This window comes from Primulina eburnea, chromosome 11 (genome assembly GCF_022965805.1).
Source record: "Primulina eburnea isolate SZY01 chromosome 11, ASM2296580v1, whole genome shotgun sequence".
Classification (NCBI taxonomy): Eukaryota; Viridiplantae; Streptophyta; class Magnoliopsida; order Lamiales; family Gesneriaceae; genus Primulina; species Primulina eburnea.
The window spans coordinates 13,313,174-13,385,262 of record NC_133111.1 but is presented as its reverse complement, the minus strand read 5'-3'; the positions used below and the strand labels follow the sequence as shown (position 1 = coordinate 13,385,262).

At 38.9% G+C, this 72,089-nt stretch overlaps 1 non-coding gene across 1 annotated transcript; it reads left to right on the top strand.

Moving 5' to 3' along the window:
- The first annotated feature begins 33,740 nt into the window (after window positions 1-33,740).
- On the top strand, window positions 33,741-33,846 carry LOC140806495 (small nucleolar RNA R71). Its single transcript, XR_012112566.1, has one exon. It is a non-coding gene; the product is annotated as a small nucleolar RNA R71 (small nucleolar RNA).
- The last annotated feature ends 38,243 nt before the right edge of the window (window positions 33,847-72,089 follow it).

Sequence of the window (72,089 nt, the reverse complement as noted above, 5' to 3'; positions counted from 1 at the left end):
TCAGACTGAGGCTGATAGCTACTAGCAGCCATCTCCTCTAATAACTCATATCCTTCCTCAGCCGTCTTTCTCAGTAAGTTACCACAGGCAGCAGCATCTATCATAGTACGGTTAGAAGTAAGCAGACCGTAGTAGAAAGTTTGAACAACTAACCCAAGAGGTAGCTCGTGGTGGGGACATCTCCTCAACAAGTCCTTATAGCGCTCCCATGCCTCGTAAAGTGACTCTAGCTCATATTGAGCAAAAGTAGTAATGTCGGCTCTCAGCTTCATAGTCTTCGACGGAGGAAAGTACTTGATCAGGAATGCCTTCGCCATATCCTCCCATATAGTGATAGACCCTACAGGCAAACATTTTAACCACGCCTTAGCTTTATCTCTTAGTGAAAATGGAAATAAACGCAAACGAACAGCATCATCAGACACAACATTAAACTTAAAAGTATCGCAAATTTCAAGGAAATCAGCTATATGAGAATTAGGGTCGTCAAGTGCACTTCCCCCAAATTGAACAGTGTTTTGAATCATCTGAATGATAGCTGGCTTGATCTCAAACTGGTTAGCTCGGATGACTGGTCTCACGATGCTTGGACGTGCTCCATCAAGAGACGGTTGTGCATAATCCAACATTGGAATGCGCCGTGGTATCTCAACTTGTCTATTGTCACGCTGTTCCTCTCCACGTTCTTGCTCGTGTCTTTCCATCTGTTCTTTGAGTCTTTGTTGCTGTCTTCGCCTGCGGAAAGTTCTTTCGATTTCAGGGTCAAATTCAAGCTCCACGTCAAGTGATCTTGGCATGCACCACAAGAAAAATCTGCAACACAATGAGAGTATCAAATAATAATGAAATAAATAATACTAAAGAATTTAAATGAAAAATAAAAAATTGTGAATCAACAGTCCCCGGCAACGGCGCCAAAAACTTGGTCGAGCAAAACTTGCACAGTGAATAGTCTCAAAATTTGTTTTATAAATGAAAGCTCGATTTAAAATATCGCAAGTGCACGATAATCAAGTTATAATAAACGTAAGTGAATACGAGTATCGATCCACGAGGACTGCGTTACAATATCTTTATTTTCAAGTAAATTTCTTCAGCAACGATAGATTGAGTTGGTGATTAAACTAAAGTGAATTCAATAACTGAAATAATTAAAGTGCAAGAACAAATAATCAAGAAATCAATGATTAAATTGGATGAAAATCAAATGAGAGACGAATTTGTTGGGAATTATCAGTTCACCTACCACTCGTGTTTAAACAATTATACTCGACTTTTACTCGTGCCTTCGACGGAATTCCCTAGACTAATCAATATACTCTGTCGAGCTATATTAATACTAATCATAAACATGCAGTAATCAAGTATCCTCAATTATTTAACAGTTCACGATTGCATTACGTTCTTTGGAACCCGCTAGCTTTCATCCGGGTGAATTATCACTATCGACACGTCTCCAATTCCGTATATCTACTAAAATTGTAAATCCGTGGTCTATACTATTCGATCCTATTGTCAATTATTCTATCGAAATCATCAACAACATGAAATAATCAAAGGAAGTTAGCTAGACTTCAATTGAAATAAGAAAGCACAAAAGCATAAACAAATCACTCATAAAAACGTCGCTAAATAATGTTCAACAACGAGTACGGGGTAGGATCCCCTCAAATCCCAACAAATCTAGAGTTTAGCCACTAAAATTCATGCTAGAAATCAACAACAATCTAAGAAATAAAAACTGAGTAATTAAAATACTAAGGTTGACGATGGATGACGGCCACGACGCTTGGAAATCTCGATGTCTTCGAAATCTCTTTGCTCCTAGCCTTCCTCCCAAGAAAAGTGATGGAAAAATATGGTGTCCGACTGAAAAAACGGCGCCCAATCTCGTTTATTAGGTTAGGTGTAGAATAGAGTCCACAAAACTTGGAAACAAATCTTCTTTGATCTCGTCGCTCGCTAGGGCGACCACCTTTTACCGCTGGGGCGAGTGGTTCTCGAATTAAAATCCTTGGCCATGTCTCTGGTCTCGCTGGGGCGGTCACTTTTGACCGCCCTAGCGAGAGGTTCGCGCAAATGCTCCTCGGCTGGATTAAAATTCTCGCTGGGGCGGTCACTTTTGACCGCCCTAGCGAGATCTCTTCGCTGCTGTGCCAAATAAAATCCCACTTTTCGGTCCAATTCCTACAAAACAACCACAAAATACACGAGATCAGCCATATGCTAAATAATGATAGAAAAATGCTAAATTAAACTAAAACAAACTAATATGATGCATGAATGCGACTCGAAAACAACACTAAAAATACGTAAAAACGAGTCCTATCATTCTTGAGCTTGAGCCTGGGCACGTCTCTATGCAGCTCTTCTGTTGAATTCCCTTTCAGCTCGACGTGTTGCAGCATGTTCACCTCTAACTACCCTATGTGGTTGAACTACCACAATGGGGTTTTTAGGCTTCAACAATTCTTCATTTACTGCCCAAGTCACTCCCGCATTTTGGCATAAAGCAGTGATAAGAGAAGGGTGGAGGAGTCCACTAGGAGAGTTACCTCTTGCATATTCAAGCATCGAACTCTGAAGCAATTGACCTAAATCAATTGTCTTCCCTGTCATAATGCAAAAAGTAAGAATTGCCCTCTCCTTGATGACTGTGGTGGTATGCTTGGTAGGCTTAATCCTAGCAGAAATAAATGAATACCAATCTTTGGCAACACTTTTGAGATCAGACTTAGCTAGGCTAACATGCACATCATCCCTCATTCTCCATTCCACTCCCTATATGCAAATTGTTTGAAGAATATTATTATAATCTACATGCTCAGCCCGGTATTCTTCATATTCATCGTGCATTACATGAGGGATACCATATAACGTATTGATCATATGTGCATCAAAGGATACCATTTTTCCTCGCACCAACACCTTCAATTGATCATGCCTAACCTTGAGGTTAGCATAAAATTCTCTCACCAACGAAATGACAGCATCTTGTGGCTGCCTGCCAAACTCATCCCAATGCCGAGCAGTAAGCATTAGTCCAATTTCAGTTCGAGGGAAACTAAGATCAAATCCCCTTTCTTTTATAATTCTCTTGTTCAAAATTTTTTCATAATTCTCCTCCGCTTGTTCGTCCCAAAATCTGTTTGTATCGTAATTCGCAAATGATGATGCACCCTTAGATTGTTTTTTTCTTGGAGGTATTTTATCGAACACCTTTCAATCACCAACTTCTCCTCAATCCAATTCACAAAATTTAATGATTCTTGCACTCCCCCAAACTTAATACTCACAATATCCACACCTCAACAATATACACAACAATCAATCAACAATATCCACAATACCAAGAATGTACTTCACTAAATGTAATCTCCTTCCATAGCAAATAACACCTTCAATTTCGAAATTTCAACAAATATGCCATGTATTTGCTCACCTTGAGTGTCTTGAAATGTTTCTTGAAGAACAAAATCAAAGCTCCATCTAATTCTTGAAGAAATTTTCGAGCCCCTTTGAAACCCTAGTTTTGATGTTGATTTTTGTGGAAAGAAAAGTGATATTTGATGGAATGAATGAAGATATTTAGGTTGGAGTGGTAAATTTTTTGAAGAAATAACAAAAATTGAGTATGAAAAGTTTGTTCTTGATAAAGGATTTCGAAGGAAGGAGAGAAATTTGAGAGAGATGTTCTTCGATTATGAAAATTTCTGCCCCATTTTGTTTTTAAAACTATCGACCGCGGGTGCGTTGTGCAAGGGCCCGTGGGTGCGGTATTCCTTCGAATTAATTTTGATATTCAGTATTCCATGACCGCGGGTGCGGTGTGCCAGGAACCGCGGGTGCGGTATTCCTTCGGGAATTTTTATAATTTTTATCTTCGATGACTGCGGGTGCGGTGCTCTACTTACCGCGGGTGCGGTGTGCTCTCGGGAAATCATGCATAATTCGATATTAAGCGACTGTTGGTGCGGTCCAGTAGAGACCGCGGGTGCGGTTGGCTCTCGGGAAATCTTGCGCCGGTGCGGTGTAAAATATGCACTTTCGGAAAATTTCTTGAAAATTTTTCTTCCTTTACCGCGGGTGCGGTGCAACATGTACCGCAAGTGCGGTATTTCTTCGGGAAAAAATTTTTTCTTCTTCATTTTTTATGCCTGAAAATAAAACAAGTGGAATTCATTAGTTTTGGGAAGATATAAGCACACACTATAATAAAAAAATATAAACAACCTATAATAAGAATACTAGAATAAAAGCAAAACCGAAAACAAATTGCAAAAGAGAAACAAAAATTTGGGTTGCCTCCCAATAAGCGCTTGGTTTAACGTCTTCAGCCCGACTTCCATCAGTCTACATCAAGTCGATCCGCCCAAAGGAATATTGTCAAGGTGCCTTACTTCAGTTCCATAATATGGCTTAACTCGCTGCCCGTTCACCTTGAAGGTCCTTCCATCACTGCATTTTAGCTCAATCGCCCCATGAGGGTACACTGTCTCCACCAAAAATGGACCTGACCAACGCGATTTCAACTTACCAGGAAACAACTTCAGACGGGAGATGAATAATAGTACTTGTTGTCCTGGTTTGAGCTCCCTTCGTACAATGAGTTTATCGTGCCACTTCTTGGTCTGCTCTTTGTAAATCTTGGCATTTTCATATGCATCATTGCGAAACTCCTCCATTTCATTTAACTGTAGTTTTCTGCTATCGCCAGATTGTTTCAAATCAAAGTTCAACTTCTTAACTGCCCAAAATGCTCGATGCTCCAATTCTAGCGGCAAATGACAGGCTTTACCAAAAACCAGCCTATAGGGAGACATCCCAATAGGCGTCTTGAATGCAGTCCGATAAGCCCATCACGCATCATCCAACTTCATAGCCCAATCTCTCCGGTTGGTGTTGACAGTCTTTTCCAGAATTTGCTTAATTTCACGATTGGATATTTCAGCTTGTCCATTCGACTGAGGATGATATGCTAATGTCACTTTGTGCTTCACATTGTATTTAGCCAACAGTGAGTTGAAAATTCTATTGCAAAAATGCGTACCTTCGTCACTTATGATGGCTCTCGGTGTTCCAAACCTGGTGAAGATGTTCTTGTGGACAAACTTAACTACTACACGAGCGTCATTAGTATTGGTGGCAATTGCTTCCACCCATTTCGACACATAATCAACAGCTAATAAAATATAAGATTGACCAAAAGAAGGGGGAAAGGGTCCCATGAAATCTATGCCCCAGACATCAAAAAGTTCCACTTCCAAAATATTTGTTAGTGGCAATTCGTGACGCCTAGAAATGTTTCCTAACCTTTGGCACCTATCACATGATTTCACTAAGGTATAGCTATCCTTAAACAAAGTAGGCCAGAAAAAACCTGATTGCAATACCTTAGCTGCTGTTCGTGTTGCTCCAAAATGTCCACCATAAGGTGATGAATGGCATTGTTCCAGAATTGTGTTTGCATCGTCGCCATCAACACATCTCCTAATCACTTGGTCAGCACATCTCTTATACACACAAGGATCATCCCAGAAGAAAAATTTGATATCATGGAAGAACTTCTTTTTCTGATGGTGATTTAGATCTGGAGGAAGAGTACCACAAGACAAGAAGTTAGCTTTATCAGCAAACCAAGGGAGTTTAGAATTTACCTCAAACAGTTGTTCGTCTGGAAACGACTCATTGATAACTCCTCCGTCAGTTCTTTCTTCCAACTCTAGTCGTGATAAGTGATCTGCCACCTGGTTTTCACAACCTTTCTTGTCTTTTACTTCGAAGTCAAATTACATAAAGGTCTAGTAATTTTTAGAGAAATATTTGATATAACGACGATAGAACCCGGCATGTCCCAAGAAACTTCTGATCCCTTTCACATTCTGCGGTGGTGGGAGATTTTCAATGGCCACAACTTTGGCTCTGTCAACTTCTATTCCTTTAGCCGAAATTTTATGCCCGAGCACAATACCTTCTGGAACCATGAAGTGATATTTTTCACAATTCAAAACTAAATTCTTTGCTTGACATCTTTGCAAAACAAGCATTAGATTTTGCAAACAGTGATCAAAAGATGAACCAAACACAGAGATATCATCCATAAAAACTTCCATTATTTCCTCGACCATGTCAGAAAATATGGCCATCATACACCTCTGAAAAGTAGCAGGTGCATTGCACAGACCAAATGGCATTCTCCTGAAAGCAAATGTACCGTAGGGGCAAGTGAAGGTAGTCTTCTCCTGATCCTCCGGTGCTATGACAATCTGATTGTAACCTGAATAACCATCTAGAAAGAAATAATAATGATAACCACCTACTCTATCAAGCATCTGATCAATAAAGGGAAGAGGGAAGTGATCTTTCCTAGTAGCATCATTCAATTTCCTGTAGTTTATGCATACTCGCCAACCAGTCACTGGACGAGTTGAAATCAATTCATTGTTATCATTTCTCACTACAGTTATTCCCCCCTTTTTAGGCACTACTTGTACTGGTGAAACCCACGAGCTATCATATAGCATAAATAACACCAGTATTTAACAATTTTAATACTTCAGCCCTCACAACTTCTTTCATTGCTGGATTAAGCCTTCTCTGATGATCAACATAGGGTGAATATGACTCCTGCATCAAGATTTTATGCATACAAATAGTAGGGCTAATCCTCTTTATATCAGCAATTGTCCATCCCAAAGCAGATTTAAATTTCCTCAACACTCTCAACAATTTCCCTTTTTCAGTACAAGTAAGAAAAGAAGAGATGATTACCGGATATGTTGAATTTTCACCTAAAAATGCATAACAAAGGTGGCTTGGCAGTTCCTTCAATTCAGGGGATGCTTTTGGTACATCTTTACTTGCATCTTTAAGTAGCTCTACATGATGCACATCACTCTTTTCTTTAGGCAGTGTATTGAGAGCAAGTAACTCCTCTTGCACATCCCGATCATCTTCATCCAGTGTAGACGCCGATTCCAACAAACATATCTCTAAGGAATCTTTCGTCATCCTACCTGCACCAACATGAGATACACATGAATCAATTACATCAATACTATTACAAGTACTTACCTCATTTGGTTCTTTGATTGTGTTATAAATGTTGAACATGACTTCTTCTCCACCAACTCTCAATGTTAGCTCACCCTTGTGCACATCAATCAAAGCTTTTCCGGTGGCCAAGAACGGCCTTCCAAAGATAAGCGGAGTCTCCTGATCTTCTTCCATATCCAGAATGACAAAATCAGCAGGAAATATAAATTTGTCTACCTTTACCAGAACATCCTCCACTATCCCCCGTGGATATGTAAGTGATCTGTCCGCCAGCTACAGAGTAATAGTGCTAGGCTTCACCTCGCCAAGCTCCAAAGTCCTGTAAATAGAAAAAGGCATTAAATTAATACTGGCACTTAAATCGCATAAAGCTTTATTTATTCTAGAACCACCAATAATACAAGGAATAGTAAAACTCCCTGGATCTTTGAGTTTCTGTGGTAGTTTCCTTTGGAGTATGGCGCTACACTCTTCGGTCACTTGACTGTCTCGAACTCATGCAACTTCCTCTTCTTTGACATCACATCTTTGATGAACTTTGCATAGTTTGGCATTTGCTCTAAAGCATCAGCAAATGGAATGTTGATGTGAATCTTCTTGAAAATATCCAAAAATTTTGCTAATTGATCATCCAATTTCTTCTTTTTGAACCTCTGTGGATATGGAAGAATTGGCTTAAATACCGGAGGTTGTTCAACTTCAACTTCAGCTTTGGATCCCTCTGTTTCAACTTCTTCAACTGTCATCTCATTTTCATCATTCTCTTTGGAATTTTTAACCTCAAGTTCTCTTCCACTTCTCAAAGTTACAGCTTTGCATTGCTCCTTTGGATTCACTTCGGTATTACTTGGGAATTGACCTTTATTTTGATATCTAAATGCATTAGCCAATTGTCCAATCTGCGTCTCCAAAGATTTCATCGTAGCACCCATGTTTCCTATGAGAGTCTCCATGCTATCAAGCCGAGACTCAGTTCTAGCCATCCTCTTTCCAGATTCTGAGTCTTTAGACTCACTAGGTGTGATTGATGCAGGTGATTAGGATAATAATGTTTATGGAGGTCTTGATGGTTGACTCTGGACTGAAGGTGCACATAACCTGAGGACCGACGCTAGTTTTCCACATTTACGATTTATGATTCATGATTTACATTCAAGATTTTAAGACCATTTATGTTTGCTTTTGAGGGATTTTTGAGAGGATTAGTATGTGCTATACTTTTCAAGTTTATTTCTTTTTAGGTTTGGTAAAACATTCGACGATTTCATTTTATGATTATTTCACTTGAATTTTAAAATATTAGTTGGTGGATGTTTTATTTTAAGGGGTAAAAATTGAGTGTTTTAAAAAAAAATATTTCTAATATTTTTAAAAGCAATAAAAAGGACAGACATTTCAAATTATCCAACTTTCTTTTCTTACTGCTTGATTGCGACCAATTGATCTTTGCTATTATCGAATCAGGCTTATGAAAAAAAGCTTCCAAATCATTAATTAATTTGTCAGCAGTCGAAGTAGAGATGAGCATCCATCGTGAATTTTCTGAAATGAAATTCTGTTCTACAGCTTTATCAAGAAATGTTAATAAACTGTCATAATAGTTATTGATATTCAATAAGCCCACGGGTTTATTATGGATATTAAGTTGTGCCCAAGAAACAGTGTGAAAAATTTGTTCTAATATACCAAAACCACCTGGTAGTGCGATAAAAGCATCAGAAATTTCAATCATTTTGGTGATTCTTTTATACATAGAAGAAACTTTTAATTCCTCCGCAATCGTAACACCTGTAATATTTCCTTCAGCTAAAGCTGTAAGAATAATACCCAAAACCTGACGACCTCCAAGATGAGCAGATGTGGAAACATATCTCATTAACCTAATATTATCTTCCCCATATACCAACTGAATTTTTCTCTCAGCCAATATCTTTCCAATATTATTCACTGCTTGTACAAACACTTCATTTTTCCAGGACTCGACCCACAAAATACACAAATATTTTTCAATGTTTGTGCAAAGGATCCAGCCATGTTCTTACTTTCTTTTTTGTCTGTGAAAATAGAGAAAAATATGAGAAATTTTACAGGAGTAAAATGTTATCGTGACAAAACTATGGGTCACATCTATAAGCAGAATAAACAGTAAAAACAATAATGACACACATGCATATAGACAATAATGTGATTGTGGCTCACAATTTTCTTTTAGTTTACGTCCAGAAATGGCTTTAACTCCTTCTATGAGTCGAGGATATGCTTCTCATCCAATTTTCTTATAAATTGGCAAACATAGTCTTTTTTATTCAGATTCCCAAGACTATTACGATGACGCTCATCTTGGAATTGTTTCCATAAACGGAGAAGTTCAATATGCACGTGTCCACTATAATGCGTCTCAAGAGTCAATTAAATGTTATCTAAAGACTCCTTACTCAGCTCATTCTTAATGAAACCAATTTTGTCTTCTATGTTATTGGAAACACATCCCAAAGATCTGCATCGTTTGTCACAAGTACATCTTGCACACTTATGACAAACCCCTAACCTTTTGCCCCTTGGTTTGTTCGCATAGGTGCTTGTTAGGATCGGTTGATTGGTTGAAATGAGTTTAGAAGGGGGGATTGAATAAATACTCACGAATTTTATAACCTTTTCAAATGAAGTGTCAGTTTTGTGACAAATTAAAACTAGGAATCTTGTCAGTCGATGACAATCAGTTAACATTGCCAAGACTGAAACTCTTAGTTTAGTAAATATCACAGTTCTTTCACTGAACTTAGCACAACTGATCTAGTTAAAGATCAAATAAACAATGAAACAGTTTGTGCTTATATGCTCAAATAGTAGCCTCAAATGCTACGAATATTTCTGATAAGTGTGAGCTTTTTGATTCTCAAATGAGAGCAATAAATTTAGCAGGGTAACAACAAGCTTGAGAGAATAGATAGATAGTGTTGATAATAATTGTTCTTTCTCAACTGCTCTTCTCACCTATTTATAGGCTTCTCTTCAACGGTAACATTAAATAATATTTGAATCTTTATATTTGTTGATTGCCACGTCAATATTCTTCTGACATTCGTACCTGGTAAACTCTGAAATGCGGCGTTCCACTATGGGTTGCAGTCAGCTTTGTATTGTTTTTGGTTGAATGTCTTTTTCAACAACTGATGACATGTACAGCTGAATGATCAGCTGATTCGCTGGTAAGCTCACAACTGAATATGTCAGCTGATCAATCAGCTGTCTTTGTAAGTTTAGTTCGGCTGGTTTCAGTTGCCTTCTATTCATTGCGCATTAATCTCCAGTTAGGCAACTGTCAGTTGATTTAAATTTGATCATTTAGTCCAATAAATTAATCTCTTAGATTGTCAAACAATCGAAATTAAATTTCCAACAGTGCTTTTTCCTAATCCAAATATATACCGAATGAGTAATGACAGTGGAAATTCTCCTCCTAATCGAACATTAGCTTATATTACTAGACGAATGTCTTTTGGAATTCTTTTTTACATTAGCAATCGCAATCTTTCACACCTACCTTCATAAATTTTTCTTAGAACATTTTTAGCAATAGGGGGAAAATATTTACAAATTTTTGAGAAAATTTCATCCATTTTGAAAAGAAAAGAAATGATTTTTTTAAAATTTTTTTCTCAGCAATCGTGGGAAACTGATTTAACCGAGTATTAGAGCCACGTAGTACCGTTATCCGCCATTTAATTGGGAAAATAAAAAAGATTAAGGATACCTCAAATAAAAACAAACAAAATTAAATGCAACACAAAAAATCAAAGATCGGTAAAAGAAATAAATTCTTCTTGAAAGATTTCATTTTCTAAAAATGTGTAAGGTCCAAAATTAAGATGACTAATCTAACTGCATGCAAATCTAGGAAATATGAAAATAACTAATTAATTGATTTAATTGTTTAATTGATTATGTGACATGCATGATTATATGTTAAATAAGATTTAAATATCATTATACATAAAACTGTATTTTTAAGGATTATTCGATTTGTGATTGAAGAACGGAGACCAAGGGCTAAAAAAAACGTAAAATGATTTTATTAAATAACTTTTTTAATAATTTAAAATATGGGTGTTAGTTTTTTTTCATACTTTTGAAAATAAGGGGTTTTGAGGTGATTTTATACGCCGGGGCGGAATTTTTATCGGTGTTGGATTTTCAACAAAAATACGAACCTTTTTGGCAACCCGGTTATTAAATTCACAAACTTATTTTACTAAAACTATTTTAATATTTTATTTAAATCCTAATTGAGACTAATGGGTCTAAATTGTTGGCTTAATAGGCCTAAAGCCTTGTTAGTGTTTAATTAGTATTTATTATACATAAAACCCTCCCCACACCATCACTTGTACACGCCTGCTTTTTTGAATTTTGTCCTCCCAAAACACTTCATACACGGCACACAACACACCAAAAATTGGAAGAAGAAATCGAGCAAAGCTTAAGGAGAATTCAAAGCCAAAGGTCTTGCTCCGTTCTTCGATATTGTCAAAGGTTTTAAATGCGTAAATTACACAAAGGCACGCCTATTATTTCCTTCAAAACATCATCACACCATATTATATTTTTATGCATGAAAAGTTTGGAAAATATGCAACACTTTGAATTATTTTCGTATGGATGGCATATGTCAACTTTTTTGCATGAATCGTCCTTCAAAATCCATGTGTTTGAATTGCTTAAGGGCTGCCATGACTTAAGTTACGATCACACACTTTTTTACACGAGTTTGGGAGCTTTAGAAACCAACAAAAACACCAAACCCCATCACAATCGCAAGCTAGTGTGTTTGTTGCTGTCATGGGAATCAAGTGTTCGGTTTTTGTCTCCATGGCATGGCTTGGACTTTGCTTGGTTCCAGGGTTAGCCAGAGCCGTGGAGGAGTCAAGGTTGGGGTCCTATTCAGGCTAGGGTTCCAGATACGTGGGCTGGGAGGAGTTCTATCCACCATGGACTCCCACCCAAGGGAGGCAAACGAGAGGCGCACAGGTTCTGTGAATTTCGCAGGCTTGTGGGCTCAGTCCAAGGGGCTTGGGCTGGGTTAGGTCGGGTCCTTAGGGTCCTATGTGAGTTCACAACAGGTTGGTTTGAGGGTTGGGCTCGTTGGTAATGTCCTGGAAGCAAAAAGGAAGAGTCCTAGCACTAGTGGGGTTCTCGGCCATGCTTGGGGTTTGGATGAGGGCTTCGGTTTTGATTCAAGAAGTGTTTTTTTTTTGGGATCCAAGGGTCCAGTAGGGTGCTCTAATGTGTTGGTCAGGGTTTGGATCAACATGGCTCGGGGGTGACTCGAGAAAATCGAAAGATGGCTCGGGGTCGAAGTTTATGTGTCATATTAGGGTTTCCGAAACTTAAATTAATGAAAAATGGATCACGGGGGTCGAGTCGTGGTTCATAAGGGCTAAAATAATATAAAAAGACTAATTTTAGAATTTAGGAATTTTATATTAAAGTTTGGGATTTTTTGGAATTAAAACACCGTTAAAACGACTAAGTTACGAATTAATTAAAAGGCCTAGTTTTTAAACTAAATAAAATTATTGAAATTTTAATTTAAGCTTAAATAATTATTTGGAACATGTTAGATTAAAAGAAATCAAGAAAAAGTCAAAAACGTAAGATGTCCCGTCCAGGGGTAAAACGGTCTTTTTACACCGGAAAATTTGTAAATGTCATGAGAGTGCCCTATTTGCTGTTTTATATGCTAAGGCTACATTTGGTTGAAATGATAGGACAAAACAAATGATTAATACCAAAATGATTATGTAAATGATACACGAAGATTTGTATGGTTTGCTCTTGTCCTTTGTGTTGTTTGGTACGATTTTTGAAGGTGTGATAGAGAAAGTATGTAAATGTGTAGTACCCAAAATACCCTTGGCGTACTGTAGGAAGTCAATTAATTTTCTGCATCTACCATTAATGTTGGTAGAAGTGTGAGCATTTATATCATTATATCTTGTACTTAAGTGCATGGTTGAGTCTCTTTAGTTGAACGATTTCTTTCAGTTAACAGAAACAATTTCTTTTACCCACTGAAGAAGATGTCTGCAACTTTCCCAAGCCGTTCTCAAGATTCTGTGACCAGCAACTACGTAGTACCATTGATATCACTTTTATCAGATGAAGAAGGCGATGATCTTGATCACACTCCAGCACCATCAAAGACCGAAAACATGCTTCATTTGTCTCCTTCACGTTCGTTGAAGGAAAGAGCAGCGACCAAAAAGCCTGCTGACCCTGTGGCACACATTTACAACAAGACATTCCTGTTCATTTTTAAATTAATAACTTCAAATGAATGTATGTAATAACAAAATTGTACCGTTAGTAGGTAAAACTGTTTACTTCGTAAATTTTTACATTACCTTGAACCATTTCCAAGGCTCGCTGGTGCAAGAATCATCAACAGGAGAAGGTTTAACCAGTATTAAAGGATGTAACATGAGAATTGATTGGAGTACTTGATGGAAATGGGTGCTGATTGTGTGGCCACTACGGACGTAGTCATGTCCAACAACTCTATTCTTCTTGTGATGAGCCAATACAGACAGAAACATGCTCATCTTCTCCTCGATACAGATATATCTAGAGTCGACTAGGCCTCCAACATGAGTTAGCAAGTAACACAAGCGTACAAATGCATTCCTATTCATTCGCAAGTTCAACACACATTGCACGTCTCCTATGTCAATCATCCTGTGCAAATGGTTCATTTGCACAGGAATTATTTCCGTCATGTTGTAGGACATTTCTCTTTTACGCTTGTTGCAACGTCGTTCTGAACGTATCTTCAATAAATGTCTCACGAGTAACATAACCAACAAGGATCGAGACATGATTTGTTGCAGCAACACAAAAAGAATAACGTGTCTACGCATTATGGGCAGCGAAGATACTTGAGGAAGGAATAAAATTGAAAATGGGGTTAACAATGACATTTGCGAAACACAAAACAGTACAAGAATTGAGAACGAAGATGCTAATGCATGTTTGACAACTAAATTATTGTTTCCCAATGCTTGGTTATAAATTTTTAAACACATTGTTGTATGTGTGGAAATTGAAATTAAAAATATCAGTAGCTTAATGAAAAAAACGAAATCATCACAATATTAATAAAAAATCCAGTACTTTTGCACTTCCACATTGTATGAAGTAACAAATTGATAGCTGTTTACACTACACACACTGGGGTTATGAAGTAACAAATCGACCGATGGTTACACAACACAGGGGTTAACAAGTGCTGCTGCAAACAAATACAGTTAAAATAACGAAAAAAAAATTGAAGTCAACGACGCCAACCCAAAAAAATTGAACAAATTTCAGATTTCTGGAAGAAGGATAAGTAAAGAAATGTCAGTTACCGACACTGCGTTGGCCGCCTCACAATCCTGAAGCTTCCGAAGGTCACAACAGCAAATTTTAGCCTAAGAAAACTGAATCACGACAACGGCGTACGAAAATAAATGTCTTCGAAAAATTCGGTCGAAGATTGTTTGCCTGAGTTATGTAGCGTTCGCAGCGCCGAACCCTAAACCTACGCCATGGCCTCTGTTCGTACTTTGTTGTTAAGTGGGAGGAAGATATGTTGGGTTTGTTGAGGGTAATTTAGGAAAATACAGCTTTGATAGAACGAAGGATAATTAATATTGGGGTGAGGCGTGGGTTTATTTAAACCTATCTAGTACAGCCTACTCCCTTGGATAAGGTATTAGATGGGTTTAGTAAAAAATACACCAAACGATGGATAAGCATGGAAAAAAGAACACAGTCCTACTGAATCCCACCTACCAAACGGGCTGTAATATGATTATTTCACATGTTTATGAATTTTTATATTTTGAAATTATGATTTTTAAATGTTCATGAATTATTAAGAGTTAAATTGGACATTTAAAAGATATGTTACATGCTTGGTTTCAAAATAAAATGATATTATATGCATGTTTTTATTAAGTGATGGAAATACGACACGTTGAAGGATGTGAAGAGATTGTGACTACTACATTTGGGAAATATCGTGAGGGTAATGGTCGACGATCGTGTTTCCTCGGATACGGATGCGAATACGAATACGAATACTAATATATTAATACGTTGGCCAGGGCCCAGTTGACTGGTGAGAGTGTTGCTGGTATCCCCCGCCGTCCATTACTGTGGTTTTATGTAAAACCCGTTAAATCAGACTACGTATAAGCCATGCATAATTATTATTGTTTAAATTAAAATGATCTTTTTATGCATGAGGATTTAATCATTCTTTTAAAATTGGTTGAGTTATGATTATTTATTTTACGCAGTAGTTTAGTTATAATCTTTTCAGTTAAATAAGCGAGGCCAGACTGGAGTTGGAGTAATGAGATAAAATTTAATAACAAGAAAATGTTCCTAGAATTTATTCAAGATAAAGAAAAATTTATTTTAAAGTAAAAGATTGTTTTAAGGATTTATTTAATTAATTAGAGATAAGTAGTAAATAATCCTTCTATGTCCAATAATCAATTAAAAGCCTAAATCAAAATGTGTGACCAATTGAGATAAGTTAATCTAGGCTTATTTTATTTAAGAAATTGTAACTTAACATGTTAGTAATTTATTTTAAAGAATTAGCCATGCATGCAAGAAAATTACCATCCTAAATTAAATTTACTATTTCACTAATACATAATTAGTGTTTAAAACTTTAAAGAGTTAAAACTCAATAATTTAGCAATATTTCTTCCATATTTATCTTGCAATTTTGGCCACCCCACCTTAAATATTTAGTCATGATTTGGCAACTCACCATTTTGATTCATTTCATTAATCTTTTCTTGGTAGATAATTCCCTCACCTTTTAATCAACAAAAAATTAATAATTAAGCAATATCCTTACCCTTATTTGACAAGAAAAATCGGTCATCCCATTCAATTAATTATCCCTCAAATCCTTTGATATCATTATCATTCCTTATCTCACAAACTCAAAGGATAGCCAGATTTATTTTCTCCCTTTTATCTTTCAAACTTCACATTCATTCCCTAGCCTTCTCTCCTCTCCTCATTCTCGAAATTTCAGAGTAAAACCTTCAGAAAAATCGTGAGGAGCAAGAAAAGAAGAGGAGAGAATAAAAGTAAGAAAAAGAGAACTCCGTCTCCGCCGCGCCGCGTTCGTCGTAATTGTTTGTTTCTTTTGTAAACAAATTCCAAGCATGTCTATATCATTCTTTTCTCCTCAATCAAGTTATATAAATACTTTAAAACATTATATGTAAATGAATCATGAAGCAAAAAAACGAATTTTTGACAGCAACATCTCGAACAAAACATGCAGTATTTTCGGCCCTTTCATTTGTGCCACACGGTTGTTGCTTGTTTTTGTGGTTTCAGGGGTTGGCTCGATTCCAAGCACTACAGGCTGCATCTAGGCATGTACTATGGTGAGTTAGGATCATGTTAGTCCATTAGTTTAAGCCCCCAACTCGTTGGATGCGAGACTTGACAGCAACTCCACCATAGTTGCAAGTTGAGTCTCGAAATTTCTGGTTTTGATTGTTCAAGGAGGTTCGAATCTTGGTTGGCTTTTGGGCCTGTAACCATAGATAGAACCCTTCCTTGGCATGTCTAGGACGTGACCAAGATGACCGTTCATGGCTTGGTTCATGGTCCCATCGGTTTATAAAACAAACAAGTCAAGTGCCCCCTTCGATCCTTTTTTTTTGTTCCCTGCATGAATGGTTTCGGTTTTTGTGGGGTTTGATGGATATTGGTTGGCTTCTAGCCCTTATCCATGGTTCACACAATACCTCATGATGTCTAGATCAAGCCATGGTCGATCATATGGCCACTGGAATGATACATGACAGCAAGAGGAAACAACAACCCACGTGTGCAGTAGGTGTTCTTGGGTAGAAGCGCGGGTTGTCTTGGGTGTTGGCTTGGATTGTGATTGGCCTAGGGCCCTTAGCCATGGTTCAAACCATACCTTAGGATGTTGTTAAAAGTCTCTGGTCGGTGGTTCAAGCCCCAATGGCCGATAGCCTCGAAAACTAAGCAAGGAAGCACAGCAGCTGCTGCTGCACTCTTTTTGACAGCAGCTTGGGCTTCGTTTCAGAGGCTTGTTTTGAGTTCTTGGTTGGCTTTTAGCCTATGGCCTTGGACTGGACAGTACCTCAATGAGTTAGGAAGGTCATGTTTTTGGCTGTTCGTAATTCGGTTAAGTTTAGAAGCCGTACGAGAATTTACGGTGAAATGTGCCAAAGTGACTCTCGAAAGAGCGTTTCATGATTTTGCCCTCGATGCACAATTTTCGTGTATTAAAGCCCTTGGTATTTATTTTCCATCATTTTAGATGTATTTTAATCATGACTAAATGATGGTTCGAGGTTGGTTCGCGTTGGTGCGGAGTCATGGCTAGATACTAAGTTTGTTGGGCGTAACTGTCTCGTTTTTTGTTCGGTTATGAAGTGTTGGTCAAGTTAGGTTTATTTGCACGTTTCTCATGTTAGAATTAGGTCGCAGCGAGCCTGGGAATGATCCAACCCATATGCTAAAAGCAGGATTATGATTATATCACGTGCATAAAAATATAAAATGTTTATTTTTGAGATATATGCGATATGTCTTGTGGCCACTTCACGCTTATGAGATTCAGCTTATGATATTTACTTCACCTGGTGACTTACGACCGGTTCATGTTCATGTATGGGTATGGATATCCAGTCCAAGGGCTGTGATGATCTCTACCGCCCATTATACTGTGGTTTAGTCTGATCAGACGATTCATGTTAAGTTATGGGCCACTCGCGAAGAACATTATCTCAACAGAAAAATTATGATATGCTATTTTATGACAAGGCTCTATCGAGCAAACATTTAACGTACAATTTTCAGTTATGCATGTGTTTATAATTATTAATGACACGATTTTCACGTTACGCTTTACGATACGATATTTTTAAGTTACGCCAAATTTTATTATATATTTACTTGTTATCCATGATATATGTATGCTGAGTGTTTAGACTCACTAGATGTGAGGACCCGGGCGCTAATCAAGTTCATAATCGTCATTGGGATAATTTAGTCAATTATAATAAACAGGGTCTAATTTTTTTTAAAAAATGCGGAACGTAATGAAATCAAACTCCTATACATATCAGTATAAAAGTATAAATCCGGTAAAACATACAATCATTTACAACTAAGGTTCAACAACTAAATGTCAAGTGTCAAAGCCCTATGTACATCAAAGTCCGTGGTCTCCACTCTGATCACGATCTCTCCTCATCTCCTTGACCCTGATCCTGTCCCACCTGTTGTCATGTACACATAAAAACAAGACAACAGCCGGATAATTCCGGTGAGAATATAATCCCAGTATAAATCAATGAAACATGCAATCATATGATAAACATAAAAGCATGGACAGATAACAACAATATGTATCAAACTCTAAAACATAATCAATATAAAACTGTCAACAATGCTCGTGACTCCACGACTCATACTAGACTCAATCCTAGTCTAGGGATCCCGGTTTCCAGACGTTGGCATTCCATATCGATCACCAGTAATAGAAGAAACTCCGATTCTATCCACATCGATATGGTATCGATCACCAGTAATAGAAGAAACTCCAATTCTATCCACATCAATAGCAATCATCCGGTGACAGACTTTGGCACTATCGCCAATACACTATCTTGTGACATCCGTGCAATATGCCCGTGGCGATCCCGCCACTATCAGGCACTTCTGTCCCAAGATTACTCATCTAATACTCATCTAATACATGCTTCCTACAAATCAATAGAACAACATATAATAATCAAATCAATGCATATAATAACAATAAGTATGTAATATCCTACTTGAGTCGATCTCCCAATACCACATTGACTTATACCTTTCGTTCGTAGTCTCGGTCTGAAGCAATAAACGTTTTGAACTCAAGACTGTCTCTGTAAATCTGAAACGACATATCGAGAATCATAATATCAATATTTCATTCTCAATTCAATATTGAATCTGATTAATCTGGATTTAATTCAAATAAACGGTATAACGGCACAATCTCAGTATCCCCGTCAATACCAAATCAACAGCATCAATTACAAATCATAACTCATATCCGATATAATCTGTAATTCATTCATAATCCAAATCTGTCCGATTTCAAGTCAATATACTCTGAAAATTCATAACAATCCCATAATACACCTGTTTCTTAATCTGACTTCAATTCTACGATGTCTAACATGCCAAGAATATCATATATGAAGTGTATTCAATTCCAACAATATCATAATTTCAAAACATGTCAGAACGTAACAAAAATTATGTCCAGTTGTAGCCTGCGTTGATAGGAACAGAGTATCGAAGTCGGATTCAAAATCGAACGGACGGATTTATCGCAAATCACAATCTAAAATCAAGAATCACGTTTTCCCCCGAGCCTTCCGTTTTTATTCTGACAATTGCAAGGAAGGATACGTATATATATATATATATATATGTATATATATATATATATATATATATATATATATATATATATATATATATATCAATGCATGATTCAGGCGAGGTGGCTTATTCTTTGCAAAACACGTCTTGCGCATATGCACGACACTCCTCGGCGCATATGCGTGAGACAATATGCCTCGGCGCGTAACATGCACAGCGCCTTGCGCATATGCGTGCCCTCAATCGGCGGATATGCGCGAGGTCCTTCAACTTTCTTTGCAACTCTCGGGTACCCTCGCGCATATGCGCGGATACACGTCGCACATATGCGCGAGGCTTTCTGGAGTTCCATCGCACAGCTCGTGCATATGCGCCCCTCCACGTGGCGCATATGCGCGGGTTTTTCTGTCCATTTTGCGCATGTGCGTACGTCTGGTCGCGCATGTGCGCGAATGATACTGTTCTCGCACATACATTATCACATTTTACCTCAAACCATGTCTCGATTGGCCTTTTTATAATCACATTAATTTATAAATCCATAGTCCTTAATTAACAGCGAATAATTTTTGGGCATTACATTTCTCCCCCCCCCCAAGATATGATTTCGTCCTCGAAATCACAGGCAATCAATCATATCAATAAGAAGGCATGTAATAGAAAAACTTACATCAGTGAAACAATGCTGGGAATTCTTGTCTCATGTCTGATTCAGTCTCCCAGGTGGCTTCTTCAGTGCCATGACGAGTCCATTGAACTTTCACAAGAGGAATCGTCTTTGTTCTGAGTCTCTTTTCTTTGCGATCGATAATTCGAATCGGTTTCTCGACATAACTCAGAGATTCATCAAGTTCGGCCTCGTCTGGCTGAATAATATGAGAGTCATCAGGGAGATACTTCCGTAGCATAGATACATGAAAGACATCATGTATTCCTGATAATGAAGGCGGCAAGGCGAGTCGATAGGCACGATCTCCTATCTTTTCGAGAATCTCATATGGACCAACGTATCGTGGAGATTACTTCCCTTTCTTGCCAAATCTGACAACTCCTCGGAAAGGTGAAATCTTCAAAAATACTAGATCTCCAGTCTCAAATACCAACGGTCGTCGTCTGATGTTGGCATTTATGGCCTGTCGGTCCTGGGCTGCCTTCATTCTCTTCTGAATCAGCTTCACTTTTTCAGTCATATCTTTGATCATATCAGGTCCAATCTCAGAAACCTCAGAGATATCATCCCAATAAAGAGGGGATCAGCATTTCTTTCCGTACAACGCCTCGAATGGAGCCATCTCAATACTCGTCTGATAGCTATCGTTGTACGAAAACTCGTAAAGAGGCAAGGCATCTTGCCAATTAGGGCTGAAGTCAAGCATTACAGCTCTCAGCATATCTTCTAATGTCTTAATCTTCCGTTCTGACTGTCCGTCAGTCTGAGGATGATATGCGGTACTCAGATGTAACTTCGTACCGAGAGCGCTGCAGGCTCTGCCAGAAGTACGAAGTGAACCAAGGATCACGGTCTGAAACAATTGACTTCGGCACTCCGTGCAATCTAACCACTTCCTTGACATAGATATTGGCTATCTGATCATATCTGTACATCATTTTGTATGGAATGAAACATGCAGATTTGGTCAATCGATCAATCACGACCCAAATCGCATCACAACCTCGGGAGGATCTTGGTAACTGTGTCACAAAATCCATGGAAATGTGATCCCATTTCCATTCAGGAATGGACAAACTCTGTAACAGTCCTCCAGGTTTCTTCCTTTCTGCCTTTACCTGTTGGCAATTCAGACACTTGGAAACAAATTCTGCAACATCAGTCTTCATCTGTTTCCACTAATATTGTGTCTTCAGATCATTGTACATTTTCCTGCCACCAACATGAATGCTAAAACGACTGTTGTGCGCTTCTGCTAGTATCCGCTGTCTTAAATCCGAAACATTCGGCACAACTAGACGATCATTCACATACAGTACACTGTCACGTATCTGATACTCTGATCGATGTCCTGCTCTGATCATCGCAATTGAGTTTTGAACATTCTGATCAACTTTCTGAGCCGCTTTAATTTTCAAAATCAGCTCTGGTTCGGCCCGAGTAACACATAATCTCAAAGGCTGACGATCTGTTTCAAAAGCTGATCCAGATAAACAGCAGTCTTCAATCAAATAGGAAACACCCATAGTCGATAAGGACAAAGAACATACCTTTCGACTCAGTGCATCAGCTGCTGCATTCTATTTTCCTGGATAGTACTTGATCTCACAATCAAAATCTTTTAATAAATCCAGCCATCTTCGCTTTCTCATATTCAGCTTGGACTGGGAAAACAAATACTTCAAGCTTTTGTGATCGGAATATATTTCAAACTTCTCACCGTACAGATAATGTCGTCATATCTTTAATGCAAAGACAATGGCTGCCAATTCAAGATCATGAATTGGATACCGAGATTCATGCAGTTTCAGCTGTCTTGAGGCATAAGCAATAACATGCCCTCGCTGCATCAAAACACAACCCAATCCGTAGTGAGATGCATCACAATAAACCACAAAGTCACCAGTACCTGACGGGATAGTCAATACCGGAGCACTGGTCAACCTCTTCTTTAATTCAAGAAAACCGGTCTAACATTCTTCATACCAAAAAAACGATGCATTTTTCTGAGTTAACTGTGTAATTGGCTTGGCAATGCTGGAGAAATCTTTAATAAAGCGTCGATAATATCCTGCCAAACCTATAAAACTGCGAATTTCTGGCACATAAGTCGGTCTTGGCCAAGAAATCACGGCTTCAACCTTAGTGGGATCATCAGAAATACCATCTACGGATATAATGTGACCCAAAAATACCACCAGTCTCAGCCAAAACTCGCATTTTGACAATTTGGCATACAATTTCTCAGCCCTCAATATTTTCAACACAGTTCTCAGATGTTCTGCATGCTCAATCATATTCTTCGAATAAATCAGAATATCATCAATGAATATGATTACAAACTCATCAAGATATCTTTGAAAGACACGATTCATCAATCTCATAAATACAGCCGGTGCATTCGTCAAACCAAACGGCATGGCAATAAATTCATAGTGTCCATACCTAGTTCTGAAGGCTGTCTTTGTGATATCAGAATCCCTGACTCCCAGATGATGGTATCCAGATCTCAGATCAATCTTGGAATACACAGATGAACCCTGCAACTAATCAAACAAATCATCAAGACGAGGCAAGGGATATTTATTCTTTACCGTTGCCTTGTTCAGTTGCCGGTAGTCGATACAAAGTCTCATCGACCCATCTTTTTTCCCCACAAACAGTACTGGAGCAACCCAAGGGGACACACTCGGTGTGATATACCCCTTGGCCAGTAAAACCTCCAACTTTTCTTTCAACTCTTTCAACTCGATTGGTGACATCCTGTACGGAGCCCTCGAAATCGGAACTGTTCCTGGCATCAACTCAATGCTGAAGTCTGTCTCTCGAATCGGAGGCAATCCAGAAATCTCATCTGGAAAGACATAAGCAAACTCACACACCACTGGCAAGTCCGCCAATGATGGACTCGATTTCAGTAAATCCACTGAAAAAACAAGGAATCCATCCGCTCCTTTCTGCAATAATCGAGTCATATTCATTGTAGTTATCAAAGAAATTCTAGCACGAGAACCCTTACCATAAAATTTCCACTCCTCAGCCATTTCAGGTCTGAATCTCACAATCTTGTGGAAACAATCGACTGCAGCCATGTACTTGGTCAGCATATTGATACCGATAATACAGTCAAAGTCAGATATCCCAAGCACAATACAATCTAACTCAATTTCATGCCCATCATACTGCAGTGTACACGATCTAACAGACTTTACTGATATCAAACATGTCCCCAACGGAGAAGAGACAGACACTACCACCAACAATGACTCAATAGGCAATGCATGACTCAATGCAAATCGTTCAGATATAAATGCATGTGATGCACAAGTATCAATCAACACATATGCAGGATAACCAGAAATAGAACAGTTACCTGCAACGACATCATCAGGTGCATCCTATGCATGCTCCTCAGTCAAAGTGAACACTCTGGCATGCTGTCTCGGAGGCTGGCTCACTATCTGGCTTCCTCCTGGCCTCTGGTGTGACTGAGTAGACGGTGCTGGCTTGAAAGAATGAACAGCAGATAGTCGTCTCCCTGTCTGAGCCACTGATCCAGATGACTCTGCTGCCTGGGATCCCTGGGCACCTCTCTGTGGACATACTCGGGCAAAATGTCCCTGCTGTCTACAAATACGACAGCTGCCAAACACTCCTCGGCACTGCTCTGTGGAATGTTTCCCTCCACAGGTACTGCAATAAGGTCCAGTATAGCTCTGGCTCTGTCGAGGACTCCCAGAGCTAGAAGAACTGCTTCCTGACTTCTTGAACTGCTTCCCTCTAGCCTTCAGGAAGTCCTTCTTTCCGCCACTACTTCTGACACTCTCAAACCGGGAAGGTGGTTGCTGTGGTCTCGGTGCTGGAGGCACAAACGAAGCTCCTCTTTGTCTCATCAGATCGGCTTCTGCTCCCTTAGCCCGATTCAAGGCATCAATAAAATTGTTTGGCCTCCCGGTATTCACCAATGCAAAAATTTCAGGATTTAGGCCATTGATAAATTGGTCTGCAACGGCATCATCATGTTCGGCCACGTGGGGAGCAAACCGCAATAATGTAGAGAACTTGGCCACATATTCCTCAATGTTTAGCTGGCCCTGTCTCAAGTTAGCAAACTCGGCTCCCTTGTCTTTCCTGTACGACACTGGAAAGAACCTCTGATAAAATTCAGTCCTAAACACATTCCCGGTAATAGTCGTACCTCGATGTTCTAATGCCCGCTTAGTTGTGATCCACCAGTTCTTTGCCACATCGTATAACTGGTGTCCTATCAGTTTCACCCTTCGCTCATCGGTATAGTCCAAGGACACAAATAGCATCTCGATATCATCTAGCCAACTCTCACAGTCCACTGCATTCTCGGTACCTTTCAGAGTCGGTGGATGATATGACTGAAATCTTTTTAACAATGTCTCCATTGGAGTGGCTGTAACGTCCATTGGAGGATTTGACGTGCTACCATGTTCTGGTACTCTTCTCGGAGGCATATCTGATAATCAAATGTATTAGTAACAAATAACACCATTCTATTTCAGTCCTCCTCCGATCATCTTACTGTCGATCCAGAAGCAGTGCTGATTCATTCTCAATAAAACATATTACCATATCAAATTAGATAAGCAAGTAACATGTATTAAAGCAGTAAGACATGCTAGCATTCAAAAGAAGGAAAGAAAACCTCAATCTACCCCGCTCACAAGCTTCTATCTCAATCTAAAGGATCTATTGCTTTGATACCACCTGTTGTGAGGACCCGGAAGCTAATCAAGTTCATAATCGTCATTGGGATAATTTAATCAATTATAATAAACAGGGTCTAATTTTTTTTTAAAATGCAGAACGTAATGAAATCAAACTCCTATACATATCAGTATAAAAGTATAAATCCGGTAAAACATACAATCATTTACAACTAAGGTTCAACAACTAAATGTCAAGTGTCAAAGTCCTATGTACATCAAAGTCCGTGGTCTCCACTCTAATCACGCTCTCTCCTCATCTCCTTGACCCTGATCATATCCCACCTGTTGTCATGTACACATACAAACAAGACAACAGCCGGATAATTCCTGTGAGAATATAATCCCAGTATAAATAAATGAAACATGCAATCATATGATAAACATAAAAGCATGGACAGATAACAGCAATATGTATCAAACTCTAAAACATAATCAATATAAAACGATCGACAATGCTCGTGACTCCACGACTCAGACTAGACTCAATCCTAGTCTAGGGATCCCGGTTTCCAGACGTTGGCATTCCATATCGATCACCAGTAATAGAAGAAACTCCGATTCTATCCACATCGATATGGTATCGATCACCAGTAATAGAATAAACTCCAATTCTATCCACATCTATAGCCAATCATCCGATAACAGACTTTGGCACGTCAAAAAACTATCTTGTGACATCTTGCAATGTGCCCGTGGCGATCCCGCCACTATCAGGCACTTCTGTCCCAAGATTACTCATCTAATACTCATCTTATACATGCTTCCTACAAATCAATAGAACATCATATAATAATCAATCAATGCATATAATAACAATTAGTATGTGATTTAGGGAAATCCAAGTATATCCTACTTGAGTCGATCTCCCAATACCACATTGACTTATACCTTTCGTTCGTAGTCTCGGTCTGAAGCGACAACCGTTTTGAACTCAAGACTGTCTCTGTAAATCTGAAACGACATATCGAGAATCATAATATCAATATTCCATTCTCAATTCAATATTGAATCTGATTAATCTGGATTTAATTCAAATCAACGGTATAACGGCACAATCTCAGTATCCCCGTCAATACCAAATTAAAAGACATCAATTACCAATCATAACTCATATCCGATATAATCTGTAATTCATTCATAATCCAAATCTGTCCGATTTCAATTCAATATACTCTGAAAATTCATAACAATCCCACAATCAACCTGTTTCTTAATCTGACTTCAATTCTACGATGTCTAACATGCCAAGAATATCATATATGAAGTGTATTCAATTCCAACAATATCATAATTTTAAAACATGTCAGAACGTAACAAAACTTACGTCCAGTTGTAGCCAGCGTTGATAGGAACACAGTACCGAAGTCGGATTCAAAATCGAACGGACGAATTTATCGCAAATCACAATCTAAAATGAAGATTCACGTTTTCCCCCGAGGCTTCCGTTTTCCCCTTTTTTTTTTTCTGACAATTGCAAGGAAGGTAACGTATATATATATATATCAATGCATGATTCAGGTGAGGTGGCTTATTCTTTGCAAAACAAGTCTCTCGCATATGCGTGACACTCCTAGGCGCATATGCGCGAGACAATATGCCTCGGCGCGTAACATGCACAGCGCCTCGCGCATATGCGCGCCCTCAATCGGCGCATATGCGCGACGTCCTTCAACTTTCTTTGCAACTCTCGGTTACCCTCGCGCATATGCGCGGATACACGTCGCGCATATGCGCGAGGCTTTGTGGAGTTCCATCGCGCAGCTCGCGCATATGCGCCACTCTACTTCGCGCATATGCGCGGGGTCTTTTGTCCATTTTGCGCATGTGCGCATGTCTGGTCGCGCATGTGCGCGAATGATACTGTGCTCGCTCATACATTATCACATGTTACCTCAAACCATGTCTCGATTGGCCCTTTTTATAATCACATTAATTTATAAATCCATAGTCATTAATTAACAGCGATTAATTTTCGGGCATTACACTAGACTTGATTGTTGTAGGTACTGATGAGGTCGAGGACGAGGGCGGGGACCAGTGAGCTAGCTTGGGTGGCAGTAGTAGGAACCATAGGACCTCATTTTTATCATTTACTATTTATGTTCCAACTCAGTGTTTACTTCGAACAATTATTTCAAGTTGTGGTTTTGAAAACATTACTTACTTCCGCTGCTACTTTAAACATTAAATCTTTTTATCAGATTATTTTATAAATGAGGCATGTTATTTATTTAAAGAGAAAATTTTTAAATTATTCCGCAAATTTTCAAATACGAAATACGGGCCTCTACAGTTGGTATCTGATCGAGCAAAACTTGCACTGTGGAATCCTCAATAAAAATATGATTTTGTATGCTCAAAAATTAATCGCAAGTGCACGATGTCAAGTAATAATACAATGTACGTGAGTACGAGTATTGTTTCACTGGAGACTGTATTTGACAATTATTATTTTCAGTTATTAAATCTTTAGCAACAAAAATTTGAATGATTGTTTTATTGCTACTATAATAAAATAAACATGCAAATAAACTGATTCAAGTATTAGATAATGAAATATAATATCTAAAATAGTTGATTAAAATTTAATGAGAAGTGAATTTGTTGGGAATATCGGTTCACCTACCCCTCGTTAATTAATTAATTCGTTCGATAATGATTGTATGCTTCCGACAGGATTTCCTATTCAATTGAACACACTCTCTCGAGCTATGACAAACTAATTCTACTCAATGAAGTAATTAAATGTCTTTAATTATTTATCAAGAGTGAATTGCATGTCGATTTATAAAATCCCCTAGTTTTCGACCCTTAGGACTATGACTATCGGCGCGTATCCAATTTCATATGTCTATGCAAATTATAGATCCATGAATTATACTACTCGTTCATATCACAAGTTATTCTCTAGAACTCACTCGCAATATAAAAACGTTGTTAAAGTAGGTACGCTCTGACAACACGATAAAACAGTAGAATAATCAAGAATAACGTAACAATCGAAATATAAATTAATTAGATCAACGTTTAGGGTAGGATCCCCTTAAATCCCAACAAATAATAGAGTTAGCTACTAGAATTCATAGTGGAAATAAACACAACAATGTTTAAGAGATAAAAACTAAATTAGAAATACTAGAATTGACGGAAATTGCAAAGAACGACGCCCGGAAAGCTTTGAATCTTCAATCCAAGCGCAACAATCCTCTCCAAAGCTTGCGCGGCTGCTCCTATGAAGTCTGAATAATAATCTCTTTTCGTGCCTTTTCCTTCCATATCATCCATATCCAGAAAATAAGATAAGGAATCGTCCACAATTTTTTCCAAAAATACAGGCGCGCCTGGGCGGACATAAGTTTCCGCCCGGGCGGATGGTCTTCACAAATTTCTTTCTTTTTTGGCGCGCCCGGGCGGACATAAGTGTCAGCCATGTCCGCCGGGGAGGATGATTCTCGTAAAGTTTTCTTTTATTTCCAGCTCTCAATCGCCCGGGCGGATGTGAATTTGCGCCCGGGCAGAAGTCCTTCGCAACTAATTCTTTTTTTCTTCATTTTTCATGAATCTCCTGCATTTTCACACAGAGACATATTATTAATAATAAAACATAATATAAACTAAAATGTGACAAAATGCATTCAATCTAAACTATAAATGCAATACAATGGGACAAAACATGACATGAAAAACAAGAAAAATCCACCTATATCAACCCCCCAATACTAACCTTTTGCTCGCCCTCGAACAAAACAGGTGACAAAAAAAAAAAATTAGAACATGAAACAAAGTAGCTCGACAGTGCAGTCATAGTCATCCACTTGCCTCAGCGAAATTCAACATAATCCATTGTCGATCAATGTAAACGCATAATTCTTCGCACTTTCTTTGGTCTAGACACTGTTTCGAATAAAACATGAACGTGTATGTGTGTATCGTTAGTCCTAGCATCATAAATGATAGAGAGGTACATTCTCAACCATTGTCAGATATTAAATCAGTCTGTTAGTGTAGATCTTACTCTCCTTTATTCCTCTGCACTCAGTAACCATCAGCAACTATTTTTCTCTTTTTTTTTCCTGAATAGGAATACAGTAATGAAAATACTATCTCAGAACTTTTCATTTCCGATTCAAATCCATGTTTTACATTTTTAGCCAAGAATAGGATTTCATTACTTTATTCGACTCTCCAACACCTTACATCTCCAACTTTATCCAGGAATAGGAATTCGTTCCTTTATTCGGCTGTGCCACACTTACATCTCCATCTAACTTTTTTTTTCTTTTCGCTACTGATAGTTACCTCGATTCGAGAGAATATAGTCAAGCTCAATTCACACCTTCAAGCATCTTCGTTCCCCACTTTAGTTTTAAATTTTCACCATCTTATCATGCATGCTTCTAGTTCTAACGTTTGTGCAAAGAGAATTCAATGTTTTAAATAAAACTTCATGTATGTACCACAGTATGTGCTAAAGGTGTGCGAATACATGACAGACAGAGCATGTCTCATCACTTCCTAATCATCCTTGGCTAACAAGTAGTACTTCAAACATTGTCGGCTGATACATACCAATGTAAAAAAAAAAAAAGACGAACACTAAATGCCAATAAATATAACCAACAAAACACCAAAACGAACACATAAAACAACACCCATTCACCCCCCCCCCCCCCCCCAATACTAAAGTCGAGCAGTGTCCCCAATGCAACAGACGATAGAAAAGAGATAGATAGTGCATAACAAAACAGATGCAATATGACCTAAACATGCAACAAAAATAGAAATGAACAAAATGATCTAAACTAAATGCACGAAGTAAAAGGAAGGGACAGAAGTGACTCCCCTCTCAAAGATCATCCTCCTCCTGTGCCTCTGGGGAAATGACACCAGCATCCGACTCTGGGGCATCGGCATAGTGGAACTGAAATGGTGGCGGAAAAGCTGGCATAGGTGGTGGGAGAAGGGCTGGGTTGATACCACTGTGGCTCAGGGATAGGCGAAGCATATCATCAGTAGCCGTCTGATACGTCTGACTCACAGCCTGCCACTGTAACTGATGGTTTGGAAAGGCAGCAAATTCGTCCATCCGGTCCTGAAGAAGGCGACGTCGAGTTCGTGTGGCCGGTGGTGGGGGCTGCTGTGGCACGGGATCAAAAGTAAAACCATCCCAGATGGGCCAAACTACGGTAAAGCCTTCCGCCGCACTGCTATTTTCTGTATCCAGCTAGTGTCATCGAGGGCCTTGATTGGTGGCAACCACTCATCGTCATCCTGAAAAATGACCCCAGCGCCCGCACATAGCTCTGTGATAATTTGGGGGAAGAACAATGCCACATTCGGATTATGAATACTCAGCTGGATCTGCGAATGGATTATCCTGCCCACATTGAGTGGCATGTGAGTGATCAATGCATAAAGCAGCAGCCCCCTCTCCCTCTGGACTTAACTAGTGTGCCCGACTGGCATCAAATGTGTGGCCACAAATGCATACCACATCGCAGCCGCGACAAGCAAATATTTCTCTGCAAAACAAGTGCGCGAGCCAGGTGACTTCCACGGAGACCCCGGATAGCAGATTCTTTGCATCATTAAGTCCAAGTTGGATTCTGCTGCCCATGCCACATACACCGAGTCATCCACCGCCGGTGTCTCAAGCATCCTATTAATCTCCGCTGAACTAAAATCGACCAACTTTCCTCTCACAAATGCCTTACCATCTCTCCTCTCAGCTGCATTGGCAAAGAATTCCCTCACCACTGGTACCACCGCGGCTTGCGGTTGGCGACAAAATTTTCTCCAGCTTCTATTCTCAATTTGATTTATAATAAATATGTATTGCTCAAACTGGAAACCACGTTTGCGAAGCGGAGATCTATGTATTTTTGCATTTTCGTAGCGTTCCCTAGCGGTATCATTAACAAATAACTGGGAATCACGTGATGAAAACTAAGAGGCGGTGTGAATTACCCGAGACTTTTTTGGTGCCATCGTTGACGATGATTTCTGAAGACAATAAGCCCGGAGTAGGAGGGTGTGTCGCCGAGAGAATGCTCGCCGGAACTCGGAGGCAGCGGCCGGAAATTTCAGAGGTGGCCGGAATTTGTAGAGGTGGCCGGAAAGTTCAATTTTTGACCGAAAAAATCACTTCTTGATGTCTGGTGCAGATGGAGACCCACGATTTGTACCTAAAATTGACACAAGACAAGAGATTTGAGCGAGATTGAGAGAGAGGGGCGAAAAAATATCGAAGGGGCGGCTCGGTTTCGAGTAGGGAAGAAGAGAAGAAAGCTGCAGGTTTTTAAATATGCGCGTTCCGCCCTAGCAGACGTAAGTTTCCGCCCGGGCGGATAACTCTCGGCCTTAAAAAAATATTTTGAAGAGGGCGCGCCGGGCGGATGTGAATTTGCGCCCGAGCGGAAGCTTCACGGCTTTTTTTTAAAAATTTTGTTTGAAAGGAACGCGCACGGGCGAACGTAAATATCCGCCCGGGCGGAAGCTTCACGGCATTCGGCGCTCCTGGGTCCGCCCGGGCAGAAGCTTCACGGTTTTACACTCATCATTATTTTAATTAAAATACTACGAACACAAACTAAAAATCGAATTAAATGCAAGATAAGGGAAAGAAATTAGTTCTCAATTTATAGTCGAGAGCTAGACTGCAGGTTCTCCTCAGTTCTGATTGTTTTGGAGTCGAGTGACTCTAATTTGTCGTTCCCCTGTGCCACCTAAATATTTCTTTAGTCGTTGAGCATTGACTGTGCAGGGCTCATTTTTTCCATCTCTCATATTTATGTCTCCCGAGGGAAACACCTTGGTGAACATGTGAGGGCCCGTCCACTTTGGCTTGAGCTTGCCAGGAAACAGGCGCAACTTGGAGTTGTATAGCAGCACCGCTTCACTTTCTTTGAATTTTCTCGACGTGATGCGCTTGTCAGGTGCTAGCTTTGTACGCTCTAAATACACGTACTTCAGGTGTGGAGGCCGTGGTTTTAGCTCACGTGTTAGTGGTTCCTCAATACTTGACTTCTGAGGGGTCAAATCTCTTTGATCCACCATGTCCTCCAATTTCATCCTTTTTGGCTTCCATTGATGGTTGGCATTACAGTACGCCACTCTTGCAGATTTTTCTTCATCAAGTTCATCTTCCTTCAATTCAGTGGTGAGCGTGGCTTCCAATGGGTCCTTCATAGCATCTTGCACAAATTGACACACAAGTAAATCCGATGAATCAACCATAAAACAATTATTAATAAAACAATCATTAGTGTGCAGTGTGTTCTTAAGAGCGTTAAATACATTAAAAGTGATTTCTCCCTTTCCTTCTCTCAATCTCAACTTCCCTTCTTGCACTTCAATCACGGCCTTGCCAGTTGCAAGGAATGGTCTCCCTAAAATCAAAGGCATCTCCCTATCCTCTTCCATGTCAAGCACCACAAAATCTGTAGGAAATGTAAACTTTCCCACTTTCACCAACACATCTTCTTTGACTCATCGTGGATGTTTGACGGATCCGTTAGCTAGTTGTAAGGACATCTGTGTCGGTTTAGGCTCGCCCAATCCAAGTTTCCTGAATACAGATAAATGCATAAGATTAATGCTCGCACCAAGATCACATAAAGCTTTAGAAAAAACAACATCACCAATCATGCAAGGGATAGAAAAACTGTCTGGATCCTTTAGCTTTGGTGGGATCTGGTTTTGTACCAATGCAGAGCAATTCTCAATCAATTTTACTGTCATGTGATCCTCCAACTTCCTCTTATTAGATAAGATGTCTTTTAGAAATTTAGCATAACTCGGCATTTGCATCAGGGCATCAGAAAAAGGAATATTGATGTGCAATTTTTTAAATACTTCAAGAAACTTACCGAATTGCGCATCAAGTTTTTCTTTTTTCAATACTGCAGGAAAAGGAGGGGGTATAACAATTTTGGATTTTGCAGTGGGTGCTGGTGTAGAGTTAGCACACTTACCTGTGTGCGTACCAACCGTTTCTTTTCCTTGATCCTCTTGTTCAAGCACTTTTCCACTCCGCAATGCTATGGCTTTCACTTGCTCTTTCGGATTAGTCTCAGTGTTGCTTGGCAAGGTTCCTGGCTCTCTACTTGCTATCATCTTCGCTAACTGCCCAATCTGATTCTCCAGCCCCTTTATCGATGCATCTTGATTCTGTAGTCTAGTCTCGGTGGCTGAAATGAACTTAGACATCTGCTGCTCCAAATTGGACTTTTCTTCTCGAGGAGGGTCAGATCTGTACATCGGTAGTTTTCCATACGGTTGTTCTCCCTGTAGTCGATTCTGACTGTTTTGACCACCCCATGAGAAGTTGGGATGTTGCCTCCATCCAAGGTTATATGTGTTCGAATATGGATCATTCCTCGGACCGTTGTGGACTCCCACTTGATTCACCGGTGCCTCATTTTGCACATAGAAGGGATTGTCATCTTGGCAGTCCTTCACCAAGTGTTCACCTCCATACTTATCACAGAATATCTCTTGAAGACGCATAGCAGTGCCACCCATATTCAAGCTGTCTAATTTCCTGTTCAAAACATCAAGCTGTCCAGTGAGCAGAAAGGTCAGTTAACTGGTGGACTCCTGCACTTCTCCGCTGATTGTTCCTTTCAGATTGAGGATGATAGCTGCTAGCAGCCATCTCCTCCAACAGCTCATATCCCTCTTCAGCAGTCTTCCTCAATAGGTTTCCACATACAGCAGCATCTATCATAGTACGATTAGGAGTAAGCAAGCCATAGTAAAAGGTTTGAACAACTAACCCAAGTGGCAGTTCGTGATGAGGGCATCATCGTAATAGATCTTTGAATCGCTCCCATGCCTCATATAAAGATTCCTGCTCGAACTGAGCAAAAGTGGTTATGTCTGCCCGTAGCTTCATGGTCTTAGATGGAGGAAAGTATTTAATGAGAAACGCTTTCGCCATGTCCTCCCATATGGTGATCAAACCTACAGGCAAACAATTCAACCATGCTTTAGCTTTGTCATGCAACAATAAAGGAAACAAACGTAATCTAACAGCATCATCAGAAACTCCATTAAATTTAAAAGTGTCGCAAATTTCAAAAAAAATCTGCGATGTGCGTGTTTGGGTCATCTACTGCAGATCCTCCAAACTGGACTGTATTCTGATTCTGGATCATCTGAATTATAGCTGGCTTGATTTAGAATTGATTCGCCCGCACAATCGGCCTCACAATGCTGGGTGTGCATCATCCAAAGAGGGCTGAGCATACTCTAGCATCGGTATGCGGCGTGGCATCTCAACTTGTCTATCCTCATGGTGTTCCTCCTCATGCTCGCGTTCGTGCCTCTCCATCAGTTCTTTAAGTCTCTACTGCTGTCTTCTCCTGCGGAAAGTTCTTTCGATTTCAGGGTCTAACTCCTCAAGCTCCACGTCAAGTGACTTTGGCATGCACTAAAAAAAATTTCTGGAATAGAATATGGAGTGTTAGCTCAAGAAAAATAAAACAATGCTAAAGAAGATAACTAAAAAAAATTGTGAATTAACAGTCCCCGGCAACGACGCCAAAAACTTGATCGAGCAAAACTTGCACTGTGGAATCCTCAATAAAAATATGATTTTGTATGCTCAAAAATTAATCTCAAGTGCACAATGTCAAGTAATAGTACAATGTACGTGAGTACGAGGATCGTTCCACTGGAGACTGTATTTAACAATTATTATTTTCAGTTATTAAATCTTTAGCAACGAAAATTTGAATGATTGTTTTATTGCTACTATAATCAAATAAACATGCAAATAAACTGATTCAAGTATTAGATGATGAAATATAATATCTAAAATAGTTGATTAAAATTCAATGAGAAATGAATATGTTGGGAATATCGGTTCACCTACCCCTCGTTAATTAATTAATTCGTTCGACAATGATTGTATGCTTCCGACAGGGTTTCCTATTCTATTGAACACACTCTCTCGAGCTATGCCAAACTAATTCTACCCAATGAAGTAAATAAATGTCTTTAATTATTTATCAAGAGTGAATTGCATGTCGATTTATGAAATCCCCTAGTTTTTTACCCTTAGGACTATGACTATCAGCGCGTATCCAATTTCATATGTGTATGCAAATTGTAGATCCAAAAATTATACTACTCGTTCCTGTCACAAGTTATTCTCTCGAACTCAAGATAAAATTAGGTATGCTTTGACAACACGATAAAACAGTAGTATAATCAAGAATAACGTAACATTCGAAATATAAATTAATTAGATCAATGTTTGGGGTAGGATCCCCTTAAATCCCAACAAATAATAGAGTTAGCTACTAAAATTCATAGTGGAAATAAACACAACAATGTTTAAGAGATAAAAACTAAATTAAAAATACTAAAATTGACGGAATTGTGAAGAACGACGCCCGGAAAGCTTCGAATCTTCAATATAAGCGCAACAATCCTCTCCAAAGCTTGCGCGGCTGCTCCTATGAAGACTGAATAATAATATCTTTTCGTGCCTCTTCCTTCATATCATCCATATCCAGAAAATAAGGTAAGGAATCGTCCACAATTTTTTCCAAAAATACAGGCGCGCCCGGGTAGACATAAGTTTCCGCCCGGGTGGATGGTCTTCGCATATTTATTTTTTCTTTGGCGCGCCACTCGCAAAATTTTCTTTTATTCCCAGCTCTCAAGAGCCTGGGCGGATGTGAATTTGCGCCTGGGCGGAAGTCCTTCGCAACTAATTCTTTTTTTCTTCATTTTTGCATGAATCTCCTGCATTTTCTCACCGAGACATATGATTAATAATAAAACATAATATAAACTAAAATGTGAAAAAATTCATGCAATCTAAACTATAAATACAACACAATGGGACAAAACATGACATGAAAAACATGTAAAATCCACCTATATCAGTATCAGAGCCTATGTTCTTGGAAGGGTTGTACTACTACTTACATCGAGAAGCTCACGAAGTCATGTCTTGGGTCTATAAGTTTTACGTTTACGCATTTCGTTTAAAGCATGAAATATTTTAACATGTTTTCATGAAATGATTTATGTCAAGATTATGATTATGCAGTATTCATTTAAATTTAAAGAAATAATTGAATTATGCATGTTGGTTACGTATGGGTTGTATTTATGGAACAGTATGCCTCCTAGACGCATTCCTAAGCGCACGAGAGATGATGTGTAAGGCCTGAGATTTTATTACCGTAATCCGAGATTAATCTGAAATGATTTACTGATTAATTGATATGATTATATACAGAAAAGATCGGACCGGGAAAAACAAGATAATATATGAATGTGTACGAGGAACAGTATCCCTCACGCATGTGCGCGTCACTGATGCGCGCACCCGCACGAAATGGGCAGAGGGCCTCGCGCATAGGCGCGCATATGCGCGAGGTGTGTTGTGCGTGACCAGTAGGTCTCGCGCATATGCGCGACTTGGGTTCGTGCATATGCGCGAACAGTCCAGTAGCCAACGTTTTGGGACAGAAGCTTTGGCGCATATGCGCCGGATTGAGGCACGCATATGCGCTAGCTGTTATGAAGCCGAGCATCTAGACAGGAGGTCTCGCGCATATGCCCGACGCTTGAGCGCGCATATGCGCGAGTCATGCAAAACGGAAAAGTGCCACTTGCCGTACATGCGACGTGTGTATATATGTATGTGTGTGTGTGTGTGTCTATATATATATATATATATATATATATATATATAAGCACTTTTCATTTCCTTCAGATGAACAAAAAGGAAACCGAAGGGAAACGCTGGGAGAATTGATATTTCTTTTGCGATTGTGCAAAATCCGTCCGTTCGATTTTGAATCCGAGTACGGTATCGTGTTACTAGCGACGCAGGCTACAATTGGATGTAAGTTTTGTTACGTTTAGACATGATTTGAAATTATGATATTTTCAGAATTGAATAGGAATCATATATGGTGTTTCTGATACAGTGGACATCGTATATTTGAAAAATCAGATTAAAGAACAGCCTGTTTATGTAATTGTTATGATTTTTTGAATTGATTTGATTGAAATTCGATACCAGAGTTGTATTGTTATTCAGATTATGAGTTGTACTGATACTGGTTATGAGTTCTGGTATTATATCTGTGATGTTCGAACTGACGGTATTATCGAGACTGTATTGTTATGCCGTCGAAACATCAGTTGATTTATATTGATCAGATTCGGTATTATTTTAGATTGTATTGTGGTACCGTATGTTGATTAACATTGATCAGATTATATTTTGATTTGAGTATTGATCAGAACAGGTTCTGAATTGAGCTATATATTGATATTGTGTCTGTTCGGTATTGTTATTACCAGATTGAGAATGGCCAGAGTTGAATTCAAAACTTCGTCTTCGTCAGAGAGAGAAGATAAAGGTATAAATTAATGTTGATTTGGGATTGCACAACTCGAGTGAGGTTTGACTCGAGTTTCCCTAAATCACATACTTCTTATTATTATGTTCATTGCTTTGACTTGATATGCTTGTTTTATGGATGTATAGAAAATAGGTATTAGTTGAGTAATATTGTGACAGAAGTGCCTGATAGTGGCGGGATCTCCACGGGCACATTGCACGATGCCACAAGATAGTGTAGTAATCTTGGGACAGAAGTACCTGATAGTGGCGGGATAGCCACGGGCACATTGCACATTGTCGCAAGATAGGATATTGGTGAAAATGCCAACAGTCCATGAAGGTTAGTTCAGGACACCGGACGTTTGGCTATATCGGAGTGGATAGAACTGGAGTCTTTTCTATTACTGGTATTGGATATGGAAAGAGCCAATGTCCGTGAAAAAGAACATACCACCACCCCGATTGGGAGTGTAGGTGGGTGTATGTTCTTATTCCGAACGTGATCCCTATATTAGGACTAAGTCGAGTCGGAGTCTGAGAATCACGGAGAGTGATTCATTGCTTGATATTGAATTATGTTCCTGATGATGGTACATGTTTAGAATATGATTTATTCTTGATAGTGATTCATGTTTAGGATTATATTACGTGTGATTAATATTTGATTCATGTCTCTAATTTTGATACATGTTAGGAATATCTGTTATATGCTTTTATATTGTTTTTACGATTGCATGTATACATGGTTTATAATGAGAATATAATTCTCACCGGAGTTATCCGGCTGTTGTCTTGTTTGTATGTGTGAATGACAACAGGTGTGACAGGATAAGGGTCAAGAAGAGAACGAGGCTGTACTAGATAGCGTGGAGATCCGGGCTCAGAAATGGACTAGGATTCAGTACTTGATCTATAGTAATTGAAATCTAGTTTAATAGGAATGTATTATGTACTGGACTTGTACTTTGAATTTAATATGTAAATTAGATTGATTTATATTACGATTCCACTGTGTATTTTATTAAAAAAAATTATGTCCCATATTACTTAATTGTTTCATTTGATATTAAAAACGATTAAGGAAATGATTAACGTCCGGGTCGCCACAACAGGTGGTATCAGAGCATTAGGTCCTAGAACAGTAGGTTCCTTAGATTGAGATAGAGAAGAGTGAGCGGGGTAGAATGAGTTTTCTTTCCTTGCATGTGATTGTTAGCATGTGATTTATTATAATGTTAAATTACATGGTGTGTGCTAACATGATATTATGTTTTACTGCCTGAAGTTACATGGCATATAATGGAATACAATGTTGAAATTACATTGTATCTGTTAAGATTTCAGTGTATTTTTACTGTCTAAAAAGTTATATGTTACCTGGATATCTGAGTTGATTTGGTAATATGTATTATTCGAAACGGATTGAGACAGATTTGTCTCCTATTACTACTAATGCTTGTGATTATCAGATATTCCTCCTAGAAGAATTCCAGAACGAGGTAATACTTCAACTTATCCAATGGATGTGTCAGGAACTCTGATGGAAACACAGTTGATGAGATTTCAGTCCTTTCAACCGCCGATTTTGAGGGGTATTGAGGCGCCAGTTGATTGTGAGAATTGGCTGGAAGATATAGAAATGTTATTTGAATTTCTTGGTTTTACAGATGATTGTAGAGTTAAACTGGTTGGAAATCAACTACGTGAAGTCGCTATGAGTTGGTGGCTGGTAACCAGGGAAGCCATAGCGCAGCGTGGCTCAACGATTACATGGAAAATTTTTAAAGTTGAATTTTATCAAAGATTTGTACCTCTATCATACCGACAAGATAAAAGTGCAGAGTTTACAAATCTAAGACAGGGACAGTTAAATGTCGATGAGTATTTGGCCCAGTTTTTCACCTTGCTACATTTTGCCCCTCAAGTGGCTAGAAATGATTCAGTTGTATCTGATCAGTTTATTCAGGGATTGAATCCGGAGGTACGCACATTGGTGAATTTGAACAACCGAGTAACTTTGCTGATACTCTAAATCGAGCTAGAAGAGCAGAAACAGTCCTGATGAGACAAAAAGAAGCTTCATATGTTCTTCCAACACCGATACCACAACAACTGCCGTCCAGAATCGAGATTGGCAGCAGCAGTGGTGGAAAGAAAGAGCAGTTGAAAGTTCAAAAGAAGCAGTTCAAGAAGTTAGGGAGCGGTTCATCTAGCTCCAGCGGTTCTAGCCCGAGTTATACGGGAATTTATTGCAGAACTTGCGGAGGGAGACATCTCATGGAGCAATGTCATGGAGTGACTAGTAGATGCACTTTCTGTAAACAGCAAGGACATTTTGCTAGAGTTTGTCCACAAAAAGGCTCCCGGAGATCTCATGGAGCTGAATTATCGGGGTGTAAGGACCAAGAGACAGACCCAAGATGTAATTGATGAGATTGTAACAGGTAACTGTTTTTTATGCTTATTTTGAATATGTATTGTTAAGTACTCATACATCCTATACCTGATTTTGTATGAATGGCATTGACATATGTTGTACCTGTTGGGCCTGTGTGTACTGTAGTATTGAGTCCTTTATCTTTTGAGGGAAAAGATTGTTATCAGTGAATTTTGTAAATATCATATACTGCAGTAAAATGAGAATAATATTGAATTATATTAGGTGGTACTTGTGTTATCCGATTCTGACCACATTATTGATATTGATATATTGAACAAGTACAGAGTTGTTGTAGATTCTTGCCAGGAGATGGTAAGATTCGGACCTGAAATGGCCGAATAAAACATAATATGTGATAAGGATTTTTTATTTAAAAACTCCTTTGATATCCATATTATTTATGACTCGAGGAATTATCGAAAGGAATGGAGTTATTTCTTAGATAATCAGTTGATTTACTGAAATGGAATGGATCATTGATTGAGTTGCTAGGGACAGGATCGTTGCTACGGCTGTCCCAGATGAGATTTCGGGTTTGATTCTAGCCAGGAAGATTGATTTCAGTCTTGACTCGATATCAGGTATTGTGGGTATTTTCAGAACTTTGTACAGAATAATATTAATTGAATTGAAAGAATTGAAATGTCAGTTAGAAGATTTACTGCCCGAGAGTTAGAGTTACATCTGATTATGTGTTTCTCTGTAAAATACTCCAGTTCTGTGCATGAGTTGATAAATCCTGTATTCAGAAGTGTGCTGATGACTTTATGCTCGTTTTATCTCTGATATATTGATATATTCGCAGTGTATGATTGAATTGAATCGAACAGTTGAAATTTGTATTGAATATTCTGGGAACTGAGATTGTTGTATACAGAATGGTTCGGATATGAATCTTGATTGCAACAGATTGTATTCAGAGTCTGTTATATCTGAAGATAGTATAATGATTGATTGTAGCACAGTTGAGTCCATGATCAGTGGCTGAAAACGATAATAAAAATGGCAGGACTTCAGAAATGTCAGAAATTTCGTTTTATGAGTTTACTAAATCAGTATAAATGATTGGTGTTTTGAATTCGATCCGATATTGCTGTTAGTCTGAATCCGTATTTGATATTGATTGTTATGAACCGTTGAGTATATATACCGTTCAAGCCGACTCAGAGCTGATTTGGAAAATTACAGCAGTTCAGAAGTTTGATCAGACTGTTCAGAATTTGATTTTGATAGTCAGAACAGTGTGTCAATCAGAATAACAGGTAGGTAATGCTTTATTTTATATAATTAGCTGATTTTTTTGTGCCAGATATTTCGAATTTGAAATGACAGGTATTGTCAGATACACACAGTAGTAGATTTAGTATTATTTTGGTAACATGAAATGTGTGATAATTCGAACGGACAGTTTTGATGTAAACAAATGAAATGAGTTATGTTATAATTTGTATTGAAATGTCTAAATCACTGACAGATGAAGACGGGAAGATAGAAACCAGGAGATTGGTTATACAGATTATCGATTCTTGAATAAAAATAGGAGTACAATTCTATGGATCTGGTGATAGATTTACCGAAATATTGGCAAGAATGTACCAGGATGTGGTTATTATTGAACGATTGTTCAAATTTGCATATGTTATATTGTACAGGATGACGTACAGATATGACTAGAAGACTGAAAAGTATGTCAGAAAAAGGGTCAGATTATATTGAATTCCAGAGTTGGTTATATCATATGGTGATTTTTGATTGATTTTGTACTTTTGACAGAATGTATAACATGATTGTTCATCTATGGTTTATAGATTGACGGATAGTCGGAGTGAACTATCCTCATACTGGAGGATATCCAGGAACTGTGGTGCTGGATTTTAGCACTAGTGACCTGATGTCTTGTCACTTGTGAATTGTCGTACAACAATAGCTATCAGATGAGTATCGTGATAGCCTTATTCGAGATATTGTACAGTGATACCTGTAGATTTCCGGTGTATGGAGATGATATCTCGATGATACCTGAAATTGAATCTGATGGAATCAGAGATGTGACAAAGAACGTGAAGCTGATTCAGAAAGGATAATGAAGACCGCTTAGAATAGGCAGACTAAGTAAATCAACAGCGGCCGATGACTGGTGATATTTAAAACCAAAGATTGAATATATCTTGGACATGGATTAACTAATTTGATAGCAGATGCTGATATTTAGTTGTTATGAGCTGTTAATCGGTATATACGGAGGTGGTATAGCCAGTATTTTGAGATTGATTCTATCACGAGTTATTTCGAATAGTATTATGATATTATACTTCTTGAATGATTATGTCAGTCTAGAATCAGAGATCCGTGAAAGAAAGATAATCCAGAATAAAGACTATTCCGCTGTTGAAAGTACAGTATAGTCATCCAGATATCGAAGAAGCTACCTAGAAGATTGAGTCTGATATGAGGTAACGATATGCAGAGTCATTACGCGGAGATGGGTTTTATGATTGACTCGGTTATACATTTCTTTCCTTGTCGGACTTGCTATCTGATTTGATTGTCTATGATTTCGAAATGGATTGCCTGTGATTTCGAGGACGAAATCATATCTTAGAGGGGAAGAAATGTAAGGCCCGAAATTTTATTACCGTAATCCGAGATTAATCTGAAATGATTTACTGATTAATTGATATGATTATAGACAGAAAAGATCGGACCGTGAAAGACAAGATAATACATGAATGTGTGCGGGGAACAGTAGCCCTCGCGCATGTGCGCGTCACTGATGTGCGCACCCGCGCGAAATGGGCAGAGGGCCTCGCGCATATGCGCGAGGTGTGTTGTGCGTAACCAGTAGGTCTCGCGCATATGTGCGACTTGGGTTCGCGCATATATGCGAGCAGTCCAGTAGCCAACATTTTGGGACAGAAGCTTTGGCGCATATGCGCCAGATTGAGGCGCGCATATGCGCCAGCTAATATGAAGCCGAGCATCGAGATAGGAGGTCTCGCGCATATGCGCGATGCTTGAGCGCGCATATGCGCGAGTCTTGCAGAACGGAAAAGTGCCACTTGCCGTACATGCGAGGTGTGTATATATGTATATATATATATATATGCACTTTTCATTTCGTTCAGACGAACAAAAAGGAAACCGAAGGGAAACGCTGGGAGAATTGATATTTCTTTTGCGATTGTCCAAAATCTGTTCGTTCGATTTTGAATCCGAGTACGGTATCGTGTTACTAGCGATGCAGCTACAATTGGATGTAAGTTTTGTTACGTTTAGACATGATTTGAAATTATGATATTGTTAGAATTGAATAAGAATCATATATGGTGTTTCTGATACAGTGGACATCGTATATTTGAAATCAGATTAAAGAACAGCCTGTTTATGTAAATGTTATGATTTTTTGAATTGATTTGATTGAAATTCGATACCAGAGTTGTATTGTTATTCAGATTATGAGTTGTACTGATACTGGTTATGAGTTTTGGTATTATATCTGTAATGTTCGAACTGACGGGATTATCGAGACTGTATTGTTATGCCGTCGAAACATCAGTTGATTTATATTGATCAGATTCGGTATTATTTTAGATTGTATTGTGGTACCGTATGTTGATTAACATTGATCAGATTATATTTTGATTTGAGTATTGATCAGAATAGGTTCTGAATTGAGCTATATATTGATATTGTGTCTGTTCGGTATTGTTATTAACAGATTGAGAATGGACAGAGTTGAATTCAGAACTTCGTCTTCGTCAGAGCGAGAAGATAAAGGTATAAATTAATGTTGAGTTGGGATAGCACAACTCGAGTGAGGTTTGACTCGAGTTTCCCTAAATCACATACTTCTTATGATTATGTTCATTGCTTTGACTTGATATGCTTGTTCTATGGATGTATAGAAAACAGGTATTAGTTGAGTAATCTTGTGACAGAAGTGCCTGATAGTGGCGGGATCGCCACGGGCACATTGCAAGATGCCACAAGATAGGATATTGGTGAAAATGCCAACAGTCCATGACGGTTAGGTCAGGACACTGGACGTTTGGCTATATCGGAGTGGATAGAACTGGAGTCTTTTCTATTACTGGTATTGGATATGGAAAGAGCCTAAGTCCGTGAATAAGAACATACCACCACCCGATCGGGAGTGTATGTGGGTGTATGTTCTTATTCCGAACGGGATCCCTAGATTAGGACTGAGTCGAGTCGGAGTCAGAGAATCACAGAGAGTGATTCATTGCTTGATATTGAATTTCGTTCCTGATGATGGTACATGTTTAGAATATGATTTATTATTGATAGTGATTCATGTTTAGGATTATAATACATGTGATTAATATTTGATTCATGTCTCTGATTTTGATACATGTTAGGAATATCTGTTACATACTTTTATATTGTTTTTACGATTGCATGTATACATGGTTTATACTGAGAATATAATTCTAACCGGAGTTATCCGGCTGTTGTCTTGTTTGTATGTGTGCATGACAACAGGTGGGAAAGGATAAGGGTCAAGAAGAGAACGAGGCTGGACTAGATAGCGTGGAGATCCGGGCTCAGAAATGGACTAGGATTCAGTACTTGATCTATAGTAATTGAAATCTAGTTTAATAGGAATGTATTATGTACTGGACTTGTACTTTAAATTTAATATGTAAATTAGATTGATTTATATTACGATTCCGCTGTGTATTTTAAAAAAAAAATTATGTGCCACATTACTTAATTGTTTCATTTGATATTAAAACGATTAAGGAAATGATTAACGTCCGGGTCCCCACATGATGAGCCTCGCCAGGAGGACGGCGAGAATCAGAGCCAGGAGAGGAATGTACCTCCACCCCCTCCACCGGACATGAACGCCCAGATGTTAGCTGGGATGACTAGGTTATTCGCACCGTTTGCGGGGAATAACGTTGTGGCAGCCAGGCCGGCGGGGCCTGAGGCGACCTATGAGCGATTCATGAACATGAGACCTAAGGATTTCTCAGGGACGGCAGATCCTATGATTGCCAAGGGCTGGATTAAGTCCCTCAAGGTTGTTTTCGAATTCATGGAGCTCGGAGATGAAGATAGGGTTCATTGTGAAACCTATCTGTTTGGAGGAGACGCCGCTTATGGTGGGAAGGAGCATCCGTAGCCTTGAACTTGGCTACTTGAGCTGGACGCGCTTTACAGAGGTATTCTACTCTAAATATTTTACTGACGAGGTGCGTTCCAGGTTGACCAAGGAGTTCATGACCCTGAGGCAAGGAGATATGACTGTTACGGAGTTCATCCGTAAGTTTGAGCGGGGTTGCCATTTCGTGCCCCTGATTGCAAGTGACGCTAGAGCCAAGTTGAGGCATTTTCTACATGGTCTACGGCCAATCTTGTGCCGTGATGTTAGGGTGGCAGGCCTACTACATATGATGTCGTTGTCTCCAGAGCTCTAGCTGCAGAGCATGACCAGAATGATATAGAGCGAGACCGCCAAGGCAAGCGACCAGTCCAAGTGTCACACCGCCCTCCTCCGCAGCAGCATCAGAATAAGAGGCCTTTCCACGGCCCACCCAGGAACAGAGGACAGCAGCAGCAGGGACGTGTAGTCCCGATGGCCCCAGAATACCCAGTCTGTGCTAAGTGCACACGCCGCCATGCTGGAGCTTGTATGTATGGCTCAGGGAAGTGCTACAAGTGTGAGAGTCTTGACCACTTACTGAAGAATTGCCCTCAGGGGAGTCTGCCTACCCAAGGCAGAGTTTTTGCTCTCCATGCAGCGGAGACGAACCCGGAGACCATGCTCGTGACAGGTATCTTAAAGCTTTAAGTTTATATTTGAAAGTTAATGTTTCGAGGGTTTGGTTTAAGGTTTTGAACTTATAATTTGTGATAGGATTGCATGCTCTAATCAGCGTTATTTTTGGAATTTAGATTAGAAGAACTTTGACATTCGCATGTCTATAAGTTAGTTCTAGTAATTTTTGGGTTCAGTTTGATGTTCCAACCTTTCAGGTAGAATTTTTATAGCTGGTTCAGCTACGAATGCCTTGATAAATTCAGGGGCTACTCATTCGTTCATTTTGGATACCTTTGCGAATTTTCTCCATATCAAGACAATTGGGGTAGATGTGGCGTATTCAGTAGTATTGCCTTCTGGAGAGGAGGTGGCAGCTACTAATGTGATCCGAGACATAGACCTCGAACTTCATGGTAATCTCGTTTATGCGGATCTTATCGTACTGCCGATGCTCGAGTTTGACATCATTCTAGGAATGGACTGGCTATTAAGGAACAGAGTTTTGATCGACTTCCAGAGGAGATCTGTTCTAGTCCGATCGCTTGGGAGAGAGCAGTACTTATTCGAGCCAGACAGGTACTTTCCTTTACCGCGCATTATACCTTGTGTCCAGGCTAGGGAGCTTATGCGTAGAGGGTGTCGAGCGGTTTTAGCAAATTTTGTATCTGTTCTCGAGACACCCAGTCAGTCAGCCTCCGACTTCCCAATTGTTAGAGACTTTCTAGAAGTTTTTCCTGACGACGTCTCTGGTATGCCGCCCTAGCGAGAGGTGGAGTTTTCTATTGAGGTTATGCCAAGTACGGCACCGATATCAAAAGCACCGTACCGATTAGCACCAACAGAGATTGCAGAACTCAAGAAGCAGATTCAGGAACTTCTCGACAAAGAGTTCATTCGCTCGAGTTTTTCACCATGCGGCGCGCCAGTCTTGTTTATGAAGAAGAAGGATGGTTCGATGAGACTCTCTATTGACTACCGGGAATTGAATAGGGTTACGGTGAAGAACAAATACCCACTCCCAAGGATTGAAGATTTATTTGACCAGTTGCAGGGAGCCTCAGTATTCTCAAAGATTGATCTGCGTTCATGTTATCAACAGTTGAGGGTGAAAGACGCCGATGTTCTCAAGACTGCTTTTAGGACTCGTTATGGACACTTCGAGTTCCTTGTGATGCCGTTAGGTTTGACGAATGCGCCAGCGATCTTCATGGATCTCATTAATCGCGTATTTCAGCTGTATCTTGATCATTTCATGATAGTATTCATAGACGACATTCTCGTCTACCCAAAGAATCAAGAGGATCACAACAGACATCTGGCAGCAGTTTTGCACACCTTGCAAAAGCATAAGATATTCGCGAAGTTCAATAAGTGCAAGTTCAAGTTAGAGAAGATGGTGTTCTTAAGCCACATCGTTTCTAGTAGCGGTATTGAGGTAGACCCAGCGAAAGTTGTAGCAGTCAGGGATTGGGTTGTGCCGCATAATGCATCAGAGATTTGTAGTTTCCTTGGGCTAGCAGGGTATTATCGGAAGTTTATTCAGGGATTCTCCTCTATCGCAGTTCCACTCACGTCGTTGACAAAGAAGAATGTTAAATTTGTGTGGAGCGATGAGTTTCAAAAGAGCTTCGATACTTTGAAGCAAGCTCTTATATCAGCGTCAGTTTTGGCCATGCCGTCAGGGCCTGACGAGCTTGTTTTGTATATTGATGCTTCGAAGCTCGGTTTAGGCGCAGTGTTGATGCAGTATGGGAAGGTGATAGCGTATGCTTCTCGCCAGTTGTAAATCCACGAGAAGAAGTACCCTACCCACGATCTAGAGTTGGCAGCCGTAGTTTTTGCCTTGAAGATTTGGAGGCATTATTTGTACGGAGAGAAGTACCAGATCTTTACCGACCATAAGAGCCTCAAGTACTTCTTTGCGCAAAAAGAGCTGAATATGCATCAGAGGCGTTGGTTGGAGCTACTGAAGGATTATTACTATGACATTAGCTACCACCCGGGCAAAGCTAATGTAGTTGCAGATGCACTGAGCAGGAAAGTCTCAGTGATGGCTCATTTGGAAATTCCGAGACCTATTCAGTTTGAGATGCAGAGGTTTGACCTAGAGAATTATCCTCGAGGTAGAGTTCCACGTCTATTTACTTTGACGATTCAGTCTTCTCTTCTAGACCGTATTCGCAGTAAGCAGTCAGCAGATGAGCAGTTGGCGAAGTGGAGACAGAGAGATGAGGCCAAGGGCTGTATCTTGTATACAGTTAGTGACGGTATTGTGAGATATCGAGACAGAATGTGTATTCCTAGCAGTGATTCTATTCGAGCAGATATTTTATCCGAGGCCCACATGTCGCCGTACTCTATTCATCCTGGGAGTACGAAGATGTACAAAGATATGCAGTTGTTGTATTGGTGGCCTGGAATGAAGAAGGATATCAGACGTTTTGTATCCGAGTGTCTAATGTGCCAGCTAGTGAAAGCGGAGCATCAGAGACCAGCAGACTTGCTCAAGCCTCTTCCTATTCCCGAGTGGAAGTGGGAGAATATTACCGTGAACTTCGTGGTGGGTTTGCCAAGGTCAGCCAGAGGATCGAATGCTATTTGGGTGATTGTTGATCGTCTTACCAAATCAGCGCACTTCTTGCCTATCAAGACGACTTTCACCGTGATTTAGTATGCAGAGTTGTATATCCGAGAGATAGTCAGACTTCATGGTATTCCCGTTTCTATAGTGTCTGACAGATATCCTAGATTCACTTCCGCATTTTGGAAGAGTCTGCATTCAGCAGTGAGTACGAAATTGTTGTTTAGCACAGCTTTCCACTCTCAGACAGATTGGCAGTCAGAGAGAGTTATCCAGATTTTGTAGGATCTTCTCCGTGCATGTGTCATCGATTTCTTAGGAAGTTGGGAGTCGAATTTGCCATTGGTAGAGTTCACCTATAACAACAGTTTCCAGTCGTCTATAAGCATGGCTCCATATGAAGCACTGTATGGTCATAAGTGCAGATCGCCTGTTCATTGGGATGAAGTAGGGGAAAGATCAGAATTGTGTCCGGAGATCATTCAGTAGGCTGCCAATGTAGTAGTCAAGATCCGTGATAGGATGAGGACTGCTCAGAGTCGACAGAAGAGCTATGCGGATCAGAGGAGGAGAGAGCTAGAGTTTGCCGTTTGCGATCACGTTTTTGTGAGGATAGCACCTATGAAAGGTGTCATGCGATTCGGGAAGAAAGGAAAGCTTAGTCCGAGATTCATCGGACCATTTGAGATCCTCGACAGGTTTGGGACGTTAGCTTATCGTGTTGCTCTTCTGCCGAATTTGGCCGGAGCACACAATGTGTTCGACGTCTCTATGCTGAGAAAGTATATGGAAAATCCTTCGCATGTCCTGAATTTTGAACCGTTGCAGCTCACTCCGTACCTGTCTTATGAAGAAAGACCAGTGCAGATCTTAGACAGACAGGAGAAGAAGCTTCGGAACAAACTGGTGAAGCTAGTGAAAGTCAAATGGCTTAATCATTTAGAGGAGGAAGGTACGTGGGAGTTTGAGCCAGAGATGAGGAGTCGTTATCCCGAGTTATTCGGTGAGTTTTATTTTTGAGGACGAAATTTCTTTTAAGGGGGGAGAGTTGTACAACCCGTTAAATCAGCGTATAAGCCATGCATAATTACTATTATTTAAATTAAAATGATCTTTTTATGCATGAGGATTTATATTCATTCTTTTAAAATTGGTTGAGTTATGATTATTTATTTTACGCAGTAGTTTAGTTATTATCTTTTGAGTTAAATAAGAGAGGCCGGACTGGAGTTGGAGTATTGAGATAAAATTTAATAACAAGAAAATATTCCTAGAATTTATTTAATATAAAGAATAATTTATTTAATGTAAAAAAATGTTTAAGGATTTTTAATTAATTAGTGATAAGTAATAAATAAGCCTTCTATGTCCAATAATCAATTAAAAGCATAAATTAAAATGTGTGACCAATTGAGATAAGTTAATCTAGGCTTATTTTATTGAAAAAATTGTAACTTAACATGTTAGTAATTTATTTTAAAAATTAGTCATGCATGCAAGAAAATTACCATTCTAAATTAAATTTACTATTTCACTAAAATACATAATTAGTTTTTAAAACTTTAAAAAGTTAAAATTCAATAATTTAGCAATATTTCTACCATATTTATCTAGCAATTTCGACCACCCCACCTTAAAGATTTAGTCATGATTTGGCAACTCACCATTTTGATTCATTTCCTTAATCTTTTCTTGGTAGATAATTCCCTCACCTTTTAGTCAACAAAAAATTAATAATTAAGCAATATCCTTACCCTTATTTGACAAGAAAAATCGGTCATCCCATTCAATTAATTATCCCTCAAATCCCTTGATATCATTATCATTCCTTATCTCACAAACTCAAAGGATAGCAAGATTTATTTTCTCCTTTTTATCTTGTAAACTTCCCATTCATTCCCTAGCCTTCTCTCCTCTCCTCATTCTAGAAATTTCAGAGTAAAACCTTCAGAAAAATCGTGAGGAGCAAGAGAAGAAGATGAGAGAAAACAAGTAAGAAAAAGAGAACTCCGTCTCCGCCGCGCCGCGTTCGTCGTAATTGTTTGTTTCTTTTGCAAACAAATTCCAGGCATGTCTATATCATTCTTTTCTCTTCAATAAAGTTATATAAATACTTTAAAACATTATATGTACATGAATCATGAAGCAAAAAAACGAATTTTTGACATCTCGAACAAAACATGCAGTATTTTCGGCCCTTTCATTTGTGCCACACGGTTGTTGCTTGTTTTTGTGGTTTCAGGGGTTGGCTCGATTCCAGGCACTACAGGCTGCATCTAGGCATGTACTATGGTGAGTTAGGATCATGTTGGTCCATTAGTTTAAGCCCCCAACTCGTTGGATGCAAGACTTGACAGCAACTCCACCATAGTTGCAAGTTGAGTCTCGAAATTTCTGGTTTTGATTGTTCAAGGAGGTTCGAATCTTGGTTGGCTTTTGGGCATGTAACCATAGTTAGAACCCTTCCTTGGCATGTCTAGGACGTGACCAAGATGACCGTTCATGGCTTGGTTCATGGTCCCATCGGTTTATAAAACAAACAAGACAAGTGCCCCCTTCGATCCTTTTTTTTTGTTCCCTGCATGAATGGTTTCGGTTTTTGTGGGGTTGGGTGGATCTTGTTTGGCTTCTAGCCCTTAGCCATGGTTCACACAATACCTCATGATGTCTAGATCAAGCCATGGTCAATCATATGGCCACTGGAATGATACATGATAGTAAGAGGAAGCAACAACCCACGTGTGCAATAGGTGTTCTCAAGGTTGTCTTGGGTGTTGGCTTGGATTGTGGTTGTCCTATGGCCCTTAGCCATGGTTCAAACCATACCTTAGGATGTTGGTAAGAGGCTCTGGTTGGTGGTTCAAGCCCCAATGGCCGATAGCCTCGAAAACGAACCAAGGAAGCGCAGCAGCTACTGCTGCAATCTTTTTGACAGTAGCTTGGGCTTCTGTTCAGAGGCTTGTTTCGAGTTATTGGTTGGCTTTTAGCCTGTGGCCTTGGATTGGAAAGTACCTCAATGAGTTAGGAAGGTCATTTTTTTGGCCGTTCATAATTCGGTTAAGTTTAGAAGCCATACGAGAATTTACGGTGCAATGTGCCAAAGTGACTCTCGAAAGAGCGTTTCATGATTTTGGCCTCCATGCACAATGTTCGTGTATTACAGCCCTTGGTATTTATTTTCCATCATTTTAGGTGTATTTTAATCACGACTAAATGATGGTTCGAGGTTGGTTCGGGTTGGTGCGGAGTCATGGTTAGATACTAAGTTTGTTGGGCATAATTGTCTCGTTTTTGGTTCGATAATGAAGTGTTGGTCAAGTTAAGTTTATTTGCACGTTTCTCATGTTAGAATTAGGTCGCATCGAGCCTGGGAATGATCCAACCCATTTGGTAAAAGCAGGATTATAATTATATTACGTGCATAAAAATATAAAATGTTTATTTTTGAGATATATGTGATATATCTTGTGGCCACCTCGCTCTTATGGGATTCAGCTTATGGGATTATTACTTAACCCAGTGACATACGACCGGTTCATGTTCATGTATGGGTACGGATATCCAGTCCAAGGGTTGTGATGATCTCTACCGCCCAGTATTCATGTTAAGTTATGGGCCACTCGCGTAGAACATTATCTCAACAGAAAAATTATGATATGCTATTTTATGACAGGGCTCTATCGAGCAAACATTTTACGTACCATTTTCAGTTATGCACGTATTTATAATTATTCATGACATGATTTTCATGTTACGCTTTACGATACGATATTTTTACGTTACGCCAAATTTTATGATATATTTACTTGTTATCCATGATATATGTATGCTGAGTCATTAGGCTCACTAGACTTAATTGTTGTAGTTACTGAAGAGGTCGAGGCCGAGGCCGAGGCCGGGGCCTAGTGAGCTAGCTTGGGTCGGCAGTAGTAGGAACCCAAGGACCTCATTTTTATCATTTACTATTTATGTTCAAACTCAGTGTTTACTTGGAACAATTATTTTAAGTTTTGGTTTTGAAAACATTACTTACTTCCACTTCTACTTTAAACATTAAATCTTTTTATCAGATTAGTTTATAAATGAGGCATGTTATTTATTTAAAGAGAAAAATTTTAAATTATTCTGCAAATTTTCAAATACAAAATACGGGCCTCTACATTTTATTTAGATGGATCCATCGGCCAATACGATCAAGAATACAAGTCACAATCACGATCTGAATTCAACAAACACGAACATGAACATGGATATGCATTATTATGAAAATGATATTTGAAGTACAAGTATTTTTCACTGTTATATGTTAACTGTATTGCGTATTACTTGATATCAAGGATATGATGTGTGATGCAGGTGATAATAATAACTATGATATTGGAGGTCTTGATGGGTGACTCGCTGACTGTCGGTGAACATAACTTGAGGACCACCGCTTCTATTTTCCGCATTTAAATTTTTGATTTTATATTAAAGATTTTTACGACATTTTATTTATGGTTTTGAGAGATTTTTGAGAGGTTTAGTATGGCTATACTTTTCAACATTTACTGCTTTTTAGGTTTGGTAAAGCGTGTTACGATTTCTGGTTTGGACTATTCCCTTTGGATTTTCAAATATTAGTTGGATGGTTAGTTTAAAATGGAGTAGAAGTATTTTTATGCATATGTATATGTATAGGCCGAAAGTTGAGAGTTTTAAACAAAAAATTCTAGTACTTTTTAAGAAAACGATTAAGTAGACGTTTCAGTTGGTATCAGAGCACAGGTCCTCTAAAGGGTTGTGCCATCATCAGCGCCAGAAAGATCAGTCATCAAGCCTCAATTTGTAAGTTTTACATGCTTTAGATGATTTGATAGGATGTTACCCACATGATGACATGAATAATATGTTTACGTTACATGTTTACTAGCTTTTTGATTATTTATGCTTTTCATGCTTAGATTGCTAAAATAAATAAGGGTATGCCATATGGTTAGAGAACTTAGATTTAAATGCATGTTGGCTACGTCAGAATTTGGAAAACATTCAGATAAAATGCCTCCTAGACGTGCCCTTGTTATTGAGAATCAAGCCGAGAACAGCGTGAATCATCAAGGGAAAAATCAAGTGAATGCACCACCACCACCTCCAGGGGATGCTGCTACTCGTGCTTTAGAGGGGATGGCTCATCTCTTCGAGAAACAGATACAGCAACAGCAATTACAGCAGCAGCAGTTACAGCAGATGCAGCAGCAGCAGTTACAGCAGCCACCTAGGCCACATCATGTTATATATGATCCGTTCCGGAGGCTAGGGCCGTAGGAATTTTCTGGCACTACCAATCCTTTTGCTGTTGAGAGTTGGGTCTGTTCACTCGAGGTACACTTTCGATACCTGGATATGGGAGATGCGGCTCGTGTAAGGTGTACTATTTATCTATTCAGGGATGACGCTTCTTTGTGGTGGGAAGGAGCCGAGCATGGTGTTAACCTTGCTACACTCACTTGGCTCAATTCAAGACGATATTCTATGAGAAATATTTTACTGCTGGTGTCAGAGGGCGAATAAAGAGGGAATTTATGACTCTCCGTCATGGAGAAGCTACTGTTGCTGATTTTGTGAAGAAGTTTGATATGTATTGTCACTTTGTACCCATGATTGCCAGGGATGCTGAAGAGAAGCTTAGACACTTCATGGATGATCTACGGCCTACCATACGGAATAATGTTATGATGATGCGTCCTGTGGATTATGATTTTTTTGTTACTTATGCATACCATTCCGAGCAATACTTGAAGGACATTGACTTTGAGTTACAGCGTAAGAGGCAACAACATCATAACAATAATCAGCCTAACAAGAAACCATATACGGGTCTTCCTAGACCTCAAGGGCCTCAAAAGCCCCAAGATCAAGTCAAGAAGCAAGGACAGCAAAAGCCGTCACCTGCAGCACCAAAACCTGCAGAAGAACAGCCATGCAAGAAGTGTAATCGACTACACTATGGCCATGTGTGTGGGGTACTTCTAGGTGTTTCATATGAAAGGAAGAAGGGCACAAAGCAGCTGACTACCCAAAGAAGAATGCACCTACTATGGGACGAGCATATGTGAGGAATGCCGAGGAAGCTGAAGAGGAGGCAGACACTACGCTCATCACGGGTAACCTAGTCATTTAACATTTTTATATTGCTTTCATTTGCATAAAATGTTAAATTGGTTATTAGAATTGAATTGGGGACAAGATCTAACCTAGTGGAATTTAGGTTGCTTGTTCTACCCTAGTTGGATTTAAGTTATGAATTTAGAAACTCTAGAATGGTATGTATTTTGTGCCTTAAATTTATATGAAGGATGTAATTTTTCCCATAAAAGCATTAGGGCCAAAAACCTGAGGGAAAATCCTAACCATGGCTGGATTGGGATTTCGAATTTTTGGAGGGGTCATCATGCAATTTTTGAATTTTTAGGGGTCTATAATGTAATTTTCAATAATTGAGGGACCGAAGTGCAATCACCAAATTCTTAAGGGCTAAATCCAATTTTTGAAACTTAGGGGTCAAAATTAGAATTTTTGAAAATATAAGGATTTATTTGCAATAATTCAGAAAATTGAAGGGCTATAACACAATTTTTCAAGAAATGTTTAAGTTCAACACGCAATCTCTATATAACTTTGGGAAATTAATGATAGTAAATCCTTAAGCTTCAACATGAAAAGATTTAAAATACATTTTCGCCACAGGGAGGCTTATCATTCAAGGAGTAGCTACCTATGCACTCCTAGATTCAAGGGCTACACATTCTTTCATATCTGAAACCTTCATCAAAAGACTGAATATTATTCCTCAAGATATGGGTTTAGGTTTCAAAGTTACTATTTCTTCCGGTGATCTTATGCTCACGTCTAAAATTTTCAAAAATCTGGAGCTTCGTCTATTCAAAGATGTGTTTCTGGCAGACCTTATTGTGCTTCATATGCCTGAATTTGATATTATACTTGAGATGGATTGGTTAACAGCAAATGGAGCTTCGATTGATTTTCATCAGCGATCAGTATCTATTAGACCACCTAGTGGTAAATCTTTTGTCTTCGAAGCGGCAACAAGCAAATACCGCACATCATCTCTTGTCTATGAGCGAGGAAACTTATTAAGCGGGGATGCCAAGCTTATCTAGCATGTGTCACTACCACACATGTTCCTATCAGTCAAAAATTGCAGGATGTTGATATTGTTAGAGATTTTCCTAGCGTCTTTCCCGAGGACGTTTCTGGCATTCCACCCGATCGTGAAGTGGAATTCTCTATTGATTTGATGCCGGGCACAGTTCCTATATCTAAAGCCCCTTATCGTCTAGAACATGCTGAAATGAAAGAACTAAAAGATCAAATCCAAGAATTGTAAGAAAAAGGTTTCATACGCCCTAGTTATTCTCCATGGGATGCGCCAGTATTATTTGTGAAAAAGAAGGATGGTAGTATGCGTCTTTGCATTGATTATCGAGAGCTCAATAGGTTCACTATCAAGAATAAGTATCCACTGCCAAGAATTGAAGATATATTTGACCAATTACAAGGAGCATCGATATTTTCCAAGATTGATCTGTGATCTGGATACCATCAATTGAAAGTAAAAGAGTCAGATGTACACAAGACGGCATTTCGCACGAGATATGGGCACTATGAGTTTATGGTCATGCCATTTGGGTTGACCAATACGCCAGAGATCTTCATGGATCTCATAAATCGCGTATTTCAGCCGTATCTGGATTAGTTTATTATAGTCTTCATTGATGACATATTGATCTATTCGAAGAGCAGAGAGGAGCATAATCGCCATTTGAGGACAGCGCTACAAGTACTGCAAGACAGAAAGATATATGCAAAGTTCAGCAAATGCGAGTTTTTGCTTGATAGAGTGGCTTTCTTAGGCCACATCATTTCTAGTGATGGCGTCCAAGTTGATCCAAGTAAAGTGGAGGCAGTGAAAGAGTGGCCAGTACAGAAGAGTGTTACCGAGATTCGCAATTTCTTGGGACTAGCTGGCTATTATCGGAAATTCATCAAGGGATTCTCATATATTGCAGTGCCTTTGACATCTTTGACAAAGAAGAATGCAAAGTTTATTTGGAGATCCGAGTGTCAAGACAGTTTTGATAAGCTGAAGCAAGCCTTGATTACAGCGCCAGTATTGCCTACGCCATTAGGGCAAGGGTAATATGTTCTTTATATTGACGCATATAAACTTGTTTTGGTTGCAGTTTTGATGCAAAATGATCGAGTTATCGCATATGCGTCGAGACAGTTAAAAATTCATGAGAAAAACTACCCTACTCATGATCTTGAGCATACAACAGTAGTTTTTGCTCTGAAAATATGGAGACATTACCTTTATGGGGAGAAGTGCAAAATAATCACCGACCATAAAAGTTTAAAATGCTTCTTCACCCAAAAGAGTTGAATATGAGACAGCGCCGATGGCTTGAGTTAGTAAAGGACTATAATTGTAGAACCCGTAACTTAGACTACGTATAAGCCATGTATAATTCTAGTATTTTAAATGATTTTATTTCATTAGTACTTAAATGATTTTCCTTAAGTTAATTATTTCATGCAGCAGTTTGACTTTTATCATTTCAGTTAATTCAGTGAGGTCGGACCGGAGTTGGAGTTTAGAGATAAAATTTAAGATTCAGAAAACATTTCCAGAATTTATTTTAGCTAGCTAGCAAGTAAGTTCATTTAAGTTAAAAAGGAGGTTTGAGGATTTATTTTAATTACTTGAGGTGAGTAGAAAATAAATTTATTTAAGTTCCTTAATTAAGGGGTTAGTTCACTAAATTAATTAAAAGATAGGTGAGGCTTTTAAAGGTTATAAATTTAGTAAATAAGCAACACTTTCCCCTCCATTTAAATGGTAAAATTCGGCCACCCTTAGTTGCTATAACATTCCTTGCCAACACATCACCTTTGACCCTTTCTTTGTATTTAATTAGTAGGATAATTCTTTGATTTTTGGAGCACCATTTAATTAATAATCAACCTTATCCTAGCCTTGTTGTGCATGGTAGAATCGGCCACACCTCATCCTTAATCCCTCCAACCAATATTTGATAGCAACAAAATTCAAATTTCAAAATGAGGGAGACTTGGTCTTGATTTGTCCCTTATATTTTGCACCCATCTCCCTCACTCCCCTAACCATTTACCCATCTCCCTAATCTCGAAAATCAGAGCCATTTCAGATTAGAAAACCGTGGGTTGCATAGCTAGACACAAGAGGAAAAATTCAGTAGCAAGCTAGGTAGCAAAGCGCTCCACTCCTCCGCATCGAATCGTTTCATTCTTTCGTTTTCTTTCGAAACGAAACCAAGGCATGTATATATATTTCATTGCTCTTCAATCAAGTCATACTATCATTTCAAAACATCACATGTACATAGATTTGAAAGGGAAAACCGAAATACATGACAAAACATTTTGAAACCATGATGCAGATTTTCGGATTTTTCCCTTGTGCTCTCACGTTTGCTGTTGTTTCAGTTTCTACAGGTTATGGTTCCACTCCAGGCTCCCAAGGCGACTCCTAGACATGTACTAGAAGGGTTTAGGACCATGTTGATCCATTAGTTCAGCCCCCACGCTTGCTGGAAGTCGAAATGACAGCAACCTCCCCATAGGTGCAGAAATGTGTTTCGAAAATTCAGTTGCTGTCAAAAAGGGAAATGAAACTGATCATGGCTGCCCCAAGGCCTATAGCCATGGTTATATCACTTCCCTAGCATGTCTAAGACGTGACTAAGTCGCCCTTTTTGTGGCTTGGTCCATGGTGAATCGGTTTTTAAATTAAAACTCAAGAACAACACAGCATCATTTCGGCCCTCCCCTTTTTCCAGTATGTGTGTTTCGAATTGGTGGAATGGTGTGGATCTTGGTTGCCTATGGCCCTTAGCCATGGTTCATACCATGCCCCTAGATGTCTATATCGTGTCATGGTCAATCAAATGACCACGGGAACGATCCATGATAGGAAAACAAGAACAAGAGCTCGACGTGCAGAATGTGTTCTCGGGTAGGAACTTTTCGATTGTTGTTGGTGTGATGCGAATTTTGGCTGGCCTAGGGCCCTTAGCCATGGTTCAAATCATTCCTTGGGATGTTGGTAAGAGGTTTTGGTCGGTGGTTCAAGCCCCAATGGCCATTAGCCTCGAAAACGACGCAAGGAAACCATAACACAGCTGCTGTATTTTGTGGACAGCAACTTGCTGCGTCGGTTCGGTGGATCGTTCGAGTTCTCGGTTGGCTTTTAGCCTATGGCCTTGGACTGGACAGTGCCTCATTGAGTTGGGAAGGTCATATTTTTGACCGTTTGTCATTAGGATCATTTTTGAGGTCGTGCGAGAATTTACGGTGCGATGTGCCAAATTGACTCTCGAAAGAGTGTTTCATGTTTTGGCCTCCATTCACCTAGATTTCGTCCCTCACAATTTTAGGAGCATTATTTTATCATTTTAGGCGTATTTTATTCATGACTACATGATGGTTCAGTGTTGTTTCGGGTTGGTTCGGAGTCATGATTAAATACGAAGTCGGTAGGCGTAATTGTCACATTTTTGAAGGTTGTTGCATAGTTTGGTCCCATAAATCTATTGCATATTTTTCATGGCATATTTAGGTTGCAGCGAGCCTGGGAGCGATCCAATCCAATCAGTAAAATGGGTACAGGATATTAAATCCAGTTATTTAATTATATTACGTGCAAAAATACAAATATTGAGATTTATGCGATATTGCTTGTGGTCACTTTACTATTAAATCCGGTCCCCAGTATCGGTCCGGTCACCAGTTACCGGTCAGTTCAGTTGTTTCACCCATTATACTGTGGCAGTAGTCTGATCAGACGTAAATCCGGTGACCAGTTACCGGTCCGGTCCCCAGTATCGGTGAGCTCAGTTCAGTTCAGTTCAGGGACCACTTGCGTAGACCATAATCTCACCAGAAAATTATTACAAACTATTTCAGTACAGGGCTCTAAGGAGCAAACAGTTTCACTATGATTTTCAGTTCAGCTATGCACGTATTATAATTAATCTTGACACGATACTTTACATTATGCCTCATGACATGATATTTTTACTCCCATGAATTTTTACTATATTTACTTGTTATTTACGATATATGCATGTTGAGTCTTTAGACTCACTAGACTTGATTGTTGTAGGTACTGATGATGTCGGGATCGAGGGCGGGGACCAGTGAGCTAGTTTGAGTCGGCAGTAGTGGCACCCGAGGACCTCAGTTTTAGCACTCACCATTTTTTTTATGCTCAAACATTTTATCAGTTGTTGAATATTTTAACTTGTTATTTTTTTGGCAAGTATTAATTTCTTCCGCTGCTATTTTGAACGTTAAACATTTTATCAGTTTTTGGTATGAATGAGGTACTCCATTTATTTTAAAAGAAAATTTTAAATTTCCCGCAAATTTTCAAACACGGATTTTCGGGCCGTTATAGCTGGTATCAGAGCAATGGTTCTGTAAAGGCTTGTACAACTACTGACCACGAGAAGCTCACGAAGTCACGTCTTCGGTTTGTAAGTTTTACCTTTACGCATTTTATTTAAAGCATGAATTATTTTATCAGCATGTTTTCATGAAATGTTTTTCTGTTCAGGTTTTAATTTTTCAGTGTTTATTTTTAAAAAAAATAAAATTAATAAATAAATAAATTATGGAATTATGCATGTTGGGTACGTTTGGAAATGGACATGTCTAAGAATTCGAATATTGGGCTTTAGAAGAGGTTGAAAATGATTTGACTATATTAATTTTTTTGGGTCAATATTGTTGATGTCATCCTTATGGGTTATAATTTAATCTTGAAAATTATGAATGCTTTTGAGACTTGTAGAATTTCTAAGAAATTATTGATGGTTCTTGGTTGCTAGTCGAGTAAATTTTTGAGGATTTCATATAAGCAATAGCGATTCAAAGACTACGACAATCTTTTGGATTATAAATGTACAATTTGATTATTTTAATTATCTATGGAAATGTAAGATTAAATATGAGAATTTATTTAGGATGCATGCTCTACATAGTTGGACTTAAGGATTGAATTGCAGGAATTGAGAATTTTAAGAACCTAATTGTAATAACCAATGACTTGAGGACCCAAGTTCAAAAATAAAATTCTAAGGGACTATTGTTGAATTTAACAAATTTTGGGATTTAATTTTTGAGTTCGAGAATTTAAAAGTTTAATGAGGTAAAGATGGAAAATTTTATGGGGACAATTATGCAAATTTCGAAGAATTCTAGGGCCAAAATGTAAATTTGGAGAACTGTAAGGGTTAAATTGCAATCTTCAAAATTTTAAGGATGTAATTGCGAACTTTTGAGGAACACTTGGGATTTTAAGTATTTATAGAAATGTAAGACGTGTTATGGGAATTAATTTTGGGTTTAATAAACTTAAGACTATTGAACCTTATGATACGGGAAATCTATAAAATGAAATTGGTAATACTGAGGACTAATGGATAATTGTGGAATTTCGAGATTTAGGGAAAAGTTGGATGATATTCGAGGAAAGTAAGAATTAATTTTACAATTTTAAGAAATTTGAGAACTTATTTAGTAGTAGGTGAGAATTGAATGGTTTAAATGATAGGAATTTTCTGTTATTTAGGCTCGAAGGAAATATAGAATATTTAGATATTTGGGTTATAATGTTATAATTAATAGTAACCAAGGACATTGTAGGATAAATCAATCTTAGGCGTGAAAATTTAAGCGTTAGTGAAATAATGTTGTGGCAAATTAAGAATTTAAAGTGATGACGATTTAAGGTAAATTTGATCGGTTAGTTAAGTTATAATAACAAACATTGAGTTAGTAAATTCTTTTTGAGAACATAAGTTTGATGTGTCACAAGTTTTAGTCATGATCTTAACAGTTAAGATTATACCTTGTGAGAATTTAAAATTTTTAGGAAAGTTGGTGTGGGGACCCGGACGCTAATCATTTCTTAATTGTCAGTGGGACTAATTTAATCAATTAAATAAACATGGTCTAAATTTTTTTTTTAATGCGGAAGGTAATGGAATCACTCTATTATACAAACCAGTATAATAATACAAATCCTGTATAACATACATCTAGTTTCAAAACTAGGGTTCAACTACTACAATCAAGTAATGAAACCTATCTATATCCAAATCCGGAATCACCACTCTAATCTCGATCTTTCTTCACCTCTGTGACCCTGAACCTGTCCAACATGTTGCCATGCACACATACAATCAAGACAACAGCCGGATAACTCCGGTGAGATATAAATATCCCAGTATAAACAATGTATAAATGCAATCATATAAAACATATATAAAAGCATAAACAATCATTACAACATGTATCTAATCTGACTACATGAATCAATGACTCGTGATCTGATCTTATCTTATCTCTAATCTAGGGATCCCGATCTAATTTAGACTTGGGTATGCTGTATCGAATGTCTACAATAGACGTCGATCCACATCTAAGCTCATCGATATACCGTAAGTCTAGAGTCTTCGCGGTTCTGACAAAGACTCGGCGGTTCTGCCCTAATTAGGTCGATCTGCCCTAGACTCAAACTATGACTCTGCTCTAAGTCAATAGATTAACATATCAATCTGATAATCTGCAAATATCAATGCAATAAAATAAAGTATGTGATTTTGGGAAACTCAAGTCAAACCTAACTCGAGTTGTGCAATCCCGAATCAACATTTATTTATACCTTTCTTGATGTCGCTCTGATACAATCAAAGTCTTGATTCAAAGTATGTCACTGTTCAATCTGGCAATGACAATATCAATATTCCGTATCAATATTCTAATCAAATCACGACATCTCTGTTTAATCAAATTCTGACGGTACAACAGTACAATCTTGCGATATCTGTGATACCAAAACAGTATCTACTAATTCCAACAATTTACAATCAACCACCATACAAATCTGATATCAATTCTAGTCAATTTCATTCTGAAATTCATAACAATTCCATATTTAGTCTGTTTCTTAATCTGACTTCGATTCTACGCTGTCTAACAAGTCAAGAACATCATATATGACGTGTATTCAATTCTAACAACATCATATTTTCAAAACATGTCAAAACGTAATAAAACTTGCGTTCTGTAGTAGCCTGTATTGATATGAACATAGTACCGAAGTCGGATTTAAATTCTAACGGACGGATTTCTCACAATTGCGATCCTAAGCTTCAAAGACAATTTCGATAGCGTTTCCTTCGATTTTTCGTTTCTGAAGGATTATAATGTTTGTGTATATATATATATATATATATATATATATATATATATATATATATATATATATATATATACACACACACGTACATGGGATAAGCCAAGTGACTCGATGTGCCTACTGCACGTCTCGCGCATATGCGCGAGACATTCTGTCTCGGCGCGTAGCTTCACGGAGACTCGCGCATATGCGTGACACATCTTGGCGCAAATGCGCGAGGCCTTTGTTCCAAATTGCCAACTCTCGGGTTGTCTCGCGCATGTGCGCGAATCCAAGTCGCGCATGTGCGCCAACCTTTCTGGACCCCTCGCACATGTGCGCGCTTACAGTTGCGCATGTGCCCCTAATGTTCTGTTCCGCACCATGGGTTTCTGCCCTACTCAAGAATATGCGCGCCTACTCTTCTCACATATGCGCGAGACCTTCGGCTCTCGCACCAACAACTTCACAAACAAAGATTTAATTCGTGTTTCGATTAGCCCTTTCATAATCGTCTGAATTACAAATTAATAATCGTAATTTAACACGATATAAAATCTTGGGCATTACATTTCTCCCCCCATAAGATATGATTTCGTCCCCGAAATCACAGGCAATCAATCGTATCGATAAGGAGTATATGTACAAAACTGTATAAAAAATTTACATTATCGAAATAACTCTGGGAACTCTTGTCTCATATCTGATTCAGTTTCCCAGGTTGCTTCTTCAGTGCCATGACGAGTCCATTGAACTTTCACAAGTGGAATTGTCTTCGTTCTGAGCTGTTTTTCTTTTTGATCGATAATCTGAATTGGTTTTTCAACATAGCTCAACGTCTCATCCAATTCGGCCTCGTCTGGCTGTATAGCATGTGAAGCATCAGGAAGGTATTTCCTTAATAACGATACATGAAAGACATCATGTATTCCGGATAATGAAGGCGGTAGGGCAAGTCGATAGGCACGATCTCCTATCTTCTCGAGAATTCATAAGGCCCAATATACCGTGGAGACAGTTTCCCTTTCTTGCCAAATCTGACAAATCCTCTGAAAGGTGAAATCTTCAAGAATACTCGGTCTCCTACCTCAAATACCAACGGTCTGCGTCAAACATTGGCATATTTGGCCTGTCTATCTTGCGCTGCCTTCATTTTCTTTCGAATTAGCTTCATTTTTTCTGTCATATCTCTGATCATATCAGGTCCAATCTCAGGCACTTCAGAGATATCATCCCAATAAAGAGGGGATCGACATTTCTTTCCGTACAACGCTTCAAATGGTGTCATCTCAATACTTGTCTGATAGCTGTTGTTATACGAAAATTCACAAAGAGGCAATGCATCTTGCCAATTAGTGCTAAAATCAAGCACTACTGCTCTCAACATATCCTCTAGTGTCTAGATAGTCCGCTCTGACTGTCCATTGGTCTGTGGATGATATGTGGTACTCAGATGTAACTTTGTACCGAGAGCCTGCTGCAAAATCTGCTAGAAGTGCGAAGTAAATCGAGGATCACGGTCTGATACAATTGACTTCGGCACTCCGTGTAATCTGACCACTTCTCTGACATAGATCTATGCCATCTGGTCAAATCTGTACGTCATCTTGTACGGAATAAAACATGCGGATTTGGTCAATCTGTCAATCACGACCCAAATCGCATCACAACCTTTGGAGGAACGCGGTAGCTGCGTCACAAAATCCATGGAAATGTTATCTCATTTCCATTCAGGAATGGACAAACTCTGTAATAACCTTCCTGGTTTCTTTCTCTCTGCATTCACCTGCTGGCAATTCAGACATTTGGAAACAAATTCGGCAATGTCAGTCTTCATTTGTTTCCACCAGAACTGTCTTTTCAAATCATTATACATCTTCCTGCCACCAGGATGAATACTGAATCGACTGTTGTGCGCTTCTGACAATATCTGTCGTCTCAAATCTGAAACATTTGGCACAACCAGACGATTATTCACATACAAGACGTTATCACGTACCTGATACTCCGATCGATGTTCTGTTCTGACCATCGATACTGATTTTTGTACATTCTGATCAACTTTCTGAGCTGCTTTAATCCTCATAATCAGTTCTGGTTCCACTTGCACCGTATAAAGTCTCAATGATTTATAATCTGTTTCAAATGCTAATCCAGACAAACAACGGTCTTCTATCAAATTTGAAACACCGATCGTCGACAAGGATAAAGAGCATACCTTGCGACTTAGTGCATCAGCTGCTGCATTAGACTTTCCTAGATAGTATTTGATTTCACAATCAAAGTCTTTAAGCAAATCAAGCCATCTTCGCTGTCTCATATTCAATTCGGATTGTGAAAACAGATATTTCAAACTCTTATGATCAGAATATATCTCAAACTTTTCACCGTAAAGGTAGTGTCGCCATAACTTTAACGCAAAGACAATGGCTGCCAACTCAAGATCATGAATTGGGTAACGGGTCTCATGTGGTTTAAGCTGTCTTGAGGCATAAGCGATAACATGCCCTCGTTGTATCAGCACACATCCCAACCCTCTGTGAGAAGCGTCGTAATAAACCACAAAATCACCAGTACCGGATGGAATAGTCAACACCGGGGCACTGGTCAACCTCTTCTTCAGCTCCAGAAAACTGGTCTCACATTCTTCAGACCAAACAAATGGAGCATTTTTCTGAGTCAGCTGAGTAATTGGTTTAGCTATACTCGAGAAATCTTTAATGAAACGACGGTAATATCCCGCTAAACGCATGAAACTGCGAATTTCGGGCACTGACGTCGGTCTTGGCCAAGAAATCACGTCTTCTACTTTACTGGGATCCACTGATATCCCGTCTCCGGATATAATATGCCCTAGAAATACTACCTGTCTTAACCAAAACTCACATTTTGAAAGTTTAGCATATAACTTCTCAGCCCTTAGAATTCGCAACACAGTTCTTAGATGCTCAGCATGCTCACTCATATTCTTTGAATAAATCAAAATATCATCGATGAAAATAATCACAAAATCATAGAGATATTTCTGGAAGACACGGTTCATCAATCCCATAAATACAGCTAGAGCATTCGTCAAACCAAACGGCATGACAATAAATTCAAAATGGCCATACCTGGTTCTGAATGCTGTCTTTGAGATATCAGAATCTCTGACTCTCAGCTGATGATATCCCGATCTTAAATCAATTTTGGAATATACTGAAGAATCCTGCAATTGATCGAATAAATCATCAATACGAGGCAAAGGATATTTATTCTTTATCGTTGCCTTGTTCAGTTGCCGATAGTCGATGCAGAGTCTCATCCAACCGTCCTTCTTTCTTACAAGCAGTACTGGAGCACCCCAAGGAGAAACACTCGGTCTGATGTACCCCTTGGCCAGTAAATCTTCCAGCTGATCTTTCAATTCTTTAAACTCAATTGGTGCCATTCGGTACGGAGCTCTAGAGATCGGCACTGTACCTGGCATCAATTCAATGCTGAAGTCTATCTCTCGGACTGGAGGTAATCCCGGGATCTCATCTGGGAAGACGTCAGCAAACTCACGTACTACTGGCAGGTCTGCCAATGCTGGACTCGACTTCAGTAAATCTACTGAATATACAAGGAATCCTTCTACTCCTTTCTGTAGCAATCGAGTCATAGATAATACGGATATTAAAAGAATTCTCGATCTAGAACCCTTACCGTAAAATTTCCACTCTTCAGACATATCTGGTCTGAATCTTACTATCTTGTGGAAACAATCAACTGTCGCTCTGTACTTGGTCAGCATATCAATACCGATAATACAATCGAAATAGGACAACCCAAGTACGATACAATCTAATTCAATCTCATGCCCGTCATACTGTAGTACACAATTCTTAACAAAATTTACGGATATCAAACATATCCCCAAAGGCGAAGAGACAGACACTACAGTAGCTAAAGACTCTACAGGCAATGCATGACTCAACGCAAATCACTCAGAAATAAATGTATGTGAAGCACCGGTATCAATCAGTACATAAGCAGGATAACCACATAAAGAACAGTTATCAAAGCGAATACTCTGGCCTGCTGTCTAGGAAGCTGGCTAACAGTCTGGCTACCTCCTGGTCTCTGCTGTGACTGAGCTGGCGCTGGCTGGAATGTGTGAACAGCAGCTGATCGTCTCTCAGTCTGTGCTGCTGATCCCGATGACTCGGCTCCCTGAGATCTTTGAGAACCTCTCTGTGGACACACTTTAGCAAAGTGTCCCGGCTGTTTACAAATGTTGCAACTACCAGTCACTCCCTGGCATTGCTCAGTTGCATGTCTTCCTCCGCAAGTCTTGCAATAAACTCCAGTGTAATTCTGGCTCTGTCTGGACCCACCGGAGCTGGAAGAACTGCTTCCAGATTTCTTGAATTGCTTTCCTTTGGCTTTCAAAAATTATTTCTTCCCTCCACTACTGCTGCCACCTTCAAATCTGGGAGGTGGTTGCTGTGGTCTCGGTGCTGAAGGCACAAATGAAGCCCCTTTCTATCTCATAAGACCGGCTTCTGCTCCCTTGGCTCTGTTCAGGACGTCAGTAAAGTTATTCGGTCGCCCTGTGTTCACCAATGTGAAAATATCGGGGTTCAAGCCATTGATGAACTGGTCAGCAGTAGCTTCCTCGCTGTCAGCCACATGTGGAGCAAATTTCAGGAAGGAGGATAACTTTGGCACGTACTCTTCTATGTTCATCTGTCCCTGCTTTAAATTGACAAATTCCGCCCCCTTGTCCTTTCGGTACGACACTGGAAAGAAACGTTGTTAAAATTCAGTTCTAAATATATTTCAGGTAATAGTCGTATCTCTATGCTCCATGGCTCTTTTTTCTCGTAATCCACCAGTCCTTTGCAACATCGTGTAACTGGTGTCCAATCAATTTCACTCTCCTTTCATCTGTATACTCCAAGGATTCGAACAGCATCTCAATATCATCAAGCCAACTACCGCACTCCACAGCGTTCTCTGTTCCTTTCAAAGTTGGCGGATGAAATGATTGAAATCGTTTCAGTAACGTTTTCATTGGAGTCGGGGTGACATCCATTGGAGGATTTGATATACTTCCCTGTTCTGGTACTCGTCTCGGAGGCATATCTGATAATCAAATAGATTAGTAACAAATACCACAATTCTGTTTCAATCATCCTCTGATCATATTACTGCTGATTGTTGCGTGTTTTCTTGATTGCTCGCAAACGCACGACGTCAAGTTATAGTAAAATGTAATTTTGAGTACAAGTGTCGATCCCACAAGGAATGTCTTTCTAAATTTATATTAATGCTTGTAATTAATATAGTCTCGACTTTATTTAGAATAATCAACTGACAGATTTGTTCGTATCAATAACTGAATTGAAAATAAATTTACTTGTAGTACCAAACAGAGTTGAACAATGGAATAAAAGATCTAGAGGTCTGAATTCACGCAACTATCCACCATGTGCTATTTTGTGTAGCTATATTATAATTGTCCTTCTTATTCATTAACCAAGAATTCTATAATTATCTACTCCCTCTTCCAAGTGCTAAGTGGATACTAATTATTTAACAAAAGATTGTAACATCCATGTCAACAATCTATAATTAAATAACACAATAAGAACTAAATTCTTTCAATGGCTTCAATAGCAAGATATGTCCTCCCAAACAATATAAATACCATCGATGTATTTTTTCCTTTCTTGTTTATAAATTCCCTTTTCCAAGTGATAATTTATAAGCATACAAATCATTCAAGATATGGCCAATAAAATGAAAGCATTAAAATTGGAAAAATACAAATGAACAAGAAAGGAAACTTATATAGCATAAAGTATAAATTTCAACACATGGTTTCTAGTTTTGTTCCATCATTCCTCTAGAATTAATATTTAGTTCATAATAATACAAATAACACAACAACACATAGATCTTAAACAAGACATATCTAATAAAAGTAAAAAAATAAAGAAAGAAGAACTTAGAAGAAGAGTTTTGGAGTGTATGAAGTTTTTGTCCAAAAGCGAGCAAGAACATGTTGAAGAAGATGAGCTTGATCTTCAATCCTTTCCTTGTAGCCTCCACTCTTTTCCTTCCTCCTCAATATAACCTAGATGATGAAAAAGAGATCCTTTTATAGTCTAGACAGGATTCCCCACGTAGCACACCATCTTCCTCTACTTTTATTCAAAGTCCACAAAGTTTCACAATTTCCGGAATGATGTTGGTGCACGACCGCGGGTGCGGTAATAGGAGGACCGCGGGTGCGGTGTCTGTTCGGCAGAATTCCTCCTGTTCAGTGTGTGAGACCGCGGGTGCGGTCATGCTTCGGCATATTTTGTCCTTTGCACCTCCTAATTCATCATTATACTACTCCAAACTCTCATGTCTAAGCTTCCAAACTACAATAACAAAAACAACAACAAATCAAATAAAACATGCTCAAGAATCACAAAATTCCAATTTAAAAACAAGTAATAAAACTACAATAAATTGCACTTATCAAACTCCCCCAAACTTAAGATTTTGCTAGTCCCGAGCAAAACAAAACAACAAGAACAAACAAACAAACAAGCCATGAAATATTTTAAAGAACTTGGCCTCAAGATAAATTTAAAACGTTTCATGCATTCACAATTCACATCAATTCAACCACTTGTTCATCCGGATAAAATCATGTGATCGGTTAATTCTCTTAACTTATAATCTCTTCAACCATGTTTTAAATCATTTTCAATTGATTTCAAATTTTTACAAACACACATCACAAGGTCTTTTTCGGTAAAGATTGGGTTCAAAGCAATATTCATTCAAGAAATGGATACCCAATAAATATTTGATGCAATGAGGTGTGTGTAAAATTGATCAAGATTCTTACTCAATGAAAGTTTTTATCGATTGTCCATAGGTTAGATCCTCCCAATCACTCTCCACTAATATATTGGACAACTATGACTAGGTTAATAGGATTTTAAATGGTTGTAATGTTAGGCCTTGGTTCATGGCTACAAATAAAGATTAGGAGTTCAAATAAGGGAGTAAATTGAATTTCATTTCTTTTTTGCAAACTCCACTATTTCTTTTATCTCCATTTTTTCTTTATTCATTTCATCTCTTTTTCTCCCCTTTTTCTCCAACTTCATCAATATAAAATCATTCATTTTTCTTTTGTTTTCTTTTGTAGGATAATATCACTTGCTTTAATCTTTTGAATTCTTACTCCCTTGAGAAGGTAGGAAATAATTGTATAAGATATTCAAAAGGTTTGTAATTGTGGGATACTTGAAAAAAATATTCGGATGGGGGTCTTTTACACATATTTACTGTGCCATTCAAATTCATATAAGCTCAAAGAGGTGACAAATGATAAATTAATTTTATTTGGTAGCTTGAAAGGCTCAATCGATCCAAAAATCACCTAAATCATTCCTAAATCATAATTTGTCCGTATTTCTCCTTGACTGATGTTTAGATAGTTCTAGACAAAATCTCAATTCACCAACACAGAGTAGAATCTAATCCTCGTGAAAATGGTGTCTCAAAGTATCCACCAAATATATATATTCAAAAAGAAAATTGCTTGGCTTCCAAGGAATTTCAAAAACACAATTCTTTGTTCATATTGGCTCAAAAGGGCTTCAAATGAATGTTTATGAACAATATAAATAGCCTAAATAAAATCAAAGATTGCCTCAATCATTTATGTGTTTGCAAAAAATTTATTTCAATATCGAATGAAAATCACAAAGTTTTATAAAAATTATAAGTCTCAAAACTTACCAATTCTCATGATTATTCTCTAAATTTTTCAAATTGATCGATTAACATGAATGTAATGCATGACCTTTCTTTTCAAAATATTTTCATCATTGGCCAATTCATAAAAAAATTTCATGACTAAAAACACACAAAATAACCTAAATAAATAAACACACCAAATAAAATAAAATAAAACACAAAAAATTTAAACACACCAAATAAAATAAGGACAAGTCCACTCGGAGAGTTACCTCTTGCATAATCAAGTATCGAATGCTGAAGCAATTGACCTAAATCAATTGTCTTCCCTGTCATAATGCAAAATGTGAGAATGGCTCTCTCCTTGATCACGGTAGTGGTGTGTTCGGTAGGCTTGATCCTAGCAGAAATGAATGAATACCAATTTTTCGCAACAGTCTTCAGATCAGACTTTGCTAGGCTCAAGTGCACATCGTCCCTCATTCTCCATTCGGCTCCCTGTATGCAAATTGTTTGAAGAATATCGTTATAATCAACATGCTCATACCTGCATTCTTCATATTCATCGTGCATAACTTGAGGGATACCATATAACGTATTGATCGTATGTGCATCAAAGGCTACCGATTTTCCTCGCACAAAAACCGTCAACCGATCACACCTAACCTTGAGTTTAGCATAGAACTCTCTCACCAATGAAATGACAGCATCCTGTGGCTGCCTGCCAAACTCCTCCCACTGCCGAGCCCTAAGCATTTGTCCAATTTCAGTATGAGGGGCACTAAGATCAAATCCCCTTTCTTTTATAATGCTTCTATTAAAAATTTGGCCATATTCCTCCTCCGCCTTCTCATCATAAAACCGACTTGCATCGTAATTCACATTTGATGAGGATGATGCACCCTTAGATAGTTTTCTTCTTGGAGGTATTGTATCGAACACCTTTCAAACAACAACTTCACTTCAACCCACTTCTCAAAATACAAGGATTCTTGCACTCCCCCAAACTACTACTCACAATATCCACAACTCAACAATGTACACAACAATCAATCACAATATCCCCAAAATTAAGAATGTGCTTCACCAAATGAATTTTTCTTCCAAAGCAACTATCACCAACAATTTTCGAATTTATCAACAAATTTTCAATGAACTTGCTCACCTTGGGTGTGTTGAATTGTTTCTTGAAGAACAAAATCAAAGTTTCCTTCAAATTCTTGAAGAAATTTTCGAGCCCCTTTTCAACCCTAGGTTGGATGTTGAATTTGGTGGAAAGGAATGTGATATTTGATGGAATGAGTGAAGTTATATAGGTTGTAGTGGTGAATTTGTTGAAGGAATAACAAAAATTTAGTGGGGAAATGGTGTTCATGTGCAGGGATTTCGAAATGGAGATGCGTGTTCTTGAGTGTTTTCTTCGGTTGTGTGTGTTGAATGTCCGATTCTTTCTTTAAATGGTGCGACCGCAGGTGCGGTGATATAAGCACCGCGGGTGCGGTATACGTTCGGGGCTGCAGCACATTTTTCATTTTAATTGACCGCGGGTGCGGTGTTAGGCGTACCGCGGGTGCGGTGATTCTTCGGGCTGTGCAGCGCGGGTGCAGCGTATGTAAGACCGCGGGTGCGGTGCATGTTCAGCATTTCATGCATTTGTTCGACACTGCAAGACCGCGGGTGCGGTTGTGTTAGCACCGCGGGTGCGGTGGTGCTTCGGCACACCTAGCGCAGGGGCCGTGTCTTTGTACTGCGGGTGCACTCCTGCTTCGAATTTTCTTGTATTTTGAATGCACCTCAAGCACAGGTGCAGTGCACATGAGACCGCAGGGGCACTCCTGTTTCGTCAAAAAAAATATTTCTTCTCAAATTTTCAGTCCTGAAAAGAAAACAATTGGGATTCATTAAATTTGGGAAGATTAAAGCACACACAATATT